The sequence below is a fragment of the Brachycentrus maculatus genome, unplaced genomic scaffold (assembly GCF_059751285.1).
Source record: "Brachycentrus maculatus isolate JH-2025_06_01 unplaced genomic scaffold, ASM5975128v1 h1tg000270l, whole genome shotgun sequence".
Taxonomy (NCBI): domain Eukaryota; kingdom Metazoa; phylum Arthropoda; class Insecta; order Trichoptera; family Brachycentridae; genus Brachycentrus; species Brachycentrus maculatus.
The window spans coordinates 677,372-749,460 of NW_028281021.1; the positions used below are offsets into that span (position 1 = coordinate 677,372).

A 72,089-nucleotide genomic window follows, 5' to 3' on the forward strand; every position below is an offset into this window, starting at 1 on the left:
GGTAATTGCGCTCATCCATCACCGGCCCGGGACTTTGATGTAGGTGAAATAATCTCATTTTGTATCGGACGTTTTTACCTTGTCCTAACACCTAGCCATTAGGAGAGCGATCAGGGGTATTCATACAGGACAGGGGGAGGGAAGATTGAAGACTTTAATGGCTTCGGAAAGGTACCCTTCCTCGCCCCTATCCGCCCCTGAGTGGCGCGGCGCTGAACTCTGACGCGTACGTCTGATGCCTGATGGGGAAACGTGTAAAAGGGCCCTTAATGAGATTGAGATCAATAAGCATTTTCGACCAAACTTAAAATTTAATTATTTTCCACAAAAAAAACTAAATATATGAGGTCTTGTGGATTGTCGAGCGTCATAGTCTCTTTCTTCTTCTTCTTCTTATTCATCTTGTTGTAGGCCTTGTGACCTATTTTCAAGAGGGATTAGCCTCCTGCAATGTCGATTCCCAGCTATCGACCCATCTTTTTGGTGGTCGGCCCGGGAGTCGTCTACCACGTCTACAAGAATTTAAATAAATAGTTGTGATTAAATTTTTCATTTTGTCATATCAACATAGATGAAGAAGAATATGGAAGTCTGGGTATTACAGGGCTTACGACCTGTCATACGCTGGTTTAAGTGATCACTCTATACACGTGTAACATTCACCATTCTACCCTTGATTGACAATCACACTACTCAAATTTTTGAAACTAATACATATATCATAACGTTTCATGTTTGAGTTCTCCGGAGCCATGTTTGGTTGGTTTGAAGCTATTTTTAGCAGACACCCATTAGTTAGATGTTTGCAAGATGCTTATTGCATTATTTTACACACTAAGAGACGCCTGAAAAGATGATTTAAAATTTTTATCCGGATTTTAATTTGACCAGTTATTTTATTCACATCATTTTGAGTGTGTCCAAATACTTTTTCACAAATCTAGGATTTTTTTAACACATCAGTTATTCTATTCACATTTTTTTGTTATGAAAAAATTAAATGTTGTACTTTGAAAAAGTTATTGAAGATGCATGTTATTTCAATAGCTTATGATGTCTTCTATCGTCGTTTTTTGTTGATTCTCGACCAACGAAATACCCGTTTTAAAGTCCTTTTACACTTTAGATTTTTATATTTTATGAATTTACTCAGAAAACGCAAATTAAACGCAAACACGGATATAAAAACGATTTATCTTATATATACCTTCATTATAAAAATTCAGTAAATTAAATAATAATAATAATAATAATAATAATAAAATTGGATAACTTATATAGCGCCATTTTCGTAAAAAAATACCTCAAGGGCGCTTGTATGTATTCAAAATCTAGATATTTTTAATGATAATATTATATTTGAATACGTAGGTAAAAGCACAATTTTGTATTCGATAAATCTAAGTGTATTTCTAAACCTCTCTTCAAACATTGTACCTATGTATTATTTACTGTAATATCTATTGAATTTATTTTTTAAAAGGGCGAATAACAAGCAGTATTGAGCATGTGTAACCACTTAGCAGGATGATCATCTCAATTCATTCGCATCTGCTCTCATTTTTTTAATTAAACCTACCTACCCATTCAAAAAAGCTTTTAATTTTTTTTTAAATAACGTATTTAAATTTATTTCATAGACACAATAATCTAGGTTTTATATGCTAAAATTTGTATCTAAATGTGTTCCTTGAAAGCACTTATCTATTTTTGGTGCTAAATTTGATTTAAAAAAGAAACATTATTGCGAAGATTCTATTAAAAGAATCATTATGTTTAACGAAAAAAATATTTTGAGGATTTATTCAGAAAAACCTAACTTACTTACTTACTAACTATCACTCCGATTCCTCGTAGGAGCAGCTCCTATTATCCTGGTATGATCTTTTTGATTAAGAAATAGTTTTTATTCAGTTCCTATGTATTTTTCTTCAGAAAAACTTTATTTGTACTTAGGTTATATATCCACTTAAACGTAATTAAGCCATTTGTATGAATTATCAAAGTTATTCTTGTTATTGATTTTAAAGCATTTAATTTTAGACCATAATGAAACATTAATATAAAATGTAAATGCCTCAAATTTAAAATGTGCGCAGTGCATTTCTAATAAATATTTTTAATTTCATTAATTGATTCGGCAGTCACTTTGTGGTAAAATCTATCCATTTTTAATTAATGTTTTACTTAGTAAACGAATGATGCTGAATGCATCGAAACACGTGTCAGAGTAGATTTTAAGAAATAGTGGTATTTACTAAGTAAAACATTAATTAAAAATATTTTTAATTTAAAAAAATTCATATTCAAATAAAAACAAACACTTGGCTATTAGTTATTATCTTCCGATGCAATATAAATAGTAACCTAATAATTTGAATTGAAGTACTAAATATTTTATTCCATGCATTATTACTAAATCAATATATTTTTTAAAATGAAACCAAAACCAATAAACTAGTATAGAAAATTTTGATATCTGATTTTCGCCGATAATAATAGTTTATCGTAATTCTTAGAGCACTTTTTTGGTTAAATACATGTAAAGGTGCATTGTTAAAATTGATAAATAAAAAATTCCGAAATTAAGGAGACTTTCATTCACATTATTAAAAAAAAAAGAGAACATATCATACGAATTTCGGCATTTAGCTCCTTTCTCAAGCGTTTTCTATAAATACTCTCTGCGATGAGCCACCGCAGCCGACTCGATAATCTATCATTTTCTGGACCGCCGGTTCTTGTATTTCAATTTAATCGAAATTATTAAGCACCCACTTGGTTCCCTATCGGTCCAGCTACCCTCCTCCCGACCGGGGGTGGTGGTGGCGGGAAGTGGAGGGGGGTACTAGAACGATTGTGTACACACATGCATCCACCTTTGTGGGGCACGTTTTCAATTTATACCTTTTAGCCATTAGACGCATGTACCGGGCTCTAGGTGCATATGGCACAGGAGACGTGTGCATTGAGTATTGTTTTCAGGGCCGTATCGAGGTTTAATAATGTTTAGTGCTTTCAGTAGGTACGAAAAACCAAAGACGAATAATATAATAATGTTAATAAATATATTGCATATTCAAATTATATTAATCTATTGTCTGGGCGTTTTATTCTAAAAACATAATTAATAAATATATTATATGTATGTAGGTACTATTTTATTTCAATCAGATATATAGTATGTAATCGAAAAATGTTTATAGCGTAAATATAACAGTTTTTATGTAACTACATACAATGTCTTAGAATGATAAGAAAAATATAAAAAAAACAACGCTTTAAATGTATTGTGGAAAAATTAATATCGAATCAATTAAAAAACTTTGAAATATATATATGTGATATTCCCGATAAAGCTTATTTATACTTTCTCATTTTGGAAAAGTGCAATAAATTTCATAGTCACAAATGTTTTATTTTTCTTATTATTTGTCATTGGAGAGCTTTTGCTTGAATAAATTAAATCATGTTTAGTGTATAAATATAAAAAAATGTGTGTGCGACCACAATAAGGGAGTAATAAAATAAAATAAGCGGGCAACGCAAGAACAAAAAAACGCGCTAAGAGTGTCAGAAATGATGACTCTTTTCTATATGGCAAGAGTCTACGAGACAGAAGAGAGATATTCGAGGTCGATGTCGTTATGTAGGGAAAGCAATGAAGAACACCATTTTATACTCTTGTGAGGAGAATATAACCATTCAGACTCCTCTACATTGCATTGCACAGCCAACCCTAAGGTATACGACTCGCGGGCAGACCACGAAAGAGAAGGGTTGAGAGCTGCGAATAGACATCGCAGGAGGCTAATCTGCCTTAAAAACAGGCCACAAGCCGCAAGCCACACCAAGAAGAAGAAGAAGATAGTAAATTATGTTGAATTTGTCCAAGAAATCTTGATCGCCATATGTTATTTATTTTATTTTTAAGGCAATTATCGTAGTCATACAGGAGAAAGTGACCAAGTGTATTTTTTTACAAAAACGTGATTATTGACTATTTGATATCTTACTAGCTTAATATTGCCCTGAAAAAATCCCAAAGCAATCTTAAAATTGGAAGTGTAATATATTGCCTTGTTAAAAATGACTAACTGCATTAATTTTTATTTTCTTGCCAAGCAAAAGTGACTCAAATGACCCTCATGAACATTTTACGTTCTGTTAGTTGGTCACTTTCTCCTGTACGACTACGATATGCAAAATTTAAGTATATTTTTAACGTAATATACATATATCCATGAGTGCATGTGTATGTAGATCCGGTACTGGCAATCTACACGTGGGGTGGCTAAGCGCATAAATAAATACGTTGGGGTGGAATTGCAATTATTGCTTTTATTCCCGCCGTGTGGCGCGCGTGCGCACCTCATACCTCTAGGCTGGGATTTCTGATGCTTAGCCGCGGAGGTAAGGCGCAAGGGGGCCTCCCTTATCTCGCTAATATTTGCTCTCATTACCTACTTATGCATCGCAAACTGCATTACTATTCTAATAACCCTTGTCAAAAACCCTCCCTGTAAAAATCTGTCGGGTTGTGGTCCCGTGGCTAGTGTCGCGGACTCTTGAGTTAGACTTTCTCGGTTCGAATCCGCTCTACCACAATTTTATACGTATTTCTAATAATGAGCCTCTAAGGCTCACATAAATAATATGTAATTGAAGTATTGGTAACATGGCACGGTCAAGTATGACAAATACTTAAAAGTGGTCAGGTTAGGAGTCGTAACAATCGGCGGGTATGTATGAGGAGATGCATGAACGTGGAAGAGGCGAATAATTTTTGCAAGGACAGAGTGGTGTGGCGTTCTGTTCTCTCTGCCTACCCTTGCGGGGAAGCGGCGTGATGGTTAGTTAGTTGGTTAGTTAGTGAAATATTGAAATATTTTCATATTTGGTTTCATTCTGTTACCATGTATGTTTCGTGTATGGTTTATCTCCTTTTTGGGGCGTCTTGTGTCATCAACAGTGTTTTAAAGCCTTACTCGAAATAATAATAACTAAGCGTCTAGCTGCGCTGGGAGCCGGACGTCATTTCACGTGCAATTACGGCAAATATTATCTGGGTTTAAGGAAAATTTAGTGGCGATTTATCGTATACATAATGTTTACATAATAAAAAAATAAAACCCATATCCGCACCTGAATGGTGCATAGGGCACTGTGTCATATAAACGCAGTGTTATCTTGATCCTTTTTACACATGAAGGAAAGGTGATCAGCCCTCAGCTTCAGGTAAATAATACTTTATTGAATAAATATTACAGTGTAAAAATCACTTATATTTATTTTACCTCCCTTGGGAATCGAACCCGGGACCTCCAGAACGGTAGCCGAGCGTGCTGGCCATTACACTACGGAGGCGGACAAAGTATGTAAAATATATATAATATAATATAATGTATACATAATATACGTATAATGAGAGTTCTTTAGTTTTCTTTACCATATTGCTCCAGATTTAGCGGTTTTTTTTAAATACATATATAGATGCTATCTGTGCAAAACATATATTTTTTTATTCAGTATTGTTTTGGATTTTTAATTTTCTAATATTTAATTTTGTGGGCTATGAAAAAATATCCGCATTTCAAATAACTCACAAATTATGACTAGTTACACATACACATGATTGATACTTAAAATTTACTATTATTGTAATCTTATAATATATATTGATTACCACATCAAACTAATTAATCTACTATATTTACATTCCTGGTTGCTATTTTTTAAACCGGGATCACCCAGTTTTCTACTGATATTACCAGTTATCGGTGGCACAGCACCTCGGGTGTGCGTCTCGGATATTTTATTTACAGCAATAGTTATTCTATTGGCCGCCTGTTTCGCTATTTTCAACAAATGTCACTGGTTTCTGAGCGCGTGTAAGAAATATGATTCTTTACTTAATTTAATACATACATACATATACACATACAAGTATGTATTTCAAGATATAAAATTTAATATTGTACTAAATAATAAAAATCCAGTAACATTGCGTAGCGAATAAAATCTAATCCAGTAAAATATAAAAATTACATTTTACTCATTTCGGATCAAATGTATAATTATTGATAAAAAATATATATATACCCATACGTACGTAAGTATTTTTTCTGATCGATATTATTTTTGTATCGAACCCACGATATTTTCATTCATGTTTTTTAGAATAGAACAAATATAACTTTATGAATTTACAAAATAATAACAAAAAATTAGTCGATAGTTATTATAAGGCTATTATAAAACTTTTATTGTAGACTTCAAAAAATTAAGGACTTTGATGACGGTCAAATTATTATAAATTTCCATTTGATATAAGAATTTAGTAAAACTCAATGAAATATAATGTTTATATGTAACAATGGAAGCTTGCAAATGACTCAATTTTTTGGTTTTCATTGTCTTCAAATAAATTGACTGCATCAAGCAATAAATGTCACTCCTTGCTCCTTTTACTGTAGGCAGTTTGCATGTGCTTAAGATTTTAGTTTTATATTGAGATCTCCATTTAGTTTATTTCCACATATCTTTTCATAATATTTACATTTTTCAATGTTTCTTTTAATATACAATGTTTCGTAATGCGGTCATTGGCGTTGCACAAAAAGTAAATATAAAATAAATATTATTTATTTATTCGTCTTCGAAAAGAAAAATTAATATAATTATTTATTTATTTACGCGGTCTAGACAGTATCGGAACACGTGTGGTTTAATTTTCCTCATTTGTCTTATTCTGATGGTCGGGTTACTTTTTGTCGCTGGTAAATGGGAAGATTTGATAAAAAAAAACTCACTAGGATGGTATAATAAGGCATCTTTATGCCACTATTGGCAGGCTTCCGGAAGTGGCTGATGAAGAGCTCCAACCTCATCATAAAACTACTTGTGGATCACATATGGGGGCTGGACATGTGGCAGCATTCGATATACCTTGTTACGATTGTCAGTATTTTTCATATACTATTTACATAATTTCTATTTTTTGTTATTGTTGTCGTTATAATTTTTTTACTGATTTAAAAAAAAACTATTTAACCGTAATAAAAAAATACATGACTAAATATTGCACCTACTGCGCTTAGTCAAGCTACAATAAAAATTATTTAAATTTAAATTCTAGTACCGTGTTCAAAATTTGTTTGAAGGATTTTCTTCTTTTTGTCATAATCTTCTTTTTTTTCTTCTTGGCTCCATCCCAACTTATCGTATTTGTAGACTTTTGAAGTCAGCCTCCTTGTCCTTGGGTTGTAGGTCTTTTTATAATGGACACGTCACCATCACTTTGAATTATGTTATCTTTCGATAGCATCTATAAATTCTTTGGTCTTCCTCTAGATGTCTTTCGAGGAAGATATTAAATACAGATTTTTAACCATGTAATTAAGATAAATTTATCTTCTTAGCTTTACTTCTGAACTTTTCATTCATGTATTATAAATATAAAATTGGTATATTTAAATCGGTTGCCGGTAATTTTTCGGTTGTTTTTCCCCTAACGATAGTTATGTTATACTTATCTTCACCGCATGGTTCAAATGTTAATTTTTGTATGGTATTGATGCCATGGATAGATAAAATTATATTAGACAACTAAGAATTTTCTGTTCAGTTAATAGTGAGTTATTGTAAAATTTTTCCCTGCCGAGAATAATATCACTCGGAATGTAATAATAGGGGAGACGTTCGGAATAAGTCGACAGGAATCTATCAAGGTGACAAGTAGTACTTTAGTTTGTATCAACGATGCGCCACGCTATTCTGATCTTTATATATCGGTGACATTTTTACAGCGGATAATAAAGATAGCGATTTAATCTACTTTTTCTTTTAATTTATAAGTGCATTGCCTCGGAATTACGCACGCTTTGACTATAAAAATAAAGAGATGACATATTGATGAAAGTGCAAAAAGCGATATTAAATTGAAGTCACGAGTATTTCATATTTTTATTATAATTATCTCATCGACATTCTTGAAATAAATTATTCTCTAGAGATAAAACTACATTTTAAAATTAAGTTTTACTTGGTAAATACCACTATAAAATCTGTTGATCTTAAAATCCAAAAGGATGCGGAATGTATCAAAACACGTGTCACAATAGATTTTAAGAAAAAGGGATATTTAACTAGTAAAACTTTAATTAAAATTGATAAATATTACCAAAAAATTAGAGTCAAATCAATAAGATAAAATTACATGAATCCGAAAATATATTTTTGCTTTATTTTTTTTATAACGGTTATGGCATATCTAATTTTAAAGTTTTTTTTGTAAAATTAATGGTGTCAAATGATCCTAATTAAGTGTAAGAGAAAGCATATAATTAAACATGATTAGTATTTGATTCATTTTTAAAACAGCTACTCTTTTAATTATTTTTCGTCTGGTCACGCCAGGTTTCTTATTAAACTAATAACGTCACCTGAATTTATGATCCACTCCTGTTGTTAAGTGTTCAGCTCTGGCTGAAACTTCATAAAAATAAATCTATATAAATAAAAATGTTTTTTTTTTTTGTTTTTTTTTTTTTAAATTAAAATCTCCCAATGTCTACCTCCGTCTAATGATCAGCAGGCTAAGCTACCATACTGGAGGTCCCGGGTTCGATTTCCAGGGTGGGATCAAATATTATATGCACAAGGGATTTTTAACTATAATATTTATTAAATAATACCCTGGACTGGTATCCGAAGCGGAGGGCTGATCGCCTTTCCTTCATGTGTTAACGATCAAATTATTACTGCATTTATTTGATGCAGTGTCCTGTGTACCATCGGGTGCGGATGAGGGTTTAAAGAATGAAGTGGAACATTTTTATGTGATTGCTTCGATACATTGATATAACGTTATATTGAAATACGCTCGTGTTTCATTATACTTCCAGATGAATAGTCACAGGTAAATACATCTGTATTTACCTGTGACAAAGTGAAACATAAGTCAAAAATTAGTAAAAAATTTTGCCAAACAATTTTTTTTTACTGTAATGACCATTACACCCATGAATGACAACCAAACTACTCAAATTTATTGAACACTTACATTAATCACATAAATCTCATGTCAATCAATGTGTGAGTTCGTGGCAGTATCTATGGTTGATTTGAGTAAGTTTTTATTTTAGCTTAGACTATTTTACATTTTTATATCTCAATTTAGATGAAGAAAAATATGTATGTCTAGGGATTAATATTTTATTTAAATAATTTTTGAGGCGTCATATCTAGGTGATTCAGATTTATTTAAAATATTAACCAAAAAGTTATGAAGCATGAAGTTGGCAAAACAAGGCTTCAAGTAGACTGTGAATACGGTCGAAGTGCGTTCTCTCAGACGAATGTGCGGAATTACGAATGTACGAATGTTCGAATGGCGATATAAGGGAAAAAAATGCTAGGCTGAGAGAATCATCATCGATAAAATTAAGGAATATTTTTTATTTACTTATGAAATTAAAGAAAATCGATAAAATGAAGAAAGGTGTTTTAAAATAAATTTTTAGATGGTTTGGGCATGTCCATCGAATGAATGAAAAAATAATAGTAAAACAAATTATGAGGCGTATGTGGTTGGTAATAGAAGCAGATGGAGACTGAGGAAGGCTTGGCATGATCAAGTATTTCAAACACTCGAAAGTGGTCAGGTCTGGAGTCATAATAATCGGCGTGCATGAATGCGGAAGAGGCGAAGATTATTTTGCAAAATTAGATTAGTGTGGCGTTTTATTTTATTAATACCTGTTTTAGTATAAAAAATGTTAAAGTTGAGAAGATGTATGAATGTGGAAGAGGTGAAGATTGTGTTCATAGACAGATTGGTGTGGCGTTCTATTCTCTCTGCCTACCCCTGAGGTGAAGCGGCGTGATGGTTGGTTAGTTTTTAGTTATTTATGTATTAAATTTTTCAGTAATGTTATTGACACCCTCCCTTATAACTACACACATACTACCCATAACGGGTCGAATCGATATTTATTGTAATCGCTACAGCGGCGTGCGATAAAAATCTAACGGTCGTTCGCTCATCCTATTGTAAAGGTAACATAATATTTTATATTTAGTTCATGCACCGTGCCCAAATTGCAGTTCAATTGTAATCGGATTGTGTATCGGGTTGCCGAGTTGCCGAGTTGCCATTGTCGGGGAGAAGCGAACTGTGGTCGGCGCGTGTGCCCGATCGGCCGGTCGCAGTACCTACTAGCAATATTCGGCAGCAGTTGGCGTTCTGAAATGTATTTTGTGTCAAGTGGCACTCGAGAATGTTTGTAGCTCGCCGCTTGTAAAGGTGAATAGTCGAAACGTTTTCCTTGTAAACTATACGCTGCTGCGTCATTACATGTAGGTTATTACGAGCAAAAAGGGGTTTCAAAATTTGAATACAGTAAAAATTCGCTATTCGCACATAATTCGTCCATAGAGGGTGTTTGAATAACTGCATAAAGTAAAATCAAATTTAACCTGTATTGAGAGTTAATATCGTAAGCAAAAAAGTTCATAATTATGTTTTTTGTTGTTGATACTTTATATACTTTATAACTATAACAATAATATTTTATGTATTATTGTTATGGACAGTTTATTTTCTATCTACAATCATTTACATAAGTATCATGATAAATTCTTTCTGCTTTATATTTACCAACGTTGGAAGGTAAATATTCCACTAAATTTTAGTAAATACAGCTTTGTTGAGACATTGGTAAATTTTCTTAAATACCAGGCAATCATATATTGGTAGGTGGGATTTTATCCGATATAATTGGACTAATACAAACTTGTGAGTTACTCACTATTTGCCAGACTTATTCGAATATGATTGGTCAGAAACTTTATAAAAACCAATGATAATAATAATAAATTGATTTTTAAACATGATACGAATATTAATTACACCAAACATACCATGTTTCAATAAAAATCATAATTTTAACCCTCAAATATCGTTCAGTAATAAATGCCTATCTCAATTTTGGCCTGTGGGTGACTTGGTTCAAAGCAACTTTACTATGACTAGTAGTACGAATACGGAGACCGAAAAATTTCTATAATATGGGTTCTGTTGTATGTTATTATAATATTCTGTTCTATATTATTTATTGTTATAAGTGGCTACTGACGATTACAAAAAAGTGATAAAGTGGATACACGTGAATAATTTTCACGTTTGGTTGGATGTAATCGTTCTCCACTTTAGAACTACATAATACAGGCCAAAAAAATCATGCGTATATATATATATATATATATATATATATATATATATATATATATATATATATATATATATATATATATATATATATATATATATATATATACATATATACATATATACATATATATATATATATATATATATATATATATATATATATATATATATATATATATATATATATATATATATATATATATATATATATATATATATATATATATATATATATATATATATATATATATATGTATATATATATATATATATATATATATATATATATATATATATATATACGTGGCAACAATATACAATATATAGTTTATTTTCTACATTCACTAAATGTAAAAATATTAATTTAATGAAATGTGACAGTAACGTTACTTTTTTTTTACTAAAATAATGATTATTTTAAACATTCTCAATTAAGGTAAGTAAATATACAGATAATTTAATCAAATGATCCATCACACGTTACACATTATCTGCCATTTTTCTCACATATATTCGTTTGTTTACTCATGACAATGATTATTCAAATTAAAATGTCCATTTTTCATTCTCCCTTTATCAAGGTGCATTATCAGTGCGAGTTCATCAGTGATTTAGAATTATCCGAATGCACCCTAAAGGAGAACAAAACACATTCATTCCAGGTAATCTGATCTCACATGAATGGGGTTGAAATTACTTTGTAATTATAATCAGACTGCTGCGTTTGTGACGTATTCTGAATAATTCTAGGGTAGTAAATCAGAGGGTGGTTTTTTTGTGACGTTTGTCTGAGGAATGGGGTGGCCTTTGTGACGTTTGTCTGAGGTAAAGGGCTGATTTTTGATGGTCGTATGAGGTATAGGGTGGCTTTGTACACCTCGCTTCCGAGTCGTAAATTCGATGGACATGGATTTTACCTAACGAGAAATAATGTTTTAGAATATACAATACTGATGCAAAAATAGGGTTGGTTAATACCTTTTGCGGGATTTGAAAGTGATGCGAAATGCATCGAAAACGTGTCACAATAGATTTTAAGAAATTTTGATATTTACTAAGTAAAACCTTTATTGAAAATGGATAGCTATTACTACAAAGTAACCGGAGAATCACTTGATAATTTTTTTTAAACAAATCGAAGTTAAACATTAGATATTTATTTTACTAAACAAGCTATGAGTTATTATAAACTGGATTCCGGTAAAATATGATTCTCAATAATTTAATATCCTTTCACTGTGTGATTGCCGGAAAACATGATTAATTGAATTAAACGAATAAATACAGTACTTATCACTTATGTACCAATTCAATGAGGAAAGGTGTGCATAATACACAATACAACACACATTGACAAGCGAATCTCCATGCGACGGGGTATAAAAATTAAAGGTTATCGTAGAGAAGCAATACGTTTTAGGAAAATAAAATATAAATAAAAGAATAATAATCTTTATTTTATTTTGACGTCGACCGGCTTGTGTGATATGTGATTATATAATATATTATATATACGAGTAGTTATCAGTCATAAAGAAGTAGTTCTTTGATTCGAAACCGGTTGATGTTAAAACCAAATATATATAATATTTGAAATTGTTTTATAATAAACCTTTTAAATGATAATTCACCTAGGTTCTGCTTCAATATAAATTAAACAAAACACATATTTTTGAAAATTTATAACGAGTATTCTTTAATATATCGTAGTCGTACAGGAGAAAGTGACCAACTTCAAAACGTAAAATGTTAAGGAGGGCCATTTTAGTCACTTTTGCTTGGCGACAAAATAAACATCAATGCAGTCAGTCATTTTTACCAAGTCAATATATTAAACTTACAAGTTTAAAATCGTTTGGGATGTTTTCAGGGCAATATTAAGCTATTAAGATATCAAATAGTCAATGATCACATTTTTGTTAGAAATGCACTTGGTCACTTTCTCCTGTATGATTACGATATATTTAATCAGAAAAATGGTCATGGAATTATAATTATTCATATTTTTGGTTTATTGGATAAACAGTATTATCTGGCAATGAACCCGTTGTTCTTGACACAAATTATTAGTTTAATTAAAAAATACTACATTTCGTTTTTAAGATAACGTATCACACGAACTGAGAGAACTGTTTTGCGGAGTAATTAATGATTAAAAAGTAGGTACGTGTTAATCATTTCTACCGTGTTTGAATTATTCACCGTTCACATATTAATGATTGCGCCATTTTATCACAACGCTGACTAAACTCCCGCATTTAATAAAGGACATCCTGCTTCATTTGTTGGCTCATTTCGCCGTATTAAATTAATTGTGTACTTTCAAAAACAAATGCTTACCGTCTAGTACAAAACCATAAAATTTTATGTTAAAGGGTGTTTTTTTCTTTTCTCATTAATTGATTCGGCAGTAATTTGTGGTATACTTAATAATAAAATAATAAAACCCTTATCCGCACCCCGATGGTGCATAGGGCACTGTGTCTTATAAACGCAGTGTTATCATGATCGTTTTACTTATGAAGGAAAGGTGATCAGCCCTCCGCTTCAGGTACCAGTCCACGGTAATATTGAATAAATATTACAGTGAAAAAATCACTTATATTTATTTTTACCCCCCTCGGGAATCGAACCCGGGACCTCCAGAACGGTAGCCGAGCGTGCTGACCATTACACTACGGAGGCGGACACGGAGGTGGTATACTTTGTAGTTTAAATTAATTGTGTACTTTCACAACAATGCACACCGTCTAGTACAAAACCATCAAATTTAACGTTAAATGTGTTTTTTTTCTCTCAATAATTGATTCGGCAGTCACTTTGTGGTAATATACATCTTTTTTAAATTTAAATTTCTCTCGGTTAATACAACTCTTTCTGAAAAACCTATTTTCACCCGTGTTTTGCATCATTTTCAAACATTTTATTTTGCTGTATTAAATTCACTGTCGACTTTCAACATCAAATGCACGCCGCATTCTATATAACCAAAAATATTTTGAAAAAATACGTTTATTTTAAATTTCTTCATTAATTTATTTGGCTGTCACTTAGTGGTAATATCTGTACGTTTTGTATTTCACAAGGTAAAGAATAACAACTTTATGTATTTCAAAAGGTAAATATGAAAAATTAGTAGTAAGAAGTAATTTCAAATATAATTAGCTATCACACAGCAAAATATTTCGTTAGGATTCGACACATGTACAAATTATTTCGTTTTTTTAAGGACGATTTTATTCACTTTTAAACACTGTTTAATTATTAACTATCAATATTTTATAATATTTAAACTTTAATAGATATGTTACTCGCATAACAATGCACATATATTATTACAAGTTTGCTTGTTCAAATAAATATAAAGATGTGTTTATTTGTAAAATATAATTGTAACTCTGGAACTTTTTATAGAAAGTATTTTGTTTAGTTTGTTGTTAAATATTTATCACTTTCACTTTTAAAAATATTTTTAATCAAATAATATAGGTCATCATAACTGAATTTTTTAACTTATGCTAGTATCATCCCACACATTATTTTAATCACTTGACACACGCCTTGATATAATTATATTACGTATGTACATTGGTATAAACAATATGTATCCGTTTGTACCATATATCGTAATAAATCGTTACTAAGGTATTTCCACGTCATCAGGGGACCACACAGAGCAGCTAATATAACCTCGCATTAGGTTGACATCCGGAAAATTTTCGAGAAATATATATGTACATTTTTTTGATTCATTAAAATATGTATTTTACTCTCGGTAACAATTTACTTTTCAGTGAATTAATAATAACAAATAATTCGTAATTTTTTTCTTTTGCGTGAGTTAAATGATTTTTAAAAAAATGTTCACCAAATATAACATAAATCTCCCAAAGCAACGTTACAAATTTGACGGTAGATCGAGTCGCATCCAATATCTTATAGACGACGGTATTGCATTAATACGAGTTGTTTGAGCTTTACTTTCGAGGTATGTAGCTTGGTTTTTTTGTATCAATTTTTCAATAAAAAAATTAAACTTCTTTGTATTACTGAGGTTTATTGTAGTATCTGCATTTTTTAAAATTGTGAATTTCAATAAGATATACGTGTTTGAATTGACGCCGATGCTTAATAAGACAAAATAAATTCTAGAAATAACTTTGTTCATAGTTTTTTTTTGTAGCCAAAACTGCATTTATTCAGTTACTGACATTTTTCTTTCAATTAAAATATATTTTTTAAGAAAGGGTTATTCTTTATTATGGACATTAAACGGTAAAATAATTGTATTTTGGTAAAAAAAATGATAATCGAAATAGTGATCTTCTCACTGTGGCACATTATTTGAATTCTCGATAAATAAGTAACGAAATGACTCTAAGTTCGGAGTAACAGCAAATTCGCCAACATCTCTCAAAGTAGATTTACTGAAAACTGAAAATGCTTTGAGAAATATGCATATTTACAGCATTTTATCTGATTAAAAATTATAAAACATCAATTAACCTGTAAAATTTAAGAAAAGGTTTTTTGTTTTGTTTGCATAACATAGAATTTTTCTGCATTTTTACTCAGTAAAACAGAAAAACTTGTAAAAAAATATTGACAAAATTTCTTCAAAAATGCAAAAGGTAAAACCGATAAATGTCATTATGAATGTAATAACCACAAGCGGATGATAAATTTTACCGGTATCTACGTACAATGACAAATAAATTAGCAGTAATTTTCAATAATTTTCAGGAGTCAAACCGCAACTTTGCAGTCACACCTGTTTCTATGAAATAAATTCGTTCATATTTTCCTCTTACAATACTGAGTAATGGCGGCTGATAACGTTTTGTGACTAATTACGTATTTTTGTTTAAAAATTGAATTTCTTCATACGCTTATAATACTAAATTGTTTCCAGTCTATGAAAATAAACAACCTTTAAAGTAATAAACTAAAAATTTATATTTATATACAATTACTTTCATGTTAATTAACGGTATTTTGATATTTTATAAATGTATCTTTTTTTATTGTTGAGAATTTCAGACTTTTTCAAGAAACTTTATTGGAAAATAAGAAAAAATAATTTATTTTTTAATTACGTTGGAATATTTAGGCGTACAATATCCTGAACGAAAATAATGGTGATGTGTTTATATTTGTTTTACGATATAAAATGTTGAGAAGGAAGATTTTGCCGGCGTGTATTAAGATTCTAAACAATAGTTTAAATAGTCTGTTCGCCTCCGTAGTGTAATGGTCAGCACGCTCGGCTACCGTTCTGGAGGTCCCGGGTTCGATTCCCAGGGGGGTCAAATAAATATAAGTGATTTTTTTCACTGTAATATTTATTCAATATTACCCTGGACTGGTCCTGAAGCGGGGGGCTGATCACCTTTCCTTCATGTGTAGACGATCAAGATAACACTGCGTTTATATAAAGCAGTGCCCTATGCACCATTGGGGTGCGGATAAGGGTTTTATATTTTATATATATATATAAATATATATATATATATATATATATATATATATATATATATATATATATATATATATATATATATATATATAGTTTAAAATAACAGTGCGAATAAAAAAACAAAACAAAAATTAGTAATGACTATATTTTAAAAGAATTACACATGGAAGAATGCTTTTCATGCAAGATACACGAATTGGATTTTAACCAAGCATTTGAGATATTGATTTCTGCTGGCTATTTTATATTACAATATTTGATAAAAAATTACATTTATTTCTTACTCTTATTTTTAAATTTATAACACAGGGAAATATATATTTTTTGTCATATTTAAGATTATTCAATCAATTTAAATAAATAAAATTATCACATTTTGCTGTTAACAGCCAAATGTGATTCACTTTTTTAAAATAAAACATTTCTCTCAATACAATTTAAGAAAAATATTTAATTTACAAAATGAGCTGAAAAAATCCGCCTGTTTCGTATTTTTTGTAGGTGTGCTGAACATTTAATGAAAATAAACCGTCAAATTTTCAATTAACTCTAACACGACAACTGAAAGAAAAAAAGTCCACCAATTGTCGCCTCCTCGCCTGTTCTGACAGTTCTTTCATTAAGCCCACCTTTCTTACCTTATTTCATTTCCACTCGTTTTCTATTCATGCCACTTTCTTCGTCTTCCCACTCGAGCTCCGTCAAGAGGTATTCCAGATATGCAGGGCGGCGATTGGGGCGACTGTCGGTTAGAAAATATTCGGATCAAATGAACTTTTTAGACTTTTTGCATTACTTTTACATTTCAATAAATATCTTTAATAAATTTAGCTTTAGCTAAATTTAGCTCGGTGATTTTGGAATTAAAAATTAATAGTTAAAATAAAAATTTGTATTTAAAAAAAAAGTTTTACTTCGATGAAAAATGATCTCGTATTTGATTTATTCTGATATGCAGAAATAAATTTTACTTTGTCATCCTCAATCCTCCGTAGAAAATAGATTTAATTACAAAGGTAATATAATGTCATTCATTTGAAAATGCCGTTTGAAACTAGGCAAATCAATTTCCTAACTGCAGACAAGACTCTAATAGAGGCTTTGCGGGTTATTCCTTTAAAAAAGAAAGAAAAGAACTCTCACAATACTAATTTTTATGTGTTTCTTTAAATAAAATATAACTTAGTAGACTCTAAAAATCTGTGTTTGATTGAAAAATTAATACACGAATTAAAAATTTCAATATGATATTGAGATGTGGTCTCCCTCACATTTTAATATTGTCCACCGTCCCCAGCGCGATACGAACCATGGCTGGCTCCGTTCCTCCGTGGGCAGAGTGAATAGACCACAAAATTAAGTGTCACCACTTTCGAATCTTTTCACTTCTTCAATTCATTCTGTCACCTTTTCTCTCCGTATTCCGATGCACCCCCGCGCCTCCCGCCCCTGGCCACACGGCGACTGCCGACCCAGGTTCGGCGTGGGTTTGTCATGAATTTAGATTGAAAAAAAAAGTGTGGGAAGAAGGAAATTCACGGGCATTGGCAGTTCTAAGGAAATTTTTTTCACCCTTTGTTTTGCTGATAAAAAGTGTTGTCCAATATTTTGTATTATTTTTAATTTTAAATTTTTTTTGGAACTACTTTTTGTCTCGGCAATCAGAAGATTTGCATGAATATTTTGTATTATTTGTAATTTTCAATTTTTTAGTAACAAATTTTTGTGTCGGCAATCAGACGATGTGCATGAATATTTTGTATTATTTGTAATTTTCAATTTTTTAGTAACGAATTTTCGTCTCGGCAATCAAAAGATAGGCATGAATATTTTGTATTACCTATTAATAATTTTCAATTTTTTAGTAACAAATTTTTGTGTCGGCAATCAGACGATGTGCATGAATATTTTGTATTATTTGTAATTCTAATTTTTTTTTAAGAACTACTTTTTGTCTCACCAATCATAAGATATGCATGACTTATTGTTATATAAAGATACCATACTGTTAGCTTTTCTCCGGCAATAAAAAAAATCGGTAATTGCATGTCCATTAAAATATTACTAAGCTAATGGTAAACTAATAAAGCTGCCATTTAGAAAACAACCGAATTAAAACTGTAACGTAAACTGGTAATTTGTTTATTTATTTGTTTCTCTAATATGATGTGGTGTCCTATGCACCCCAATGGTGCATAGGGCACCACATCATATAAACGCAATTTTATCTTGATCGTAAACACATGAAAGAAAGGTGATTACCCCTCCGCTTCAGGTACCAGTCCAGGGTAATATTGAATAAATATTTTAGTGAAAAAATCACTTATATTTATTTGATCCCCCTGAGAATTGAACCCGAGACCTCCAGAACGGTAGCCGGGCGTACTGACCATTACACCACGGAGGTGGACCGTTATTTTTGTAGCGGTTGCAAATTTACTGATTCGTTCGACATTTTATGTACCTATTACCGTTGTTGGCGTTTCTTATAACCACTGAACCATTTTATGAAGTAAAGTTTTGCTCGGAATTACGATTTCTTTATACGAGTTAAATATCTGACTATAGCTCTTGGAGCGACGTGATTATTGAAATTGATTTTTTACCTGGTAAATATCATTATTTCAGAAAAAAAATATTGCGATACGTGTTTTGATGTCTTCAGCATTGTTATCAAACATGCATTGAAACACGTGTCACAATAGATTTGAATAAATAGCGGTATTCACCAAGTAAAAATTTAATTTAACATGACTAAATGTATTTTGTTTCTCGAATGTTTTTCGCAAATACTTAGTGGCACATTTTATAACCTTTATAAAATAAAACAACTTTGTTTTAACCACTTTTTATTCGTACACTTTTTCCAACCCGTATCCACAAGAACTTTGTCATGAACCGGTTGGAAAAAGTGTACTAATAAAAAATGGTTAAAACAAAGTTGATAAAATATTTTGTATTAAAATTAATAATATTGAGAATAAAACAAAGTTGTTTTGTTTTATAAAAATATATATATATATATATATATATATATATATATATATATATATATATATATATATATATATATATATTGTATATATATATATATATATATATATATATATATATATATATACATATATATATATATATATATATATATATATATATATATATATATATATATATATATATATATAAATATATCTTATATATATATATATATATATATATATATATATATATATATATATATATATATATATATATATATATATATATATAAATATATATAAATATATATATATATATATATATATATATATATATATATATATATATATATATATATATATATATATATATATATATATATATATATATATATATATATATATATATATATATATATATATATATATATATATATATATATTGTGTATAAAAAACATTGTTTATTAGTGGTATGGTATATATTACTCTCCATTTGTACTACCACTTTCACAAACACTCCTTCATGAACACCGGTTTCGGAATAATTATTCCATCATCAGGTCAAATGTAGACTGAAGTGAAATTGTAACTGTCTGCTATTTATAGAAAACCAAAATTAAAATTATTATTCTTTTTTGAATATACGAGAACATTCCCACAAAGTGACTGCCGAATCAATTAATAATTTTTTACCATCTGTAGTATGCACGTTATTATGTAGGCGTATCGGATAGCCACTTTTTTCTAGGTGATCTCCGCGGATTTTAATGACGTCAGTTCACATTTTCCAGGCTGCATCCCCAGCCATATTAGGCGTCCCTGAACAGCAACAAATTGGCCGTGAGTCTACCGCATAAAAGTGTAATCCGATTTGGTTTACAAATGAAATGGCTCCCTCCAGACGAATAACTTCTTCTCCGTGTCTCTTCTTCAGGCCTGGCGGGGATGTCGGAAGGTACCCTCGTTAACGGATTCTCGAAGGTATCATTGGTCATGGAAAATTATTAAATAAAAAAATGTTTTCGTACTTTTGATCTTGGACCAAATAATATATTTTAATTTATAAATTAATTTATTTAATTCATAGATACATATTTGTTTCAAAGAAAAAATTTTTTTACTACATGTATTGCAGCTCTTTAGGCATGGCCTGTGTTGAGCTGAAATACTTACAAGTAAATATTTTTTTAAATCTTACTCATTTTATTTTAATTATTAGATTTTATACATTACATACAATAGATAGAATAACAATTAACACTGTAAAAGGTTTTACAATAAAATAATTACACCTGGACTTTAATTAATTCACTTTCTACTTTGTCCCTTCCGACGAGAAGCAACCATCAACGGATACTGATGAAAATCGTGAGAATGAAATTATATTATCATTTTTCAAAATTACATACTATAAGTTATAATTTTTTACGCTTTTGTTTTGTTTTATTACACATAAAAGATGTCAAAAATTGTTTTCTCACTGAAACAGTCACAGGCGTAAGCTTCCTGATGTAGAGATGGTTCGGAGGGAGGCGGCGGAAAACTTTGTTGTTTTCTCTCGTCACGAATGAATGGCATTTAAATTAGGTTTTTATTTACCCATTTGCTGTCGGTAACAAAAGATTAAGATGCAAATAGCTTCACGGGTCGTTCGCGGCGATATTTCGCCGAGGAAGCGTATGCAAAGATTATACGGTAGGTCTATCTAAACGCAATGTACCTATTTTATAGGTGTCTTAAGGTCCAGCATTCGTTAAGTCGCAACTTAATTTTCTCCAAAGTCCAGGTATCACATTAAGTTATTGATTTTTTTCTTAAAATTCCGTTTTTTCACTGAAAAAAGTTTTTCTTCGAAATAATTCAATGATTTTGAATAGAAAAGAGTTATTGAAAGGTAAGGAGTTAAAAATATATTTTTCTTTATAAACATTCTAAAAGACAAACAAAAAATATCCGAAATACAATATTAAAAAAAAAGGTCATGAACAGACATTTGACCTCTTTGGTGGTTTCCGGTGTAATTAATCAATTATATTTGCAATATATGGGGGTAGTAGGTAAGGGATTTCAATTTAGGAACCTCCTCAGAAAAAGTAGACTCAAATTAAAAAAGGATGCTTTTAATGTGAAAGTTTTTTTAAAATTTTATTTTTAATGTCCGCCTCCGTAGTGTAATGGTAAGCACGCTCGACTACCGTTCTGGAGGTCTCGAGTTTGATTCTCAGAGGGGGGTCCAATAAATATAAGTGATTTCTTCACTCTAAAATTTATTCAATATTACCTACCCTGGACTGGTACCTGAAGCGGAGGGCTGATCACCTTTCCTATGTGTGTTAACGATCAAGATAACACTGCGTTTATAGGATGCAGTACCCTATGCACCATTGGGGTACGGGTAAGGGTTCGAATGAATAAATGAATATTTTTTATGTCGAATCCTGAAATATCGTTACAAAAAAATCATAAATAATTTCAGAAAAAAAAGAGAAATGACAAGTATGCGAATTAATATGCAATGCAAATAATTCCATTCAGATATAATGTCAAAGAGATACGGATACCTAGTTTGAGCGAGTCTCGTTTACGAACGAAGATATCGCTCACTTCTTTCAACAACGTAATTTATCAAAAAATCGTCAAATTTCAGTTGTGCATTTTTCCGGAATGCCCAGAAAATGTACTTTATACCAGCAAAAGCGGCATATTTTAAACTCAATATTTATCTTTTTTTTTTTTAATATTAAAAGCATTAACTTTATCAATGTTTATCCGCTACAGGGCAGAATGTTTTGTTTTCGCATTTTGAAGAAAAGGTACTGTTTAATAATTTTTTTTAAATACACAAAATATTTTTTCAAATTAAGAAAAAACATTCGGATTTTACCTAAAAAGATCTGTTACACAGTAAAAAGATCAATAAGTGGCTTGATATTTATTTTTAATACATTTTATTAAATACAACGTTTTGAGTGTGTCCAAATACTTGTTCACAAAATCTGGATTACCTTCAATTACATTAAATATATTTAATTATCATTATATTATATTTTTAAACTTTAAAAACGATCTCCTGAAACATAAAGTTTTTTATGTATGACGTTGTTGAAAGGAGTGAGCGATATGCTGAACCGTCGGTCAGTTGATATGAGAGAATTTCTCGTTGATTCGGTCACTGGCTCACTGATCAATACAATCACCCGGTAGCCGAGTAGGTGGCCAAGAAATGTCGGAGAAATAGAGCGAAGTTTAACCGAGTTTTTTTTTATCTGAGATATTACTCAAGAAACTTTTTTTTCTGGCGAAACAGACCCGAAACTGTTTTATAAAGTTTACTATAGAAATTTGTTAGGCGTAATAAAAAAAGTATGGGATTGGCATAGGATATCATTACAATATTTATTGTGATACCGCGTGATATATGAGTAGACAAAACAGTAGCTGTATGCAATGTAAATAATGTATTGTAAATAAAATAAAGAAATATTTAAGAAAATTAAACGGTTTTTCTTTAATGATTAAAGAAAACACTTCGTTTTTTACCACTTGAGTTTTATTATAGACTACATGTTTCAGAAGTTAAACTTCCATCATTCAGGTCTGTATAATCACTAAAATATAAAATATAAAATTGTTCTTTAAATAAGGAGAGGGGAAAGTAAGGGGAAGGGGTTAGTCAAGGAACGGAGTTTGAAAACAAAGGAAAAATGGAAAGCAATGCCGAAGAATTTTGAAACAATATATTATTTAATAAATTATTATTAGAATTCAGGTTTTTTTGTACTTCTAAATTTTCAAGATAATTCATAATTTGGCCTTTATATGGAACAAGGTGTAATAATTTTAATTTATGAGAGTGAAATGAGTGATTAGTATCTATTGTATGATTTGCAAATTCCGAAAAATAATTACCAACAAGACCGCTATGATGTTCTTTAATTCTAATCTTTAAATTTCTCGCAGTTTGGCCAGTATATTTTCTATCACAATCTCCACTAGATTAAGTATTTCTTTAAATCAAATTCTTCATGTGTATGTACATATGAATGATGCAGAAGGAATAAAAAATCAGCTGTGCACATTTCAATTCCTTAAATCATCACATTTTTTGAACGATTTCGTCATTGTTTTATTTACAAACGTCAAAAGTCAACAAGCATCTACTAAAAATACGGCAGATGTGCTACAACGAATCAGTTCCGCGGTCAAGCATAATTTCTTCATTATACCACTTCCACGAATTTTCGCAGATCTAGATTTAATTTAACATTTTGTCACCTTGGTCACCAGCCCGGCTAGCTCAGTCGGTAGAGCATGAGACTCTTAATCTCAGGGTCGTGGGTTCGAGCCCCACGTTGGGCGAAATATTTTTTGACATTTTTATTTTTAAATATACAAAGGTAATAATTATTTATACGAATATTCTAGTATTTTTTTATGTTGAATTGATGTTAAAAATGTATATTTTCAATGTGTTTGGTAGAATAACTTTTAGTTCTGTCTATGAAGTAGGTTTTGAAGGACGTCGTAAATAATACTCGCCCCAGTGAGTTGATGACTTAGGGGACCGGTAAACCCCAGTCTGAATCACAAATACAGACCCCCGTACCTTGTTTAGCTCAAATCGCTTTCAAAACGACCCTATTTGAATTAAGGGAGGCTCAGCGCAAAAGTGTAGGGTTCTTTAGAATGTTTTTGAGAAAATCATTACCTGTGGATCGTAAAAATGACAATCGCGAACAACTTTGGTTTACAATTTTGTAAATTATCATCCAAAAATCATGTACAAAGTTTTAATGCTTTTAATATTTTTTTCGCTTTTATTTTATTAGACCGGTTACCGGGATTGTCATTATGGGATAATTTTTTTAATGTTTTTTTTTACAAAATACATATTTAAATAATACAAAATACTTGGTAAATATACAATACATTTCAAATATAACGTTTCTACCTCTCTAATAAAGTAGATACTTGTGTTTAAGAGGGAGATCGTTTTACATTTTTTTAAAACAAAGTAAATTAAACAAAGTGAATTAAAATTAAAATAAAAAAAAAACAAAGTAAATAAATAAAAAAAATATTCTTTGGTATGGAGTCTCGGTAGGGGTGAGTCATATATATATATATATTTATTTCATCAGTATAAACTTTATCTCATAAAATACCGTCCCATAAAATAATATTGTAGTACGAAACTAAAAAACTAAAATTTAAGTAGAAAACTGATAAAACCTTTAGGAACGACAAAAAGATTATTTAAAAAAATATATTTTCTTCATTTTTAACTAGGCAAAAACTCTAAATTATGTATGAGTAAAGCAGAAATAGAATTGATAATTTTTAAAGTGAAAAATAAAGGTGTTATTTAAGAAACAACAAAAAAATTGTCTTTTAAGTGTCGAATATGATAATAACTATTATTTTTTTATTTGGACACACTCAAAATGTTGTAAATGATAATCATTTGTTTTTAAAGTAAAATTTTAAGGTATTTATTTACTTACATACTGTTAAACTCTTAAACCAACTCTCAAATCAAATCAATGTTTTTTTTTTTACTTTTGTACATTGTTATGTTACGCCTCCGTAGTGTAATGGTCAGCGAGCTCGCCTGCCGTACCGGAGGTCCCGGGTTTGATTCCCAGGGGGTCGGTCAAATACATAATTTTTTCACTGTAATATTTTTTCAATATTATCCTGCACTGGTACCTGAAGCGGAGGGTTGATAACCTTTCGTTTATGTGTTAACTAACGATCAAGATAACACTGCATTTATATGATGCAGTGCCCTATGCACCAATGAGATGCAGATAAGGGTTTGAGTAATAATAATTATAATAATTATAATTCGATGATACACGTGTATGCTGCGATATGTATCAAATTCTGGCTATATTATTTTTGTTCAACCTGTATGAGTAAAATTATGTAAATTTTCTAGTATTTCTAAATAAGCAAGTTTGTTAGTTTCGAATTAATTTATAATGGAATCCATTCGTTACCAAATCTTTAATTAAATGGTCATTTTTAAGAAAGATACATCACCTGCTGGAACGGCGTACGTTACAAATAGTTCTCATAATTTTGTTTGGCAAACCTGCCACGCTCCACTTCAAACGTATTATTTAATTCTAGAACAAAATTATACCAAAATCCACACTTAATCATACAGGTTTTATCACGGTCCGACTTCAAGGGAAAAATGCTAATGGAGATTTTGTTTTAAAATAGACCAAACTCGATGGCAGTCCACACTGGAAAGAATTACAAAATCACTTTGGTAAGATATATCTATGCCCCAATCTCGCGTTTGTATGTAGTTACAAATTTACGCTAAACACATATTTACATTTGGTATTTTGTAATTCGCCCCCTACAGTGCCGGAAATAATATTTAATCCAAACGAGTCACAAAATCTTTAAAAGAGGGTACTTTTTGTCGCACGGGAACATTCTTTATTAAATTTAATACGCACACGTCATTAATTTGTGACGTCAGTGTCCAGACTTGATATATACAAAACAAATGTGTATTAAAAGTACCAAAAAAACTCGTTTAATATACAAGTTATTGTGTTTGAGTCACACGATTTTTTCATGTCATTTCTCCATGTAAATATAGAAAAATAAAACTGTTTTGCTATTCCCACATCCCAAATAATTATATATTAGACATTTTTTTTTGTTATTCAATCATTTCATATGGCCAAACCACATTATATAGTCATCTTTAATCTTTTCGATTGTTTATCACCCTACTTTTTTTAACCAGAACGAAAAATATAAAACATCAACTACAAATTCTGGCTATGTTAGTCAAAGAAAGTCACATAAAAATGCATAATTTATAAAAATGGTTTTATAAGTACGAAAAAAAAAACAAATATTAAACATTAAATACAGATTTTGATTATAAATATGTTAGGTAAAGAAAGTCACATTAAAATGCATTAACATCGTTTGACCATCACAAAAAGGTAACTAATATAAAACAACTAGATACAGATAACCAACTAACTAACTAACCATCACGCCACTTCCCCGCAGGGGTAGGCAGAGAGAATAGAGCGCCACACCACTCTGTCCTTGCAAACATTCTTCGCCTCTTCCACGTTCATGCATCTCCTCATACATACCCGCCGATTGGATTAGATACAGATTCTGATTGTAAATATGTTAGGTAAAGAAAGTCACATTACATTGCATTATTTAGAGAAAAGGTTTTATCACTACAACAAAAGTGAACTTATAAAAAACATCAAATACAGATTGTGACTAGGTATTTAAAAAAATAATAATAACCTGCATAGCCTATCCTTTTAGAGGCTTATCTGCAGGTAGGATAGTAAGGTAAGTCGAGCGTTTAACCAACTACGCCACGGCGCCTGTCTTTAATAAAATTTTTTATTTATTATTCTAAGGTAAAAATAATTGTCCGATGCTTTTTTTTATAATTATACAAAAATAAACGGCTTAGTAAAGCGATCAAAATGTTAGCGTTAGACAAATAAAAGTTCGCGTCTTAGTGATATTTACAGTTCCACAGGTTATAAGATTAGGTCTGGGAGTAAAAGAAGATATCTCGCGGTTGTGTTTAATATAAATTAACCGGGTTTATTCCCCGAACCGGCGACACGGAAATCGCTTTAGAGTCCGGGATACGGGAAATGAAAAACAAAATAGAAATAGCCTATGACATCACCTGCCGACATGTTTGTTTGGGATACCTTTGGCAGGTCTGATAGAGCCCATTATTGTAGTTTACATTTCATATTATGTCTGCGGAAACTTGTTTTTCTTGTGAACTATTTGCAATCGAAGATTTCGCACAAAATACCACACGTGTCACATAACCCTTTTTGTTATGCAGAAAACATGTATAATTCAATACTTTTCATCCATTTTTTAAATATCTTTTCCTTTTGAATCCAATCATAGCTGGCTGTTTGTTGGTGAATCTAGGTTCCTCTGTTTAGGAGTTATTTATTTTACGTTTTTTATTAGTTTTCGGACATATTCAAAATGTTGTAAATCAAGCTGAACACAAATTTAAAATTAGGCTTAAGACGTTTTCAGTATGTAAACAAAAAGGTTTAGATGTTGCATACAAATAAAAGGGTCTCTGCTAATTAAATGCTTTCTTAATCCAATCATAGCTGGCTGTTGTGAAATTAATCATGGAACGTCCAGATATTGATCATATATGTATAAATTAAAAAAAAATTATCAGTGTGGTTGTCAATCGTGGGTAGAATGGTGAATGTTACTCGTGTGTAAAGTTATCACTTGACCAGCCTGTGACTGTGTGTAAGCCTTGTTAATACCCAGCTTCCATATTCTTCTTTATCATCAAAAGTATTTCTTAACATCTTAAGTGTTTAAAAGCACGTCATATTTTTCACATCTGATTCGATGGGCATATATTTTTCTAAACTCTTTCTATTGATTATCATAGATAAAGAATTTTGTAATAAAATTTTAAAATATTTTAATTTTTTATTTGTTTTTGACCCAAAGTCTTCAAATGGTATAACAACGTTAGGGTTTGAGGAAATACTTTCATTTATTTAACATGAACACGTTGTGATGGATTAGAATAAAAGAATTCATTGATATTTGTTCTTAAGTTAACAATAGTTAACAAATAAAACAGTTTTAAACTTCATAGAATTTTAAAATAAAATAACGAACATGATAAATAAGGTAAATATCGTAGCAAAATTCTGTAAAGGTGATGCGAGAAGATCAGCAAAATAGTACCGAAATTAAATGCGGTTTTTTTAGCTGTTTTTTTTTTTACAAAGTGTGTTTTTTACGACTGTTAACATTAGAGTTCTTCCATTTATTGATTTGGCAGTCACTTTGCGGTAACATCTATCCATTTTTAATTTAAGTTTTACTTGATAAATACCACTATTTCTTAAAATATATTGTATGTAGTGACACGTATTACAATGGGTTCCGCATCAGACGGTGCTTGAAAATGAAACTGTGATGTATTAATTTGATTGTTTTTTTTTCAAAATAAAGAATATCTCTCTCTTAAGAGGTTAAGAAAAACGATATTCACAAATTTGTTTTTCTTCAATTAATAAAATCCAAATTATCACGTGTTTTAAGAAAAATAACCCGACTATTGTTTATTGACGCACTGCATTAGATCTAATCCATTCTTCCCACATTTTTTCGTCTAGTCTACTGAGTCAATAAATTTTCTTTTTAACGAGAGTATTGGACGCGAAAATATATTACTTACTTACTTTGACACTTAACCTGCTCACTGTGGCATAGTTCGGATTATTCTGAACTTTACTGACTAATGAACCATCCCAGCAGGGGTAAGCGGAGAGAATAGAACGCTACACCAATGTGTCTTTGCACACAATCTTTGCCTCTTCCGCCTTCATGCAAAATCTCATGCATACACGCCAATTATTCCGACTCCTGACCACTTTCAAGTGTTTGAAATACTTGATCATGCCAAGTTTTTCTCAGTCTTTCTCTGTTTTTATTTCCAGTAACGTTCGCTTCATAAATCTATATTAAATGGATTTTTTTCGAAGAAAATTTCATGTTAAATTCCATCGAAGAACTTTTTTCGTTTTTGGCGTCAATGAATTTTAAAGTTGGTAGATGTTGAATTTAAATTACTATTTGTCAGGATTTTAACGAAACAGATTTTTTTATGTCTGAAATTTGACGAATTGGAATGTCAAAGATTAAGCATAACATATTCATTACATTTTTTATTTATTTTTAAAAACCCAGTTTTTCCAGTAATTATACTGTCGTACGTAAAAGTCTGCATTTTGTTCACGGAAATGATGTGTTTTTTTTAATTAAAGATTATAAATTGTAAATTGAACGTGTAAAGTGGATCTAAATCTATAATCACCATTAAATCCGCAATCCAAAATCATTTTACGGCAGTGATGAAACGTTTGTGCTACATTTGATTTTGTTTATAATATTCTAAAATAAGACCACTTTGAAAATTCCAATGCTCATTAGATTAAAGTAAATATTTAATGAATAAGTGCGTAGTTTAACGAATTATTTGTCGGACAGATTCAGGTAGGGTTATTTAATAAATATTTACACTACTTTTTTTCATTAGGAAGACGGAATACCCGGAAAAGAAAAGCGAACATAATTTTTAATGTAACGGATATGAATGATAAAATTGGTATTTATGTACAATACCCTTAGTTCTCTGCAAACTTCTATACAAATAAATGTCTGAAAACAAATTGTCAAATTATTTTATTGCTGTTTATAAAAAACGTTTTTCTCAGTCTTCCTATAAATATAAAACTTTTTAGCGGTTTTTACGTAAAAAAGACTATTAAAATCATGTATGGAGATAAACATGAACAAAAAAAACCTTATTCTGCCCAGAAATGACTTTTTTTCAATATTTTGTATTTTAAAAGCATTGTTAAATTTGTGGTATGGTATCTCATTATCATTCGTCGTTCACTTGTGTTTAACCACTTTAAGGTAGTTTTACACAAAGTGAACGATGAATAATAAGGAGAGTGTTTAATGATATTTTTACTTGTTTCAATTCATCTTTTAGTATTATGTAACGAACTGCTCGGCTCAACCAGTAATGCAGAAGTCGTGACAACTAATGGTTTTAGGTTTGAGTCATGGAGTTAGCAGTTATTGTTTCTCTTAAATAATAATTTTGCTTTGTTATAATGATTTCCTAATTTTTGTTCGTTTTATTAGAATTTAGTTTTATACTGACATTTCTTGGTGGAACCGCATTTTATATAATGAAATAAATAAAAAAAATGTATTTTTATAATTATTTTATTTGACGAGTGACCGAGTTTTGTCATCACCGATATCATCTCACTATTGATGTTGATAATGACGATACTCGATCACTGGTCAAATAAATTATAATATATATGAAAAAAAACTACATATATATATATATATATATATATATATATATATATATATATATATATATATATATATATATATATATATATATATATATATATATATATATATATATATATATATATATATATATATATATATATATCTATAGTTGTTATTTAATTATATTTGTTTTATTAGTTTAAACTTATTTGAAATGTCCGTTTTATTTTATCCACCTGTTGTTTTTATTACAAGCTATTTTAGTTTGAGGTTTGATGAAAGGACTGTTTCGTTTTAAGCACTTATTATTTTTATTACTTGTGCATTTTTTAACAATAAAACAGTTAAATTGAATTATCTCAATCTCTTGTTAAAAAAAGATTGACCACCCACCTCAAGGAAAATAATTTCTTAAGTCCCGTAATATGAGATGTTTACAGGTCATTAATTTTTGGTAGATCTTACAAATTAAATCTTTCCAGTTGATTTCTCAATCTTTTTTTGACAGTGATCTTTTTTTCTTATTTTTTTGAGAGCAGCTTTGAAATTCTGAAATTACTAATTATGTTATGAAATTCTTAAATAATTAACTTATATTTTATTATAAAAGATTACCCAAATATGTATTGATTGTTTCACATGTGTTAATGTGAACGCATGAGGACGCGAAATGAAAGGTTGCCAAAAGTGTAGTGTGATTTATTTATATATGATAAATGTTTTAATTTTTTTTGGTTCTGACCCTTTTTCTCACCAATATACGGATTAAAATTTTTAATATTAAGAATAATAATAGAAAGGTGATTAACCCAAGGTTTTATTGAATGAACAATTATTATTGAATAAATCATTAATTATTGGTAAAATACGGTAGACACTTTTTTTTTGCATGTTTTTTCCGCAGGAATCGAACCTGAGACATCCAGCATGAAAGGAATCATTCTTCAAATAGTGTTTAATAACTTGTCTATGTGATTCCATATAATCAACACCAACATGATAAATATTAAATATTTTATAATTAAATAATTTTAAGTTCATCCTCGCATTAGTGAATGGCGTGTGCTTAATTGAAGCCGTCCAGAATTTACCGTGTCATTGCTCGAATATTTTCCGCCGAGCAAAAAAGGTCAAAACTCGATTTCAGCAAAACTCTCAGCCGTAGGCTCTGATATTAATGCGAATTGTCACCTCGCGCAGTGGTAAAATATGAGTCTCGTCCACCGAGCACCGGCTTCCTGAAGTGTTGCGTCGCTTTATTACTTCTACCACACACCGAGCCATCTCTTGATGGATTCTGAGAATCTACCACTTTTGTGTCGGTTTGCCATTCCTGTGTGGAAATTTGGTTCACATGTCACACGCTGAATGGTGATGGAATAAACATGGTAGTTTTTTTAAGCTGTTATGTTACTTTACGTTTTATTGTGTTACAATCCTTAAAACATTTTTTATAAATTTTCACTTGAAAAATTCAGTATAAATATGATGAAGAAATCACTAAAATTATAAAGTTAAAGTTATGTTTACTAAAATATTTATTTAAACTTCATATACTTACAAAAAATAAATTAGTACATTGGTGGGCTTATCTTCCAACCAACCAAAAACAGATTAGTGATATTGATCAAAACGTTTGATACCATAAATAGCTATTTGCAATCAGAAGGTTGATAGTACTTGAACATATAAAAAGAAAACACAAATTACAAATGAAATAAATAAAAAAAAAACAAAAATTACAAAAAATGACAATAAGGAGGGCAAAAGAAAAAGCATATAAATCATATTAATAACACGAAATGTTACTTTAAAAAATATTGCACTCCGTTTATTTCTGTGTATGCAAACTCTTGAGTGTACGGTACCGGAAAAAAACTAATAATTTTAGACAATTTATCGAGCGCCATTTCCATATACCGACTAAATATCTAAACTTGATATCCTAGTCAGGGATCCAAAATTAATGATCTTAAAAAATACTTTTGGATAAATAGTTATAATAGTGACATATTTTCTCATTTTTTTCTTTAAAACATGTTTCTCACCTTACGTTTTTTATGTGCCTTTTAACTGTAACTTTTATTGCTTTTACTGTGTTTTCTTATTTGTTTTTCAGTCTTGTTAACCTTAATCCCATATCCTAAAATGATCACGGATAATACTCATCGGAAAAATTATAAATGTGACTTATGTTGTAGTATGTTTAAATAAATTTAATAAGTAAAATCTGTCACTTGAGTGAGGTGAAAATTATTAAAATGATTTTGAGAAAAAATTCTTTTATAGTTTTTTTTCTTTTAAGATCATCTCACTTGCATACTTTCCAACTGCGTTTAGAAGAGCATGATGGCATGAAATGATACGTTTTATACAAAAAATTATAAAGTAAAAATATTATGAATATATTTGTTCTCTCGATATGGAAAAAGTGAATAGTAATTTAGGTGTAGATAATACTCGTGTTTTTTAAAATTTGTAATCATAATTTTGATACACGATTTTAATCGAGAAATTTTCACTTATTTGTTGTATTGTATCATAGCTAAATAAATAATAAAAGTCATGAGTTATAATAGTTCTTCAAGGTACCAAAATAAAGTTGAACACTTTATCCTTTTTTATTTTAAGAAATCTCCTCATCTAAGCTACTGGAATAAATTTTATAAATAATTCATTAAAATGTAGATTTTTTAACTACATACTTCTAGACACATTCTTTACCCGCGTACGATTTTGTTAAGACATAACAGCGTTTATTTATAGTCCAAGAGAAGGAAAGGTGTGTCTTCGTAAACGATTCGTAAAATTTAGTGCTCATAGTATATGAATCTTTTTTATAGGGTGGTCACTTCTCTGACTGAATATGAAACAAAAAAAAAAAAAAAACAAAAAAAAACAACAACAAAAAACTGTTGATCTTCTTGACATTTGTTTCGGAATGCATGTTGTGGATGGAATCCAGACATGTGTTTTCATTGACTTATTTTATAAAAATTATTTTACTCATAGTTTAAAGGATTCATATCGAATTTACACTAGCTGGTTCGTACCAGCTAGTGTAAATTCGATACCAGTACTCGTACCAGTACTCGTGTACTGGTACCCAACCCCGATTGATATAGCCATTTCTGCTATTGTCCTTTCCATTTCCTTTCCCGTACACGCCCCTCGCTCCTTTACTAGTATTATCTTTGTTCCATCAATATATTCCTTTCCTATATCTGAGAATCCGAAACGCGGGACTAATCACCTTGCTTACATATCAAATTATATACCCAATAAATTGTCATGGTTATCTAGTGTTCATCCTATGCTGTGATCTATGCACAGATGGAAATAGATTGTGTTTGCACATATTTGAAATTATAAGGTTGGGTGTGTAAGAAATTTTGCTGGAGAATGACAGAATAACAATATGTATCCATGAAGTATATGTGCAGAGTTAAACGTGCTCTCTTTCGGCCTGGAACAATAGCTGGCGAATAGCTAGGAAACGATATTGTCCATAAATAAGCATTAATGCCTTTTAAACCAACATATTCATTTCAATATAAACTTCTTGTTATTGTCAAGAATGAAATCATTCAATTATTAATAGGCTTTATTTGCATAGCATTTTTTTTAATTAGCAAAGTATGTTTATTTTTAATAAAATTCTTCTTCTTCATCTTAGTCCTCATTACTATGTAAGAGTTATGACATTTGTCGAATCAACTGCGCTACGTGCAGCGCAGTCAAGGGATAACTGGAGAATAGTCGAATAATGAAACATACAATGTTAAAAAACATATTCTTTTTTGCATTATATTATCATAGATGAACAGTTCTGAATCACCCAGTGATATTTTTTTCTTGGAGAAGATTCTAAGTAGAACGCTTTCGTTTTTAGAGACAAAAATATGATAAAATCTATTGTTTATGATTTATTATGTGTAGCAGTGAAGATACCATCGCGAGTGTAGTACAGTCAGATTAATCATCGTCATGACTCAACCCTTAAAATAACCACACAATATCGCTTTAGTAGTTTGTAACGGTGTGCGTCTCATAATTTTCGATACGAAAACTTGTTTGGCGGTTGGTCATGCTAAACACTTCACTAGTAGGACTATACTATGGTATACCCCGGTGTATTTTTGATTTCAAGCCAAGAGGAAATATCCAAGGTGTTATTATATTTGTAGAACAAAGATGTCGTTTACATTTTAATTAAGGTGAATTTTTTAATGATAATATTTTCTCGATTTGATTTATTTTGTCGAGACCTACACTTAATTTATTGGAGATTTACTTTTTATTGCGAATTAAAAATAAAAGTAATTGTTTTTTGCTATTTTCTTGAGTTTAATGGCGCATTTCATGCATTCCTGTCGTATTTTCTTTTATTACACGATGGCAATGTAATAAATCTACATAAATATTATACGCATACCAATATATTGTGTGGTTATGTTGACTGGGTATATTCAAGGAAAAATACTAGTATAATGATTTTCAAACTCTCTACATTGTTTTTAATGGTAATTTACTTTCAATATGTTTTTTTTCTGTTATGGCCATGTTTCTTTTTCTCTAATCTATCTTTAGGGTTTTTGCGTAACACAAACCATTAATCAAAATCATGTTTGTGATTATAGACATACATACTTAGAATTTGAAGGTATTTGACGAATTTTAGACAATAATATCGTCACCTGAACGAAAAAGTCGCTTACAAGTCATTTTCGTTTTTACGCATGTACTGTGTTCTTGTTTTGTCCGCCTTGATAGTGTGGTGGTAAATGTATTAGGGTATTGTGATTGAGGTCCCGGATTCGATATCTCGGAATGTTGTAATAAATATCAGCGAACAAATAATGAAAAACACATAACATATGAAATGAATTACAGTGAAATATAAAACGTTTAAATGTTTTTTTATCAATTGAATTAAAGCACAGGTTAAATACATATATAAAGAAATAATAGAAATATGACTGTTAAAAAAGAGTAATAACAAAATATTTAAAAAAGTAATGAAATAAAAAATAAAATAAGAGTAAAAATTACAAGACAAATTAAAAATTAAGGTGGAAAATTCAAAAAGATTTCAATTCCATTTCACCAATCTGGTAAAAGACTTCTTGTATTTCTCAATGCCGGTATTGAAAATGTATATGTGTTTTTATACCCTTTACTTTTTGCTTATCATCTTGGAAAGGAATTTCAATTAGTTATTATATCTATGTGGTTATATTTTTGATATATTAAAAGTATAAGTCCCTGTATTGTTATGCGTAATAAATTGTTAGCGGGATAACGTGTATGTCAAGGGATATAAAATGAGGAATGTTCGTTAAGATTTTAATGACGTCCTACGCTAAGAACACTTGCCTTATTTTCGAGTCCAGTATTTTCGAAGTATTTCAGAAATCTGCCCATTAAGAAAACCTAGACGTGACTACTTAAATCTCTATATAATTATAGATATTAAATCTGGAATCTGAAACGCCATTTAAAAGCTTTTCTCGGGACGATGATGTTGTGATAATATGACGTCACGGGAGAGAGAAAAATGGCGACAGGTGTGCTGGAGCTATTTTGTTTTTTAGTCGTGTTAATTTCATTAAAGAACACACCTCTTTTGTTTAAGGTATGCTTTGAGCTTCGCGGCCACTCAGAAATGTTTTGCTTGTTTTACGTTTGAAAGATTCAAGGATTATTAAATTTTTAGTCTCCCTAGCGCCGCCGTGAATGACATGTTTATAAATAAATTACGTTTGATACATCTTACGTACCACTTAGAATCAAAGGGAATTGTTGAAACTTTACAATGGTCGAAGCTGTTTCGAGACATTCGAGAAAGCTTTTATATAGTTGATGGATTGTGTGACATCATAGTCACTGTGTTAGTTCACAATGTTATTTCAAAGTTGTAGAATATTGCTACGCACTGGTTCGCACACAAATCGTATTCTACGTTTACACAAGTTCTAGCGAGTTGTACAAGCTTCAAAAATTGCATCCAAATATATCTACATACTCATTTTGAAGAACTGTTCATATATTAGGAAGCTTTATTTACTATACGTTAAAAAGAAACTCACCTCCGTACCTACCATGTATGAAGCTAGGACAGTCGTTTTTGTCCCAATTTAAAATATGAGCCAGAAATAAAATTTGCGAAGTGAAACATCTTATGCGGAGATTCGATAATCGATAATTGGACGAGAATTAAGAGTGAAATTTCAAGGACGCGTCACGTTTATAAAGCACATTCCGTTACATGAGAGCGAAGAAAGATATAAAATAGAGAGAAGGAAAAAGGGGGCCAAACATTTTGAGACCACAGGAATGGAGCAAAAGAAAGTGACGTACACACACCGATACAAAACGTGAGAATAAGATAAGTGTGGTGCGTATGCGCGTTGTCGATGCACACGTCAGACGCTATATATGAACAATTGAGGTACCACACATTTTTTAGGCACGTAATATTTATCATTGTGTTTTACGATAATTTACGTTTTTTACGTTTGTGTTCTGTGATTGTTTGATTATAAACAAGAAGTTACGGATATAATAAACAAGAATCACGTGTACAGTGCTACACTCGCTTTTTTATTTATTAAATGCACTGTGTCTTATATAAAACTGATGTATGAATTCAAAAATTTATTATGTTTAATTTTTCTTTTTATCTTGGTTAGTGAAAAAAATAAGTGTCTCGGTGAAAATAAGTAATTGCGAGAAGAATGTAAAATAAACAAACAAAAAACATTGTCCGTCCGCCAATTGTGTTGTTCTTTTTTTCAATTAAGGTAAGTAAATAATGAGTTGTTGAAACATTGTTTGATGATAAGACTAAAAGATATTACTTCAAAGCATCGAGTAGATAAAAATCTCCTAAATTCTCTCATGGACAGTAACAAAATGGTGTGTCGTTCAGGCGCTCAGTGTTTACAATTTTCTGTCGCTTTGCGAGATTTATGTAGGAAAAAATTCCCCAGACAAGAGTATTACTAATGGCTGGCTTCGCTGCAGTTGGAGCTTTACATTCCAACTTCCGTGATGAATTACCACATGTAAAGCGGGCACAATCGCGAAGGAATTGGCAAATGGCGCACACCTGAAAAATTAGTTTATTTTTTGCATGGAAAAATGTATTTTTCATCTGCAACTGTTTGCAAATACTAATTTATTCTCATTTGTTAAACATCCAGCTTAAAATGCCAGAATTGATTCTGTCTCATTTATTAAATATCTAGCATAAATGACCATATTATTTCTGTCTCATTTATTAAACATCAAGCATAAATGCCCATATTATTTGTCTCTTTCATTAAACATCTAGCATTAAATTCCTTTATTATTTCAGTCTCAATTATTAAACGTCTAGCAATAATTGCACATTATAATTTCTGTCTCATTTATGAATCACCTGGCATAATATTCCCATATTATTTCTGTCTCATTTATTAAATATCTAGCATAAATACCTATATTATTTCTGTCTCTTTCATTAAACACCTAGCATTAAATTCCTTTATTATTTCTGTCTCAATTTAAAAAAATCTAGCAATAATTGCACATTATAATTTCTGTCTCATTTATGAATCACCTGGCATAATATTCCCTAATTATTTCTGTCTCATTTATTAAATATCTAGCATAAATGCCTATATTATTTCTGTCTCTTTCATTAAACACCTAGCATTAAATTCCTTTATTATTTCTGTCTCAATTATTAAACATCTAGAAATAATTGCACATTAAATTTTCTGTCTCATTTATGAATCACCTGGAATAATATTCCCTAATTATTTCTGTCTCATTTATTAAATATCTAGCATAAATGCCCATATTTTTTGTCTCTTTCATTAAGCATCTAGCATTAAATTCCTTTATTATTTCTGTCTCAATTATTAAACATTTAGAAATAATTGCACATTATAATTTCTGTCTCATTTATGAATCACCTGGCATAATATTCACATATTATTTCTGTCTCATTTATTGAACATCTAGCATAAATGCCCATATTATGTGTCTCTTTCATTAAACATCTAGCATTAAATTCCTTTATTATTTCTGTCTCAATTATTAAACATCTAGCAATAATTGCACATTATAATTTTTTGTCTCGTTTATGAATCACCTGGCATAATATTCACATATTATTTCTGTCTCATGTATTAAACATCTAGCATAAATGCCTATATTATTTCTGTCTCTTTCATTAAACACCTAGCATTAAATTCCTTTATTATTTCTGTCTCAATTATTAAACATCTAGCAATAATTGCACATTATAATTTCTGTCTCATTTATGAATCACCTGGCATAATATTCACATATTATTTCTGTCTCATTTATTAAACATCTAGCATAAATGCCCATATTATTTTTCTCTTTCATTAAACATCTAGCATTAAATTCCTTTATTATTTCTGTCTCAATTATTAAACATTTAGAAATAATTGCACATTATAATTTCTGTCTCATTTATGAATCACCTGGCATAATATTCCCAAATTATTTCTGTCTCATTTATTAAACATCAAGCATAAATGCCCATATTATTTGTCTCTTTCATTAAACATCTAGCATTAAATTCCTTTATTATTTCAGTCTCAATTATTAAACGTCTAGCAATAATTGCACATTATAATTTCTGTCTCATTTATGAATCACCTGGCATAATATTCCCATATTATTTCTGTCTCATTTATTAAATATCTAGCATTAAATTCACATATTATTTCTGTTTCATTATTAAACATCTAGCATTATTTGCACAGTCTAATTTCTTTCTCATTTATGAATCACCTGGCTTGACATTTCCATATTATTTCTGTCTCATTTATTAAACGTCTAGCATTAATTGTCCATTATTATTTCTGTCTCAATCATTAAACATGTAGCATTAAATGCCCATTTTACTTCTGACTACCCTGAATGGAAAATTACGGATATCTAAAAACAGTGTATTGAAAGCAATGTGATGCTTATAATTATGTAAATTTTTCAATAAATCATAACAGTAATAAAAAGTTAGTTTTGGAAGCCATCTAATTAGAAAATTTCTCGAGAAATCAAAAAGGTCAAAAGAATAATTTTGTCTTGAGATTAGCAATTGTGGGGTATTTATGTATATGCGGTTAGTAGAGCTCAAAATTCTATTATTTTAATAAAGCTATGTCAAAATAAAAAGATTAAAATACATTCATATATGAATGTGAATATATCCTAACAAAAAAAGAGACAAGGAATCGGAGCTTTTATTTTCTTTTTAATTAAATAGTCCGTTGCTACTGGTCAAATATATTTATTTAGACGAATTTGTGTAAGTCTTGATAATTAATCACTGAATATTTATTTTTCAAATACTCAGTTTATATGGGACGGAAAATTGTTACGAAAAAAAATATCTTTACTTACAAGATATAAATACTTCTGACAGATGTTTATGTTTGATTGGTATTTCGACATGACTTACCTTTGAAAGTGCGATTTTAAAGAAATTTCAGTACAGCGTAAACAAGTGCATTACTCAATTTTAAAATAAGTAATTTACGTATTATGAAAACAGAAAAATAAATTCCACTTAATAAATTGGAATTTTTAATACCTTCCATGAGATTTACGAGCTGAGATATTTTAATGAATATTACTTTTTTTCGGCGTGTTACATATTCATTTTGACTACATTGTCGCTTGCGAAAATGCAAAAACTGTGAATGTTCAAAGGATCATTATGGCCCAGTATTCGATAAATCATAACTGAATTTTCATTAAACCCAGGTAATATATGACGTAATGGAATATTATTTTTAAAACGCCGTTTTTGTATTGAAAACATAAGTTTTTCTTATAAATAAATAAACGGTTTAAAAAATAAAACAGGTTTGAAAGGTAAGGAGTAAAAAAAAACATTCTATATGTTTTCAACATACTTATATTCTAAGAAACAAAAAAATTTAAAATTTTTGTGATTTTGAAACAAATTTATATTTTAATAATAAAATGGAAAATCACAAAGTTAGAACTTCAAATATAAATTATTTAAAAAAATCCAATTTATGTTCTATAAAAATTAAATTGGGCGTGAACTAACGTCCGGTTCTCAGCGCTGCCGGACGCCAACTGAATTCTATTATTGCGAGTAAAGCACGTGTTATGTATGACATGAAAACTATTGGCATCTGAAAGGCCGGGAAAATCAATAAGATTTAATTACTTTATCAGAGTAACATATAGGAACTTCAAATCGCTGTTTTTTGCAGATGGGACTTTATTATTTCCGCGTGTTGAAATGCAGTGTCCACTCGCAGGACAAACACAATAATACGCCACCTTTAAGTTGCAACGTTTACTATTGGTTAAGTATCAGTAATTAATCTTGGTCGGTTAGTCTATCCAATTATACACCGGATTACAAGAAGTGCTTGTAGCCTATTAGTTGCTATATTCCCACCCAGGTTTGATTACTGCACTCTACTTGATTCATCAAAGTCATCACTTTGAAAAAAAAAACATTTTAGAGAAACTAACAGACTTACCAACACGCTGTTTCTCCACAGAGTTAAGCAGAGATAATAAAACTCCAATATGTCTTTGCAAACATAATTCGCCTCTTCCACATAGACGCATCTCCTCATACATACCTCCGATTATGTCGACTCCCAAAAAGTATTTAACATACCTGATCATGCCAAGTTTTTCTCGGTTTTTCTCTGCTCCTTTTTCCAACTACATTCGCTTTATAAATTTGTTTTACCATTCATTACTCACTCATTCGTTCCACTTGTCCAAAACATACATGTACCTACAAAATAAAAATAACAAATATCGTAAAATTAATAAAAACATTCGATCTCAGACTTCAACAACTTAGTATTTCGTTTCTTATATGATAACAGTAAGAGCTATATCAAGTTATGCATATTATATTTGTCTTTCAATAAGCTTTAGCTCAGTTTTTGTCTGTGCAAAACCTTTAAAAATCTGGTTTACCAGAATTTCATATGGAACTATAAAGCACTATTATATTTTACAGAAAGCAGATAAAAAAAAAATGAGTACTCGATTAAAATAATACACTTTCGTATACTTGTAATCTTTTAAAAGATAAAAGAGAAACGGTTTGAATGTGAAATATGCAATGTCAAATATTTTTCAACATCTGGGTCGATTAAAAATATATACGTTATTCACTTTCTTTGATTCTTGCAATATAAACTTAAAAGATAATTTATTACAAAGATGATTATATTATGAAATATTAAATTTGAAAACTAATAAAAAAATAATTGATGTTCGTGAATCGAGTATACGTACTCGTATTTATTGTTAGAAAGCCTATACATGTTTCTTATACCATCTTCGTTTCTTCTTATTGTTTTAGTATGTAAGTGACTGCTATACAAAATGTTAAACAGTTCGTCTTATTGTTTTGGTTTCGCTCGATGATGAAGAGACTCCACCTTGTGTGGACAAGTATCAAGAAGAAGTGTTTCTTCTTCAACAGTCATCTACACCTGTTTCAACAGTTTAACGAAGCATTATTATTTAGTTCTCAAAATAAACTCAATTCAAATGATCGATCGACTGTTTGTAGTTGATTTATCAAATGAAATAAAAAATTGTACGTATGTTAATATTTGAAATAAAAGATAAAATTAATTCATCAAAATCCATGATAGAATTATTTTTTAAAAATTTATTATTAATATTCATTACTTAAATCACACACAGAAAATTAGGTGGACAAAAAAGTAATGCATTTTTTTTATTCATTGCTACATTCGTTTTCTATATTTAAAAAATCCTAAGCTACTCAAAAGCTAAGCCGTAAAAACTTGCCAGCTACGAGTATCTACCATGCTAAGGTGATGGAACAACAACGCTCACGACAACGCTCCAACAAATTCAGGTATCAGAACTAATGATGTTTTAGCCAAACACTCGATCACTGTTCTTCCCAACCAACCTTATCACCGGATCTTACTCCTTCTATCACGAAGATATCATAAAAGATGTCTCTAGTGAAGTTCTAGTGATTCAAGAATAATGTTTAAAAATTGGTCTACGAATTTGAGGAGTGTGGTTGTCAATAATGGGTTGAATTGATGAATGTTACACGTGTCTAAAGTGATCACTTAAACCAGTCTATGACGGTCGCCAGCCCCGTAAATGCCCAGACTTCCATATCCTTCTTCATCTTTGATGAGATGACAAAAATAATATTACTCCATCTGACTTATTCTTGTTTCTCAAACTCAAATGACCTTTGAAAGGAAGAAAACTCGAGACGATTCCCGAGATTAAGGCAAATGCGACGATGAAGCTGATGACATCACAAAAGAAGCGTTCCAGGGCTGTTTCTAAAAGTAATTACACCGTAGTGTATGTATGTGTGTGTGTTGTATAAAAATCAGCATTATATAAAAAAAATTATATTGAATTTTTTGTTTGTTATTGAGATTCATTCTTTTATTTTGTAAATTTCAGTCATTCATTTGAATACTTTATAGCGTTTTAGTGATTAAAAAATATCAGGTGAAAATCTACATACCATATCGCGCACTCCTTTCAACAACGTCAAATATCAAAAATCGTCAATTTTCAGTTGTGAACGTTTTTGGAATGCCCAGAAAATGTACTTTATCCCAGCAAAAGCAGCATATTTTTAACTTAATATTTACCCCTACAGGGCAGAAAGTGTTGTTTTTGCATTTTGAAGAAAAGGTATTGTTTAATTATTTTTTTAATTATAAATATTTTTCAAATGGAGAAAAAACATTGAGGCTTTTCTTAAAATAATCTGTTGCACGGTAAAAAGTTCAATAAGTGGCTTGATGTTTATTTTTAAAACATTTGATTATATTTATAAACTAGAAAAACGATCTCCTGAAAAATCAAGTTTTTTGATATTTGACGTTGTTGAAAGGACGAGCGATATGTTGGTTTTGTGTTCCTAGTATAATTCTGGAATTAAAAGTTTACATACAAAGTAAGTTTTTTCATATTTTTCAAATTAAAAAGGTACTGGTCATAATTTTTATTACTTCATTACGTAATTCGGTAGTTATCACGATCGCTTTAGGTCTACGTGCGAAAAATCATGTTGAGAGAAGACTGACGGTAAATTGTTAAAAATATTAGTACTTGTACCCGCCATACACCCACCGGGTGTGGTTTCTCTTTGAATCTTCCCGCAAAGATAAATTTAACATACTCGTACCTTTTGTAACATAAACTCCAAACTAACAGTACATGATACTAGTCGCTTCCACGAATTACTACTTACAGCTGCTTGAGTTGTATTTCATTTTAACTCATTTAGCGTGTAAATGTTTCACCTCTAAAATATATTAAAGTCACGTCATTTTTATTGTTTAATTGACTGCTAGAAACGCAAAGATTATGTTATTTATGTATGAATTGTTAAATCAAACACAAAGTGAGTCTTTGAGTCTACTAAGATGTATTTTATTGATAAAAAAAAATATTGCGACAATTGTTGTGACTTAATAACCTCGAATTTTATAGCTATTTAAGGACCATCAGTCCATTTAATCTTCGCATTTGTTTGAAAATTTCATAATTAGGCGAAACATTATAAACAATATTAATTTTTATGTATTTTTAACAATAAAATACACATTCTCAATATTATTAATATTTAAAGCATTTACTTTGTGGTTAGTCATTTTTACTTATTTTTTTTTTACAAAAATGTTAATAAAATTAGTATATAACCACTCACCGATGAGTGAGTGATTATGATTATGATACTCGGTGAGTGGTTACTATATACTAATTTTATTAACATTTTTGTAAAAAAAAAAAAAAAAATTAAATACAACTTACTAGACTAAAAAAATCTAGACTAGATTGAGCAATTAATACGTAAATTAAAATGGAGTTCTACAATTTTAACGCCAAATCAATAAATAAATGAAATTGTGTTATTAAAATCTTTGAATAGCTTAGTTTTGTCCCTATACTATTAAAAATACTTGAAAGCGACGGGTTCAGGAGTCAAAATAATGTGTGTATGTATAAGGAGATACACGAATGTGGATAAGGCAAATAATGTTTACAAAGACAGAGTGGTGTCGCATTCTATTCTCTTTGCCTACCCTTGTGAAGAAGCGGCGTGATGGTTAGTTAATTTTAGTTTGTCTTTTTGCCTGTCAGAGAGTATGGTCGTACATGTACGGCCGCGCTTGTAATTTAAGCCCGGTGACATTCGTATCTAATACGGCACTTGGACTGCCATCTATGACAGTATTTAAACAATATAATCATAAATCAGATCATGTTTACTGGTGTTAAGTTTTTTTTATTCAAGAAAAATATGTTAACTATGAAATAAAATTATAAAACGTAAGAATATAGCAAATAAAACTCACTCCCCAGATACAGTTTTGTTCGCAGAAACTCACTCCCAGACAGGTTACATGACTTTTTTTACTACATTAGGGAGTCAATTCCCATAAATTTAATTATTTTCTGATTCACGAAAATATCGAGCGCCGCCACACAAGCTATTATAAATATTTCCATTAAAAAAGGCACCGCAAAAACATAAATTAACCGATAGTACGTGCCGAATGAATCTCAAGAATAAATAATTGCGCATAAATATAACAACCTTTGAAGCAAGGTGGCGTTAAACATTTGATACTGTCATATTCCGTTTAAGTTATTAGGTAATTGAAAGAAATAATAACGGGAAAACGGATAAAATCGTTATTTTTTTCGTATAAATTAATCGTTGTCGGTCGTTTTTCTCCTTTAGAGACGGCCCATTTCTTGTCGATCGAGGGGATTCATCAAGTTTATTGAGACATCTGACGCATAATTATTTTCTCGAACGGTTTTCCTATCTAAATTCAACTCGTTTTTTATTTATTTAATTGAAGGTAGACATTAACATAAATTGAAAAAATATCGAGGTTGACAATTATTATTGTGCACTAAAAATGACACGAAAGTTGAATAAAGACATTATTTTATAATTTTTATCATCGTGCTACTTAAATGATCGCAGCGTAAGCGTAAACTTTACACACCAGGGTCGTATGAAAAATATATTGTTGGTAGACAATTTTAATTTTTTTAAGATTAAGGAGAGTTTTTAAGGTGGTATGCACATATGGAGCGAATGGATAAAGAGAGAATGACTAACAAAATATATTTGGCGAATGTGAGCGGGAGAACAAAACGATGAAGGCCGAAACAGACTTGGCAGGATCAGATCAATCAGAATCTAAAATCTGGTGGTGTCGAAAGTCGCAATCCTTAGTCGGAAGGCATGTATGGCTAGATGTATGGATGTGAAGGAAGCGAGGACTGTATGTCAGGACAGAAGAGTGTGTTTCATCCCCTCTGCACACCCCTAAGGGGAAACGGCGTGATGGTAGTAGTAGTGGATAATTTTATAAAGAGCAACCTGTCATGTCTCCATATTGAAAACTCGACTTGTTTTTTTCTGTGGTCTAACATCGATCCTAAAGAAAGCATCTGTAATGGTGACGAAAACGTTATTATAATCTAAAAATATAAACCTATGCTTTTAAAATATGTTTGAACGATTTTGTGTAAATGCTTATTATTTGATGCCTCTTTTGCTTTAAATTGAGCTAAGTAAATTGATTAATTTAGATTTCATTCATTATTCTCTATCAAAGATGTCAATTATCTCCCTTTGAGAAATGATGAGATAGATATTTAAAGTTTAAGTCTTCATCGTCCTCCTGTGAAACCGTGTGTCGATTGGATCGCTTCGATAATCTCATCATCACAAATTTACTGCTCAACTCCCTGTGCTCAGAGTAAAAATGTTCAAATTCAATAAAATAATTTGTATGATGCACCCGAAAATGTTCTTGATGTGAAATTTTCCCTTAGATAAAGTGTCCATGATTTTCATGTCGCCACATTATCAGATTCGGGATGAAACAGTTTGAATTCATGCCAACACCATTTGCAATATTTCATGTGGTCAAACTGCGTTATTAATGCCTTTCTGAAGATGAATGCTGCACTTTGCTCTTATGCACCTGCACAAATACATTTATCTTTTGTTGAAAATATTATCACAAGTTCTTCTTCGTCTTTAGGGCTTATTTTTCCATAAACTGTGACAATCGTCGAAGATTTTCACTCCACGCGCGTGTTCCCTGGGTAACTTATTATAATATGTTATCTACTTTTCACAGTGTCACAGCATAATATTACTTTAAACAATCGTCTCTTATAACATGTTAAAACCTTGAGTTTGTACTTGGAAGAAGGTAAAAATGTATTTAATTTTTAATAAAAAGTTGCTTTATTCATAAGAGTTATCGCCAATATTTTGTTAATTTTTTTTTAATTTTTTTTATTATTTTTATTTTATTTATTTCATAGATAGATACGTTTCTTTACTAAATATATTATGGCTCTTTAGGCATGGTCTGTGTTGAGCCGAAATACTAACATGTTAATACAATTTTTTTTTTACCCTAATTGACTAAAACATATTATACTAGGAATATGTTATATGCTAGGAGTGTATTATAATATACGAGTATGTAACATATTAGGATTATTTATGAAGAACATGCTAACATGCAAGTTGTTTATATTTCAAAACTAATAATATGTGATGATGTAATATTTCTTAGTTTTACGGGGCTACTTTTTTAAATTTTGCATTAATAATTATTTTATTCATTCTACAGAGTTTGGACAATATAAAAAAATATTTCCTTATTTAAAAAATTGCAATGTGCAATTTAAATTTATTTCTAAATTACTAAAATAAAGTTTTTTTTACTCAGTTCTTTAATTGGTTGGACAAGGTATATAAAATTACTTTGTTAAAGATGAAAATCATTTCAAACGACTTAAACTACTAGTTTAATATTCATAATCGACTGTCAATTTATGAAAAAATGTTAACGTTGACAACCATGCACTTGTCGCTCGACGTTATGGTGTATGGAATTTAGGATTAGAACTCTTATGATAAATATTTTTTTCGTATTACAATTTCAAATCAGTTTGTTCCGATCGGATTGATTCAAGAAATAAAACTTGCTCAGAATTGAAATGGTTTAAAGACAATTAGTCCGAGTCCTGTAGCCAAATTAAATGTGAGCTATGAAAATGAGTACCATATACCCGTATGACGCCGACGCACGTAGGTACTAAAGAGATGCCAAAATTGCATTCCGTGAAGAATTTCATTCAAGAAATTTTCTGCTGTGGTTCGTAGTATCCTATTTACATAAATGTTCAGTAAATGCGTCACACAGGTCTTCAATTCACGTCTATATTTAATACGAATACGTTCCGCTCATTGCCAGATTCGCTGGTGACATTATAAGGCGATGAAAAGTAAACGTCACCTACCGGACGGAAATTACCAGAACACTTTATATGTTTACTCGAGAGTCCGATGTCGATGACGTAGCTCAAATAATTAATGCTCTCCCGCGAATCCAACTTTTTGCAAGTAGGTAAAAATGTAATTAATTTAGAAAAAAATGGAACCCACCAACACTCATAAATTATTTTTACACCTACTGTTTATTTAATTATTTTACAGCCATCGCATTAATGTATTTTACTTATATTCACCGGCCATTTGATATTTATTTTTAAGTAGCAATATTGTACGATAAAACAATTTCAAAGGGAAATGTCATTTTTATGTCTACTGTAACTACCCATTGAAGCAAATTATTTACAGAAAAATGTTTAGAAATGATTATTCACGTCTACGTGTTTTAAAACCGCTTTTTGAAAAATACATTTCGTCCAACGTTTAAATCTACAGACGCACTTTGCATTTAACACGATGATATATTAATTAAATAATTCCAGAAAAAATATATATGTCCACCTACTCGTATATAATATTTCCGGAAGAATTACTTTATTCTAAGAAGTAGAAGAAACACATACTGAGCACTGAATATCGTATTATCTTCAAAACATCGTAGGTAGTAAATTCCTCAGTTTTATCTTCCTCTGGCAACATTTTTGACAGATGACAAATTTCATAAACACGAAACGATTTAGATCTATTTTTCCAGGTGAACAAATCGGGCCCTCTAATGAATCGAGCGTGTCGAAATATTTGTAAATAAATATTTTTAACGGATTTGTAATTTTTGAATTCCTTCTTCCTGGAAAAAAAGTTTATTTTTCGTTTTAAATTAGATTCGTTCATGTTGCTCTGAATTCCTAAGCGGATGAAGAGATTAAGTCGTTGCGCGAGACAAATGGGTCGATTTATCAGTTTGCGTTTGTTTGAAAATAGAGAAATGATAGTCTGTTGATTCTACGCAAAAATCACGATTTTTCATTTGTCGCACGGTAATAACGATATATTTTGTTGAGGTTGATTGAAGAAAAATGTGTCGATATGTTTATTTTCGTTTTTGCATCACAACACTGGAGAACATTTTTGTTGCACATTCATAATAACTCTTGATGAAAATTCAAACAATGGGAAGCCCCAGTAGCAGCCTAGGGAAGTTCGTAAATTAATTGGCTAAGACAAAAGAAAATCTCGAAACAATGTCAATATTAGCGGCTCACCTTTACCGCTTCGCTCCGGCGTGGTTCACGAAAATGTCACCGGATTGCGCTAATTAATTTCTTGTCAACCGTTTTTGCGCGCTTTTCCCCGGCCCCGGCATGGAGATGACAGGTGGCCGTAGTGCCAGGAGTGAAGAACGAGCGAGGAGGTGGGCTGACTCGGCGCGCGGCGCGGCGCCTCACCGCCGACCGTGATTACCATCTTTCGTCAATTAGTAGAGCACACAAAACTCCTTCTGGCGCTATGTGCTCCTGGTATGCTGACGCCGCAGTGCCGTATTTAATTCGATCGCGAAATGTGGAACCTTTAGCTTATATGTATGTTACGTAAAGGAAACATAGAAATCTGCAAAGCGATGATTTTTTAACTACATCATTGTGATCATGAACATGAAATATTTTAAGCAGTCTATGATGAAAATAGAAAAACAAAACTAATTTTCATTTGCAATATTTTTTGGTTGTATCCAAATCTGGGTGTCACCGTCATGGTTAAATGCTCTTGAATGGGAAAATTATTCTTTATATTTATTTATTTTTATGTAATTTAACTTATATTTTATTATAATATAAAACTTATTTGTTTTACATTATATTGAGAATTTTATATATTGAAACATACCAGTGATTAATAATTAATGAAGATTACTTTCACTTCATAATACTTATACTTTTTAAAAGTTAATCTCAAATAATAAAAAAAAAAACTAATTATTCGTCATGAAACAGAACCATCCCCTAAAATCATTCGATTTGGTAATATATAGAAATTGTTCATTATATATGCTTCAATGCTCTAGAATGGGTAAAAAAAACGAAAAATGATTTGGTGGCAAATGTATTTCAAAATCAAATGGGAAACCAATTTATTAGATGCTCTTTATGATGAGGGCAGAGCATTATCAATAATAAATATAATTAAATTACTAAGACCCAATACAACCCTGCGACCCTTCATATTCCACCCTGAGTCGTGCCTACCTTTTGATTGAGATGATTATTACTAAGTTGGAATTTATTATTATTATTATTAATTACGTGGCAACACTGAGACAATGGCGCCGTTAATGACTTGTTTCGAAGTTCCTGAAGATGGTACCTGCTTACGAATATTCTGTCGCCGAAAATATAATTTTCAGGACTTAAAACCCCTGAAATTGTTAAGCCCGTGCTAATTGAAAATCTTCGACTTCCATTGTGTACACTGAGTTTGCTTCTTAATTTTACATTGAATACTTTTATTTTGCTACATTGATGTTTTCAAACTTAAGACTAAAATATGTGAGTCGACCTGTATGGCACAAATTCATTTTAAGAAATAGCACATATCGTGTATAAATATTAACATTGTTTTTATTTCAGCGATCACTGTTAATTACAGTATTTTTTTTATTAATTTACTTGTACAATACCATTTAACGAGTTTTATTTCATTACACACGACTAGTTTCGAAAACTAACAGATGTTTTCTTCTACAGGTGAAAAGTAAAGGTGGAATTCTGAAACATTAAACACAGTCGTGTGTAAAGAAATAAAACTCGGTAAGTTGTATTATATAAGTGTTAAATTAAAAGTAATAATCAACATGTCATTCCACGTAGTTAATACCGAGACAATAAATAATATAATTACAATAACAATATTTTTTTGGTATATACAATTTTCCCGTATAAAATTATCATTTTCTCGTACAAATGCTTTGGTCACCATTACAGGATACACCTCCAAGCCTCTGTGGTATTTGTAAAAATATATTCAGGTTTTATAATTATTTCCCTTATGAAATCTGACAATCAATATAACCCTCCGATGGCTCTTCGTTGACAATATAAGAGGATAAAACTTCTTCCAAGGTACACTTTAATTAATTAGCCTAACCCCCCCTTCCACCACCTACGCCATCCTTCCCCAGTCTGCTTGTTTTCTTCTTAGCCTTCTTACTGCTGCTACCCTGTACCTAAAATATGGAATAAATTAATGATGAGACGTAGTTTGCGGAAGGAAATTTCCGTAAAAGTGAACATCGCTCTTCCTATTCACCTATGTACATACAAATTCAAATTAATATTTTGCGTGCTGTATCATTTATTTGACTAATAGCAAATTTCTGAGTTAATACTAATGTTTTGTATTGTAAAGTTGTAAAAATAAAGACAAAGTTTTTTAAAAAAGTATTATACAAATGAAATATCGAAGTCAGAATCGTCATCCTTGTTGTGATATCTAAATCTACATGAATATTTGATTTAAAAATTTTACCGACATTTTTTGGTACAACTGCTTTTTATATATTAAAATAACGACTGGATACATTTTTCCATTTTATCAGATTGGTGATATTGGTTATGTCAAATTAAATAAAAGAAGAACAAAAGTAAATCGTTGTGGTTTTTTTTATATAAACTCTATATTTCTTGTTAAATCTCAATATCCTCTTCTGGAGTATTATGATCCGAGTAAAGATGATTAATCGATTCCCGGGGAGAATGTATGTAGAGATACCTGAGAGTGATTTTTTTGGACTTTCTTTACCATAAGAGAGTACTTAAGCTCATGTGGTCCCCAAATCATCTAGACACTCTCGGGGAATCATTTGTAATAATTGTATGATACATTGAAAATGTGTAGAAAGATAATTAAAAAAAAAAAAAATCATATCTAATTACAATAAGGTTCAATAATTTTGTTTCTAAAGCAGTTGATATTTGAAAGAGTATAATTGATTTATACACTCGTGATTTTTTAAATGATATTAATCCAAACTACAATGGTTAGGAATGCAAGGATCATAAATTAACCTGTAGATCAAGATGTAGGAAAATGTTCACTTCAGCGATCCACATTTTATAAATTATTTTCATTAGCAAGATGAAGATCTTATCTTGTCTGGGGGCGTAAAGGTAACAGGGTAACAGCAGCAGGAAGAGGCGCGTGTACCTATTAATTCTTGGAATCTCTCGTCTCTCTTTGCTTTGAGTTTGCTTCCTCCCCGCGCGGCCTAAGTACTCAGTTATACAAACATTCAATTAAAATGCAAAGTAACACGGCAAAAGGTAAAGGAACAGTTACTCTGGGGTGAGTCACTTATTTATACAATTACATCTGCGGGAAAATCTTGGGTAGGGTAGTTCAACATTGCGAAGCATTCGTGAAAAGATTAATATATTTTTTAGACTTAAATTTTACCAAAAAAATTACCGAAAATTCACCAACAGTAAACTTTATGATTTATTGAAGAGAAATTTCTTTTGACATGGTAGTAAAAATTGTCTTGTATCAGACGAAGAAGTGAAACACTTTTCCTAATCGGAATTCAACCGGGGGTAGTGGAAAGGAAAGGCAGGTAGGATAATCCATTCCACTCTCTCCGTCGCATATGTTATAGGCAGTTTACGCATATTTTTTATCATTTTAAACTTTTTTACCACCTATGTATATAAAAAAAAGTTTTTCGATTGCTTTATTAAATCTTTGGCGTTTTATTTAACATTAAATTAATACACGATATATTTTTTCAAATTGAATTTTATGGTAAATGTTTTAGTTTTAATAAATGTTGCGCAAGAATAATCTTATTCGATCAGTGATTTTTTTTAAATTTGTCTACTCCCTTATTTTCAACATAAATAATATTTTCGTATTTCTTTGATATCATAAGTATTTTTTTTATAAAGGAATAATCCGCAAAACTTCTACCTTTAGGACCTTGTCTGCAGGTAGGATACTAAGGATAAAGATGGTAAATGTGAAAAATATAAAACAAACACCCAGATCGCAGTTAAGCGTTTACCCAGCTACGCCACGGCACCTGACATTGTAATTTTGGTATTTTGTTATTTTTGTAATACTGTATGATGTAAAAGCATATGATAAAGTAAGATATCATTTGAGATCTAAAATGAAAATTAACCGTATTTTTGCCTAGATTACCTGCACATAATAAATAAGTATTTAAACCGTTTATCTTAGGCAGCAAAACATGCAAAGTAATAAAATTAAGATCTCATTTCCGTGCATGTCATTTCTAATCCCTTGAGAGATAATTCTCCATGCCAAAAGTAACCTGTATACAACGCATCCCCCGAAATATTATAATTACCTCTAGCGGGTGCAGCGGCGTGCTTTATTTACCGTGCGAGGTACCTACCCTTACAAGAAGACAAGAAAGTGGATGAAGAAAGATTCCCCGGATGTAAATTGAGTTTTACGTTGTATTAAATGCGGGCTCGGAATTAAGCGGAACAAGGTGGTAGACAACTTCTGCTTAGCATACAGCTCAGGGGTGAGTCGAGAAAGATTGCATAAATAATTTATTGCTCCCCAAAAGGGGTTTACGTGGACTGTTTCGATGTGAAGACGTTTTCCAAGTGCTTAATCTTGGTGAGATTTTCACGGATTTGGGGGGGTATCTTGGAAACATTTATCGACTGAAACGGGTTTTCGATGAAGTGAAATCTTAACAATTTCGAAAAGTGGAAATTTTACTTACAACATTTTGAGTGACTACAAATACTTGTTCATAAATCTGGATTATCTTCAATTATAGGAGAAATTTTTTTACATTATTTTTTAACATCTCAACAACGATGAAGAGGAATATGGAAGCCTGGGTATTTACAGGGCATACGACCGTCATAGGCTGGTTTAAGTGATCACTTTACATACGTGTGATATTCACCAAATCTACCCACGATTTACAACCACACCACTTAAATTCTTGGAAGTTCTATATATATAAATATGATCCAATTTCGAAATATTAATCGTAGTTTCAGGGTTCAAACCAACTATATTATTGTACAATTTAAAATATTAGTGAGTATGTGTATTTTAAGTAACCTAATAAAAAACTCAACCACCAAGATATTTTTGAAACTGTAATACAGGTAGAATTTGTAAATATGTGGCTTAAATCGAATAATGTCGTTCTAACGGTAAAACTAATATATTACATCTGAATTTTTTTTTTCGAAAAGGGTTATATTGCCGGCTGTGATCCGATAAAAATACCGTTTTCTTTTAAAAGCTCCGTTGGAGTGTTTCATGCAATTCAAAGCATTTATTTGTTTTTTTCGGTGCTTACGTATTTTATGTATATCATACAAATGTTTAATAATAAAAAAATAGTAAAAAATTTTGACTGGTGAAAATATCTGCCTTTAAACAAAATGAGCCACCCCATTTGCTATCATCAAATCAATAATATTTTCACAACCCGAACATAAATAACGTTTGTTTTGTTTCCTCTTGTATTTTACATGAGATGTTTGTAGTTCCACAAACATTCCAACACAATATCTCCAAATGAAATATATTCCGAAACAGAGGTAAGAAAACATGACTTATTTACATATTCATATTCCACTATCTAAGAAAATAAATCCTTCAACGTTCAAAACTTTTAATGCTAATTGAACCAACTTACCGTACCCATGTTTTCTCCTGAGCCAAATTTAAAGGTTGGTAGAATTTCATTATAAAAAACGTATTTTTATAATTATGTTTTAATAATGATGTTGTTGTTATAATGATAGTACTTTTAATTAAAGTTCGATAAACTAAAGTAGAAATAATTTTTTTTTTTTAAATGTTTCCTTAATACATTTGTCGGCTTTTGTCGAACAACACAAAATTTTCGAGCTTTTATACGCAAATATACTACAACAAATTACTTTTTTTTATATTATTTTTTGACATCTCATCAAAGATGAAGAAGAATATGGAAGTCTGGGCATTTACGGGGCTTACGACCGTCATAGGCTGGTTTAAGTGATCACTTTACACACGTGTAACATTCACCAATTCTACCCATTATTGACAACCCCACTACTCAAATTCTTGGAAGTTCTATATATATGAACCAATTTAGAAACCTTGTTCATGAATCACTAGAACTCCACTAGAGACATCTATTGGTGAGATGTAAAGAAGCTTTTTACTAAGCAGAAACTCTTATATTAGTATGTGAGATCCGAATCCCGGATTATAATCACATACATGAGAAACGCCAGAAAATATCATTTTCATTTTTATTATTAAGCTTATAATTTGACCAGATAATTTATTTACAACATTTTGAGTGTGTCCAAATACTTGTTCACAAAATCTGGATGATCTCCAATTACAGGAGTTCACTAGAGACATAATAATCCGGGATTCGGATCTCATATACTAATATAAGAGTTTCTGCTTACTAAAAAGCTTCTTTACATCTCACCAATAGATGTCTCTAGGGAAGTTCTAGTGATTCATGAACAAGGTTTCTAAATTGGTTCATATATATAGAACTTCCAAGAATTTGAGTGGTGTGGTTGTCAATAATGGGTAGAATTGGTGAATGTTACACGTGTGTAAAGTGATCACTTAAACCAGCCTATGACGGTCGTAAGCCCCGTAAATGCCCAGACTTCCATATTCTTCTTCATCTTTGATGAGATGTCAAAAAATAATATGAAAATAACTCCTGTAATTGGAGATCATCCAGATTTTGTATTTGGACACACTCAAAATGTTGTACTTTTTTTTTTATTATAAATTTTTTAATCAAAGATACATTGTATGGCAAAAAAGTCAACATAGTTACACATTTTTTTTTACGTGCTACCTCACTAAGAGAGCAGATTGCTCGTGTTTAGAGAGGGAGTTCGCTTACAGGGTTTGTACATATAAATAAGAAGTAAAAACAAACTTACAGGGTTTGTACATATAAATAAGAAGTAAAAATAAGAAATAATAAATGGTAATCAAACGGGAGTTTGCCTTATATGTTTTTGTAAATCATTTTTGAAAGATTTTAAATTGATACATTGATACAATACATGTATCCAAATTTTATATCAAAATCGCATAAAAAGCTTATTAGTCATTTATAGAAATTAAAAAAAGACGAATATTAAAAAAAATCATCGCCAACACCAAAAAAAAAAAAAAATTTATGGATTTTCTTTTTGCAACTGGCGGAAATCAAAGCCAAGATGCCAGTTTCGCAGTCGAACGTCTACCTATCTACGCTACGTTGCCTGTATATGAGTATTACACAATTATTTTTATTATTTAATGATTTCGAATTAATTTTGTAGAATAACACGATAATTAACATATAAAAATAAAACATTGGTGTAAGTTTAAGAAAAAATTGTCTTTATTTTTATATTTAAATACTCATCAATAATTTCAGTAATTTATATTAATTTATTAATAATCCGAAAAGTTTATTTTTTATTTTTATTATAGATAAAGCCCGGTTGGTGTATATAAGTATTTAACAAACAACAAAAAAAACATGTTTACTTCTTTAATAAAATAATAATAACACCCTTATCCGCACCCCAATGGTGCATAGGGCACTGCGTCATATAAACGCAGTGTTATCTTGATCGTTTACACATGAAGGAAAGGTGATCAGCCCTCCGCTTCAGGTACCAGTCCAGGGTAATATTGAATAAATATTACAGTGAAAAAATCACTCATATTTATTTTACCCCCCCTGGGAATCGAACCCGGGACCTCTTTTACTTTACTTTTACTATAACTTAATAACTTAGTGGAGATTCATATATTAGACACATGGTAAACATAAGCTTTAGACATTTATATTCTTTTTATTGATATATTTCAATGAAATTCCATTTCTATACGAAGGTACGTTGTATTTTTAATGTGCAATATAAGTCTTGTTTATAATTTTGATTCAACAAAATAAACAGCACCATACATTGATGGTACCTTTGTTTGTATTCGAAAATTCAATCCTCAATGATATTACAATAGGTATCTGCTCAATATTTCTCTCGTAGCGAGGTGGGAAATCGGCGATGGAAAGCAAACTGGGAGCCAAAGTAAATAATAATTTTCTCGTTATCTGAGACGTTACGTTGCCAACTCACCTCGAGCTTCGTTACACAGAAAGGTATTCTGATGCAACGATTGCAACCATCGTATTTATATTGTATTGTGAACTTAAGTTATTTTGTGCCAGCTTTTCTAAACAACACATAATGTGTTTTTTTCACACAATGCCTCTTTGTTGAAAGCATTGAAATCCAAACTTCAAATTATTTTATCTAGAATTTTTTTAAAGTTTGTGTATTTAAAAAATAAAAAGTACATTAAAATTAAGTAAACTAAAACGTTTTGCTATACAGTAGTTTTGTAGTACATAAACTCATATTTCTATTAAAATCAAGCGCTTTCCATTTCATGTGATTTATTCCTTTTTTTCTTTCAAGACATATTCCTTCAAGAGTCATCTTATAAATACTTTGACATCTCAACATAGATGCAGAAGAATATGGAATTATGGGTATTTGTAGGACATATGACCTAGGACATGCTGGTTTTAGTGATCGCTTTATACGCGTGTAACATTAATATTTGAAGTTTGGTGAATTAAAGAAGTTAATTTGGTGTTTTTTTTTAAACACTATATTTTTTAACATCTCATATTTAGACGCACTGATTAACACATTAAACTATTTAATTACACTGGATTTACAGCAAAATTTCTTATTAAACTACCGTTAAATCATATCATTTCCCTTGATGACGCGGTAACGAGGCTGATAAATAATCCCGCAAAGCCGGGATTACGAGGTGATGAGATGTTTAGTGGATTGGTGTCTTCAGAAGGTGGCGAGGTAAATATTCCCAGGGAATGTAGAATACCAGAAGCATATATTAATGTACTTGCGGAAAGGATTTCTCTAGATGGTATTAAGCTGTGGTCCTCAAACAAAAGGTGGTCTTTGTGATCAATTGAGTAACGTCTCTTTGGTGCCGTTACGATATTCAAAATACCCCTGGTCCATCTTGTCTCCTCCGGAGCCCCTAAGGAACTATTTTTTAAGCTATTTTGAGAATCTCTGGTGTATTGAAGCAATAAATTACGCCATACCCTTCTTAAATTAATATACAATAATATTCATAACATTTTGAGTGTGTCCAATTACTTATTCACAAATCTGGGTTTTCTCCACGTAGGAGTTATTTTTAGGTTTTTTTATATCTCAACATAGATGAAGAAAAATATGGATGTCCTAGACTTCCATATTCTTCTTTATCTATACCTATATTTACAGAGCTTATGGCCTGTCATAGGCTGGTTAAGTGATCATTATACACACTTGCATCACTCACCATTCTACCTATGATTGACAACCACGCTGCCTTTTTATATCTAGGAGATCCAAAAATTGAGAATTGTGGTTGTCAATCATGGGTAGAATGATGAATATTGCACTTCTGTAATCACTTAACCAACCTATGACAGGTCAAAAGTGCTGTAAATACATTAACTTCCATATTCTTATTCATCTTTATTGAGATGTCAAAAAAAATTCATATATAATATACTTAATACATATATTTCGCACCCAAATAAGTTCATAATGTTGAGTATTAAAACGCATAGTTTCTCCTAAAATAAATCAAATGAATAAATACTACAGTATTACCCTTTTCTGTATATTATTTGATTTTTATTTTATTTGTTCGGGAATTGTACCTACAGCTTTAGATTTAATAAAGTATAAAATAAAAAATAGTAACATTCACAATTAAAAACGTTATTATAAATTAACAAAAATAGTTACAAATAAAAATAAATCCAATTAAACAATCCTAAATTTATGTTATAATAACTATTAAAACATTGAAGAAATAAAAAAAAGAGTGGAAGTGTGTGTGTGTGTGTGAGGTAGGGAGTAAAAGGGTAAGGGTATGGTATTAAAACATAGATTTTGCAGGAAGGAAAAGGAAAGGAGAGGAATTAATGAGAGTTGTATAAGGATTTTTTTTTCTACGTAAGAAGATTAAAAATAAGAATATATATGTATATAATTATTGATTATTAGTCAAACATAAAGTGATTTATTGTTCCTCTTTAGTACATATAATAACAAAGGTATAATAAGTAATTCTATGTTTACTAATTATACCTATAAGTAATTAGGTATAATTAGTTATTCTATTACAGGCGCCGTGGCGTGGTTGGGTAGACGTTCGACTGTGAAACTGGCGTCGCGGGTTCGATTCCCGCCAATTGCAAAATAAATTCAAGAAAGAATTATTTTCAATTGGTTTGGGTGTTTGTGCAGTATTTTTTACATTAACCTTCCCTATTCTTACTATCCTACCTGCAGACAAGCCTCTAATCGAGGCTTTGCGGGTCGTTCCTTTAAAAAAATGATTGATTATTATTTACCCTATTTTATAAACTTCATTATTGTCTTTAATTCAAATATATAATTTTTATTTTAAAGTATTTATTGTTTCACTCTACAGTATAAAAATCAAGGTAAAAAGTACATATTTTTAGCTGCAAGTTAAGGGGTTATTTTAAATAAATATATAAGCTTTATGAATTGTGTGCAATTGCTGAACATTACTATATTTCTGAAATCGTTATCACTTTCAGGGAACCGTCGTTATGGCTTCCTTTGAATCGTCGCAGGTAATGGCCACCTTAATTGCTAATGTAGGGCCATCAAGGCAGTTAAATCATACCCCCGATTCGAGACCCGAATGTGCAATAACAGCGTCTACTCGTTATAAGTACGATTTCTTTTACTAAGTGGAGTTTTGATAATTCAGCTCATAAAATATGTTGGTTATATATTATAATATCGGTTATTATACTCGATTCTCAGGTAGTCAAAATAAATATGTAACACTCTCCTTATCACTCATCGTTCACTTTATGTAATACTACTTAAAAAACACTACTTCGTGACTACTAGTTTCAGAGTAATCGTTTTATCATCAGGTCAAATGTAGATTAAAATGAAATTGTTGCGGTCAGACATTTAAACAAAAAAAATATTTAAAGAGAAAAAAAAGACAACTGAATCGAATGGGAATATTTTTAAGAGTAGACTAGTAGCTTTGCTTATTTATTTATTATGGGTAAGTCTTTTTCAATTGTTTTACTTATTTTTTTATAGATAATCTAAACAAATACCAGTTTAATTTACATGCAAAAAATTTAAACCCGTTAATTTACTAAAATTCAGAAAAAAATATTATTATTATGGCACCTTGAATGTTCTTTAAATCTGATATTGAATTCACACGATGTTTTTCCAATGTAAAATACTGGAGAATTGTAAAAAATAATTTATAAACCCCAGAGTGATTCAATTTATCTCCTTTTTCTTTACAATTTAACAAAGTATACATTTACCAATATAAGTGTTTGTATAATAAGCTAGGAGCATGTTTTTTTGGCAATCTATTAGAAATGGTATTTGCTAAAAACATATTTATCCGGCTTTATTAAAATCTTATTTAATAGATTGATCATATAAAATGAAACATGTAGTTAAAACAACCGTGCTAATATTAGCATTATTCCTTACGCACTGGCGCAATTGACGCGCATGTCTCGGTCAGCGTACTGTGAACCCCTAAGTATTCAATTTACCAGTGTAACGTTTGCATTGGAGGAGTGTTGTGTACGTATACACAGTATACATTTACATTATATGTTGGCAATGGTAATTGAGCAGTACGCAGGTACATTTAGATATGCAATTGATGCAATTACTGCTGCAAGGAACGTATGGAATGCGGATGTCCATTATTTGTATACAAACATATGTGCATGTAGGTACTACTTAGTTACGACAAATCTTCGATAGGCATTTGGAATTCCGTTTCATTAATCGATAATCAAATGCTACACGTCACCAAGAAACATATTTTAAATGGTGATCGAAGTTATGGCCGAGATCTCGATCGCTGAAATTAGAACGCATTCGGCCGCGTTAAGGGCTAGACGTGTATCCACTCTTTTTTTAAATGTGTATGGGAATTTTACTTTTTAAAATTTTTTTTTAAACTCCTTACGTTCCAATAACGCTTTTCTTTTCAAAACCATATGTTTATTTCGAAAAAACTTATTTTTTAAAACAAAAATGGTATTTTAAGAAAAAAATTCAATCACGTTAAATACTACCTGGGTTTAGAAAAAATCAAGTCGCAGTTTATCATATATTGGACCTTAAGGACTTTCAAAAGATCGTTTGAGTTTTGCACATTTTATTGTAGGAAAATTTTATATAATAGTTATCAATACTGATCGCAAATATGAAATGATACCTACCTATTGAGTAAAATAACAAAATTGTGTAAATAAGTTTATAAATATACATTTATAATACTTATGATAATAATAATAAATTGAGAAAAAGTAATGAACAAAAATATACTTAACTATTTTATTTGCTGATTCTGTATGAGTAAATGCATACAAAGTGATTTTATTCAAATGCGCATTCAGAACGAAAAACAAAAATATTTTCGCTCATTATATTAAATAGCAAAATCTCCAAGGAAAACAGCAATGATGATAAAATTCATTTATTATATTTTGAGGGAACACTAATTCAATGTTCATCAAAATAAACACAGTTTAGTTGGCAGCGCTAATATCATAATTTTCAAAGTGCATCAGATAATAAAACAGAAAAAATATGTGAAATTTACCTCTGCACTAGCTATTTATGATAATATAACTTTTTAGACGCAAAGTATCAGGCGCCCATAAAGATGTAGGCGGTAACGGTGTACCCAACCTGGGCTGTAGTATTGCCCATGTGTGTATGCCAATGAATGTCTGGCGGGGTGCCAAGCCTATTTGATTTCGCGCCAGCATAGCCGCGCACCTTCGCCATACACCATACTCTGTTCAGCATATACAAGACTACTTAAGACTCGATAGTTTACGGCGTCTTAAATCTATCGTCTTTAAGTATAAGACGGTTACCAGTTTAATGATGCATATATTACCCCCCCCCCTCGTCTTGGGATATATGTTTTCGGAAAACTGGGACTCAGGGTGAGATGTCTATATGCCTAACCTATTTTGTATTCAAAGAATATATTGTTGTCAGATCGTTAGCTACAAATGCTAATGGAATGACACTAGACGGGGTTTTATTGTTTTTTTGGCATGTTTATTTCTCTTTCGTTTAAGAGCATAACCGCCTGGGAGTAAACAGGAGAAACGATTAAAAATATATTCACTAAAAATCACATAAAACTTGTCTTACAGTCCCTTATCATTTACCGTAAATCAATGTAAAATAATACGTTGATTTTTTTAACTGCGGTCATAAAAATATCAAGAACTCATATGTTCAAGTTAAATTGCCCACTTAATGACGTGCAAAAAGATGTTCCACCAGAAACAATTTTTTTCTTCTTCTAGTCTCCAGAAAGTGAGACTGATCTCCTAGCTCTCGTGTAATTTACGATCACGACCACACTTTAACTGGTCCAATTTCATGCATTTTTTGGTGTATAAAAGGTATGAAAGTTAAAACTCAACACTTTTACGTACATAGTAACCTTCAAATAGCTTAAATAATATTAATAAACTTTCAATTCGTGTGTTAGTATTAGGTTCGGGTAAACTTTAATGGAATCGCGTAATCTTAACTCATTTAGTGGTGCTTAGGACATGTAAACTTAATCGTTAATGTCATAATCATAAACTCAGAGAAATATTGGTATTTATAAAGTAAACTTTTGATTAAAAATAGTGTTATTAACACGTCACGAATTCTTTGAAGTATTACCTGATTTAACATATCATTTTTGTTCTCCACTTTAAAAAAAATGCATATTCATGTTAGCTTCTTCTTTTTCTTCTAACCCTTATCTGCACCCGATTGTCCATAAGGCACTGCATATATAAACGAAGTGTTATCTTGATCGTAAGTTGACACATGAAGGAAAGTTGATCAGCCCTCCGCTTCAGGCACCAGTCCAGGGTGATATTGAATAAATATTGGAGTGAAAAAATCACTTATATTTATTTGACCCCCCCCCTGGGAATCGAACCCGGGACCTCCAGTACGATAGCCGAGCGTGCTAACCATTACACTACGGAGGCGGACTTAGATTCATAGTTTCAAAATTAACGCCTTTTAAAATGAGCAAAATAAATTTCTAGATGAATCTCTTCCTTCTTCGCTTTCAGCCTACGTCATATACCAACCCCTCCCTATTCCTACAGACTTATTGCCTTTATTCCGACTCTTGCCCTACACACGAGTTTAATTAAATTGCGGTATCAAACGCTTATAATAATTATTCATACTTTGTTTCCCCTTTTAATGTAGGGAACCTTTACTAAGTTACAGATGTATCTTTCTTATTTTTGATTAATAACCCTGAAAACACCTTGAGGGAGAGTTTCATAATTCGAACAAGAGTTTATATTTATCAACGTGTTTTACTCGTTTTGTTGCAATAAAACAACCATTTCCGTTTTATCTTGCCGACTTTTTCATCAATATTTCACTAATAATAAAAATGGAGTATTCACACACTATTTCTGCAAATAAAAGCTTTTATCTTCTTAGTTGGCAAATAAAAGTTTTTATCTTTGAAATGATGAAAATGGTTTGCTTATTTCAAAGTATGTTTCCACCCGTCTCTATCCTCCGTTCGTCTTTTTAGCTTGGCGTACCTGCTACATTGCATGTCGGATATAATCTGTTCCATGTAGGTTAAACGGCATTGTTCTCTGTAGTTTGTGCCATTGTACATGCCTCTTGCAATCGTGAGAAGCAGGTCTGAGTGTCTAATATTATGTCATTAATTGATTCGGCAGTCACTTTGTAGTAAAATATATCCATTTTTAATTAATGTTTTCCTTAGTAAATACCACCGTAACCGGTGTTTGAAATTATGCGGAATGCATCGAAACACGTGTCACAGTAGATTTTAAGAAATAGTGGTATTTACTAAGTAAAACATTAATTTAAAATCTTATATTATGGCCTACCCATTTGGATTGCTTTTGTGTAACTATATTTAGTAAGCATTTAGACTCCCTAACATGCGCCTGTAGCACCACATCTCCAACGCCTCCAGCCACCCCCGTTTCTTTACCAACTATTAAATTAAATACACAAAAATATATGTTTTAATTGAATAATTAATAATTGATTGTTCAAAACAATTAATCTCCGAAAGTCATTAATCGATAGCTTTGAAATTTTGACACAATTTTTATATTGCTCACTCCTTTCAACAACGTCTTATATCAAAAAACTTGATATTCAGGAGATCGTTTTAAAGTTTGAGAATTTCATAAATTGTATTGAAAATAAATATCAAACCACTTATGATATTGTTGAAAGGAGTGAGCGTTATGTCACCGTTAAAAAAAAATATATAATAAAACCCTTATCCGCACCCCAATGGTGCATAGGGCACTGCGTCATATAAACGCAGTGTTATCTTGATCGTTTACACATGAAGGAAAGGTGATCAGCCCTCCGCTTCAGGTATCAGTCCAGGGTAATATTGAATAAATATGACAGTGAAAAAAAATCACTTATATTTATTTTACCCCCCTTGGGAATCGAACCCGGGACCTCCAGAACGGTAGCCGAGCGTGCTGACCATTACACTACGGAGGCGGAAAAAAATTAACATAATTTTTACCGCAATGGTAGAGCCATCTCATAAACTTAAGACAACAAACGCATTCTTTATGAAAAATTGTTAACTTTCAATAATTGTGAATATAAACATTTTTGAAATGTATACTTTCTAATTTCATTGTTTTCCACTTGACCAGACTGAGTCATAGCAAAGCTAGGCCGGATACAGCTAGTATATTATAATTACTATCTTAATGTTTCATCAGCGTATACATTCCTTTTCAAAAAACTTTTAAACGAGATATTTTTTTCAAAACTTATACGTGTTTAAACAAAAATATTTATAAACGAAAGCATACGCTACATTTGGTTTAATTAGTCTCATTCTTACATCGCTGATAATGTTATCCGGACGTTTGTGAATTCCGACGATTTCGTTAATTAATTTTTCACTTTTGTTCCTCAGTCTGCCCGGTATTGTCTGATGACACCTGTTGGCTTTTAATGCAACAATATATAATATTAATTGCCGTGAAAACACAACGAAACAATGACTTTTATTATATTATTGTGGAAATAAATCAAAATGGAGAGTAATAAACGCATTCCTTTTTAAAAATTATTTTATTTTATTATTCACCTGCAATTATTTTCTAGAAGTCGATGGCTCAGCTGTGTCTTTTTTCACATAAATGTGTCCGAATTTGTAGAATATATTCGTTCGAACCTTTATATGCACCCCAATGGTGCATAGGGCACTGCATCATATAAACGCAATGTTATCTTAATCGTTAACACACGAAGGAAAGGTGATCAGCCCTCCACTTCAGGTACCAGTCCAGGGTAATGTTGAATAAATATTAAAATGAAAAAATTACTTATATTTATTAGACCCCCTTCTGGGAATCCGGGACCTCCAGAACGGTAGCCGAGCGTGCTGACCATTACACTATGGAGGCGGAAAAAAAATATATAATTCTTTAAAAAACCTAACTAATTTATAAAAAACAATGTGTCCATGCCGGTAAATTTTAAATATAAGTAGGCTTTCACGAAACTTATTCTCACTTAATGGTGTATTTATTTCCAATTTTTTTTTAAATTATTTCTTTAAGTTTATAAACAATAGAAAATAAGTACTTTAATCGACTACAGTAAGTACTATCCCAACTTAAGATGAAGCTTCTTTGTTTTTTTTTTTACTTTCATCATATTTTACCTACAATGAATATTGGTAAATCAAGCGTATGGTGAATCATTCAGTGTCCAGTAAAAATAATAAATGAATTAATTGTTAGTTAAGCACCCTTGAGGTAGTATTTTACAAAAATGGCGCTACATAAAGTATCCAAAAATTATTTTTTAAATTTCTACCGCTAGGGTCAGTAACACCACTATGGCCTCTTTTAAGTCATAAAAGACGTATCTTCACAATTAACGAACGATTTTTTTTTAAATTTTATCATTGTAATACATAACTGATTTACTAATTATTTAATTATTATTTTGTTTCAGGTAATGGCGTTATTTTTTTTGGGAATAAGCGCAAAGTATTACCCGCAGCAAAACATGCAAGTACGTACTTTTAAATAAATTTTTTTCCTCAGCATTTTATATAATAGATGCATACATATTAAACTTATACATATTCCCGGTCGTAAGTTTCATTTCAAGTTGACACATACATATATGTAATATCGACATAGCAAGATGGTCTATCCTGCGTTCCTGATCTAAAAGAGGATTGGGGTATTTTTTAAGGCTTACAAATGACGTACGTGAAGAAGCTTAAGGTGAAAAACATTATTGCTGTCTGAAAAAGTAAATGAATGAGTAGAAAAGGATTTTAATAGAGACGAGGAAGATAATTATAAAATAAAGAGATAATAAGATAATAATAGAACATAATAAAATATAGAGATAATAATAACAATAATTGAGATGACAAGGCCACCGGAGTTGTGACCCGACATTTCTATAAGGTTGTGCATGAGTTGCTTGGGAAATGTTGAGGTAAAAAAATTAAGTTTGACTATATTTTTTAACTTAAAAAAATATGGAAAAAAATTATAGTTGAGATAAAAAAAAAGATTACGCATACTAATTTTGGTACTTATCATATTTTTATATCATCCTAATACCCCATCTGAGCATAATGTGATGAGAAAAGATTTACACGTAAATTATTTTTTCAATTCCAATATTTCTGCTGCCATTTTAATTGCCACCTTAAAATGGAATAGAGATTAATTATGAATCCATATTGAATTTGTTTCAACCGCTTCGTAATTTTTATCATTCTATTATTTAAAAAAATATTATTTTTACCATTGCAACAATGCATTGTTTGCACCAAAATATAAACAAAAAATGAAAACTACAATATATTTTTTGTATACATATATTATAGAAAATATAATATATGTTTAGTATTTAAGTATTTGACCCAATCGAAGGTTCAACCTAAAGGGCCGAATTGAATATGTTATACCATTTAAATAATAAATAAACAAATAAATGATAGTAAAGTTATAAAAAAATATTTTAAAAAATGTGAAATTATATATAATATGCCCTTGTGATAGATTTTTAAAAATAAATATTCATTAATGGTTTTTTGACTGGTCCTATTTTAAAACGTCTGTCTTTTCAAATCCAGTCAGAAATTCATTCACAAAATCTCGCGAAAAAATGTCTTATTAATTATTCTGCTCACATCGGCTGACGTAATATTTCACGTCCGTTTATTACAAAAAAGAGTATTGTTTATTTATTAGTTCGCTGAACGCCCATTTCATGCGGTATCACCACCTATACGTGTGCGATACGCCTACAAATCTATATCGGTAACATTAAAAACTTTTAAGCTAGACTTGCGATAAAAGCTATAAATCGCCACCATTACGATTGATTTATGTACTGAGGCGTCGTAATACGGAAAAAACAACAAATTTAAAACAAACGTTTCACACCTGTTGGTATCCAAAGTGAACTAAATTAAGGGGGGAGACTTTAACTTCTTAACGTGACATAGGGCTTTAATAATTTGCAAAGTAATCTGGAACAACGCTAATGTGCAAAAGCTAATAGCCGCAAGTTTAAAACAGTAGTTTTGAGATAAACAAGTTTAAAGTTAATTTAAAATTATGTTTTTGCCAAAACATGTACTTATCAAATTAATACAATTTTGCAGCTATTTGGATAATGAATATCTCAATAAAGGAAACAGAGCAAAATCTGTGATTGTATATGATAGAGGCCAGTTATAAGAATGCTTTGAGCCGTGTTACGCCAAACAGCTGCAACTTGAGTTACGTCTAGTTGCCTTTACACATTATAACGAAATAACATAAATTATTTTATATTTTAAATATTGAAATCAAACACTGATTTGAAGGGTGTAATAAGTTGTTTATTTTTGTTTTTTTTTTAATTATTTACCAGCATTGAATGTTATAAATTCACCAATATACGTTATCGCTTCCGATAAGAGCATATCGTTGAAACGCCTTTAATTGTTATATTTATGTCACCATTTACCATTATAAATATCAAAGTAAATTTGAAAATTATCAATTATGGAGTTGTTAAGTTTTATTTCATTAAGGGGTTCACGATCAGGTTTTTGATATATATAAAGGGGACCATTAACTAAAAGTTTGGAAACCACTGTTCTACATTGACCAATCGGTTAATTTTCTCTGATATTGAGGTTAAAAATTGATTCAATATTCATTAACATTCTATTAACCCCCTCGTACTCGTACACATTTAAAAAAAAAATAAGTATAAAAATTTTCTAGAAAATTTTCAGTGAGTTCAAATACTTGTTCTCAAATCTGGATTATCTCCAATTATAGGAGTTATTTTCCATATTATTTTTGACATCTCTCCAATAGAAGTCTCTAATGAAGTTCTATTGATTCAAGAACAGTGTTTCGATTTATTTATTTTTATTCATTTAATATATTTACATTTTTATTTATAACATAATACATTTGAATCATTTATACATATGGAGAACTTTTATATTTCGATTCGCTGTGCCTCTCCACAAAAGAGTCTGTGCTCTTGTGCTTGGAAAGGGACTTACACTCGTGGTTTAATGTTATATAATAAAAGATATAATAGTTTTTTTTGTATAATTTTTTTTTCGATCATATATATCTATAGAATTTCCAAGAATTTGAGTAGTGTGGTTGTCAATCATGGGTAGAATTAGTGAATGTTACTCGCGTGTAAAATGATCACTTAAACCAGCCCATGACGTTCATAAGCCCCGTAAATGCCCAGACTTCAATATTCTTCTTAATCTTTGACGACATATCAAAAAATATTATGAAAAATTTCTAGTATGGAGATCATGGAAATGTAGGAGAGGGTTAAATCAATGAAGAACAGATAATATCTTAGACCTAGAGTCCGGACTCCCGTCTTAAATTAACATATGTTTGGAATTCCGCCTTTCGCAAATTCACCTCCGTTGATATATAGTCCATTAAGTTTGGTGAGTATAAATTCGAAAGCAAAGCATTGTAAATCCTCGATATTTTGGCATATTCAAAAGGTTTGTGGCGCGCAGTTATTCCTTGTCAAACTGGACATTAAGTGACACGATGCGCCCGCTTTGTATGAACTACGATGAATTTTAAGCAAATGACTTAGCTATCGTATAGTATGAGGTACGATGAATTTCAAGCAAATGACTTAGCTATCGTATAGTATGAGGTACAATGAATTTCAAGCAAATGACTTAGCTATCGTATAGTATGAGGTACGATGAATTTCAAGCAAATGACTTAGCTATCGTATAGTATGAGGTACGATGAATTTCAAGCAAATGACTTAGTTATCTAATAGTATCAGGTACGATGAATTTTGAGCAAATGACTAAGTTGTTGTATAGTTTGAGGTACATTCAATTTGAAGCAAATGACTTATTTATCTAATAGTATCAGGTACGATCAATTTTAAGCAAATGATTAAGTTATCGTTTAGTATAAGGTACTATGAATTTTAAGCAAATGATTTAGTTATCTCATAGAATGAGGTTCGATGAATCTTAAGCAAATGACTTAGTTATCTTATAGTATAAAGTACGGATAATTTTAAGCAAATGATTAAGTTATCTAATAGAATGAGGTTCGATGAATCTTAAGCAAATGTCTTAGTTATCTTATAGTATGAAGTACGCATAATTTTAAGCGAATGACTTAGTTATCTTATATTCACGGCGGAAGATGTGTTTATTAGCCAGCGGTTTGAGGCCGAACTAAATTTGTAAATGTTCACAATTATTATTGTTATAACTCGTGACAATTTATCACTTTAAACTGAGATTCAAAATAAATGGCATTATAATTATTACTATCAAATTCACCACAACGCATTATTTTAATGCTATTTGTTTATAAAGGATGTAGTGTTTATATTACTTGATTATAATAAAGGTAGTTATTTATAAAATCACTTTGCCAAAATTTTCGACTATAAACCAAAGAGCCGCTTAGGCTAACAGAAATAGTTTGAAATTGAAATATTTATGTGAATAATAAAAACACAAATATTTATTTTTTTTAAAAAAACTCCTAAGTAAAGAAAATCCAGATTAGTGAACAAAGATTTGGACACTCTAGTAAATGTTATTTTTTAATGTGAAAAATCTTTAAAAAGGAACATAGAATCAGACTTATTATTTTGGAATATACGTTAGTTTCTTTTTACATTAAGTAGTAGGTACATTTAAAACAAATGTGTCTCTTATCTGGAACCTTATTTTGGTACATATATTTTCATATACTTATACCTCTGATAAAATATAAATGTCACACATTTGTGTTTTACAAGAACCAAGAATTTATAAAATTTGGATATTATGCTTTTACTTTATTGTAATTTTCATGTTCAAATATAGATGTTTATTTTATATAATATAGATTTTATGCGTGAAAAAAATATCACACAAATGAAATTTAAGTTTTGTACTGACATTTCTTGGAGGAACTGCATTTTATAGAATAAAATAACAACTATGTATTTTTTCCACATGAATTTTATTTGACCAGCAACCGGGTTTCGTCGTAACCGACATCATCAGCCAGGTCACACTGGTGACCAGTCTGATGATGTCACTTGCGACGAAACCCAGTTGCTGTCAAATAAAATTCATATGGAAAAAAATTACAATGTTGTTATTATATTATATAGATAAATTAATATTATTTTTTGACATCTCATCAAAGATGAAGAAGAATATGGAAGTCTGGGCATTTACGGGGCTGACGACCGTCATCGAAAATGTTGTAGATAAATTAATATTAAATTTCGTATTTTGTTCCCGAAGATTTATAAGATATATTTTATCTAGTCGGGAGTCACGTGCTACGCAATTTGACGCGCCCCAATTTCGGGAATAATTGTGTTTATTTCTTCTACGGGTGTAAAATGAAACCTGGTTTGAAGTTGTCCTTGTCTCGAGTCACCGGGAGACAAATGTTTCGAGTTTAATTTCTGGGAAGGAGTGAGACAATCAGCCTGTTTATTCTGCTCCCAGGCGGCGCTTGTTATTCCGACGTGGAATTAAGGAAAACAATGATAAAGGTAATCTGGGGTACTTCACCCTTTCGCGACTGCTGATTCAAATAAACAGTTAATCCCAATTATAATGAAAATATTAAAATAATGTTCATATTATTTGACATCTCATCAAAGATGAAGACGAATATGGAAGTCTGGGCATTTACGGGGCTGACGACCGTCAAAGGTTGGTTTAATGCACTTTACATACGTGTAACATTCGTTTGATGAGATGTCAAAAAATGATATGAAAAAGACTCCTATAACTGGAGATAATCCAGATTTGTGAACAAGTATTTGGACACACTCAAAATGTTGAGAATAAAATTCAGTAATAAAATGTTCTAGTTCCAACCCTAATGTATTCAAGTGAATGATGGAGTTGGCAAAAGAAGGATGAAAGTAGACTGAAGTCAGTCAAAATACATCTCTTAGAGGAATCTGTGTCAAAACAATTTATGATAGATGTTCATATGGTGATTTAATAAGGAAATAATGGAAGGCTGATATAAGCATTATCGATGAAATTGAGAATGGTGGATTATGATAGTTAGGACATGTGAATCCAATGAGTGAAGAAAAAAAAGTAAAACGAATTTATGAGGCAAATGTAGTTGGAAATAGAAACAGAGGATGATCGAGGAAACTTGGCATATTTCAAATACTAGAAAGCGGTCAGGTCAGTAGTCAAAATAATCTGCGGGTATGTATGAAAAGAGATGAATGAACATGGAAAATGCGAAGATTATTTTGCATAAACATTTTGGTTTGACATTTTATTATATTAACGTTTTTATTTTTATTTTGTATGTTTACTGGATAATGCGTTATTTGGTATTATTATCCATCGTATATTATAAAAATTTAATATTAAGTTAAAAATTCAGAATATCTGCTTAGTATATTATTTTGTTTTTTTTTACGTATGGTAAGACATACCTATTA

General features: G+C 30.6%; 1 non-coding gene across 1 annotated transcript; it reads left to right on the forward strand.

The window, feature by feature from the left end:
- The first annotated feature begins 23,974 nt into the window (after nucleotides 1-23,974).
- Nucleotides 23,975-24,047, forward strand: TRNAK-CUU (transfer RNA lysine (anticodon CUU)). Its single transcript has one exon. It is a non-coding gene; the product is annotated as a tRNA-Lys (tRNA).
- Nucleotides 24,048-72,089: the final 48,042 nt, after the last annotated feature.